Genomic DNA, 72089 nt, shown 5'->3' on the forward strand with positions numbered 1-72089 from the left:
TAATAAGCTTCAGCTTTGATAAGGTAGGACGACCACTTATCTCTGTCTTCGTTGAACTCCGGTAGCGCTTGACTCATGGTGCTCCGTGGGTCCTTTTTGTCGTCTTGGTTATCCGTGAGAGAAGTCCTCGTCGCCACTGTTGCAAACGCGGGCGGCTAGGCCGCTCCGCAGTGAACGGACAGGCGTCGACCAGCAAAAGACGTGCGTTTATTCGAAGCACGCTAACTTAAAGGAAACGGGGTGGGGGAGAAGGAAGACAGAAAGATACGAGGCATGCGCAGCGTTCGACTGCGCATCAGCATCTGGTGGCTTGCAAGTTGCAGCACAGAGTACATGGTTTCGGCTTTCGCGGTTGTCGTGGTGCGAGGGTGCGAGTGGTGCGAGCAACTAGCGGATCAGATTTAGTTGCTTGTTCAGTGCTCCACCTGTGTGGTTGTGCGGTTCGTCGTCCGGCCTACTCTCCTCTACGGCACGCACCTTTTGTTTTGTTGGATCGAGGAGATTTCACACGCTTCGGTTCTTGAGAGATTGTTTGGTTACTGCTACGCAATGTCGGGTAAGTTGCAAGTCGTAGTTTTCAATTGAGTCGTGTTATAGGCCAGCGCTCGCTGGCATAGGCGTGCGCAGGGTTCCCCCTCAGGGGGGAGGTGAAGACAGGTGAAGATTCATCGCGGCCCTCTCCCCGCTCCCTATTAAGTCAATGTATGAGACAGACTTTGCGCCCCCCTCTTCTTAGGTGACTAGGGGGGGGGGCGCCTCCTGTCTACCCCCCTGCCCCGTGCGCACGCCTATGCTCGCCGGTACCAGGCGTTCCAGCGCCTCTTGTTGCTTCAATACGTCCGCATGTAACCGGATCTAGCAGCGGTGGCTGCTTGTGCGTCTCTGCCATTTGGCAGAGGGGGGAGGGCCGTGTTAGGGGTACGGGCTTTTACATTACTATGGAACAGGCTGAAATGTGACAGGACACGGTTACACGTAGTCTAAGGTACATCTCCGAGTGTCGACGCAACAAGTGTGGTCGGTGTCTATGTATATGAAGTTTTTTTTTCTTTTAATTTCAGTATGCATAATCGTGCCGCGGTGGTCCGCATGCCACCGCTTTTTAGATGTTCTAAGGCAGGGGTCGCCAACCTGCGGCCCACGGGGAAGTATTATGCGGCCCTCGACATGACGTTAGACCCCCCCTCTCTCCCCTCCTCTTGTCACTTCCTACCTGAAGGCCCAGATGGCACTTTGACGTCAAGTGGGCTTAGACAGGAGCAAGGAAAGATCGCTGCCAGTCGGCATTGTCCCCTGCCTTCACACTTATCCAGATAACGTCTGACGATTATTATCAACTATAATCATTATTGATAATTCGCCAAATTTATTGATTATAGATAACTATTTCAATCTATTTAGAACTATCTATAACGATTATGGTCAATTCGCCTAATGTTTTTCATACTTTGCCTACAACCCCCCCCCCCCCCCCCGTCGCCCGATTTGCCGTCCGGCCTCCGTCGAGTTTGCCAACCCCTGTTCTAAGGTGTCATGAGACTACGCACTACGCTTCGCTCAAGCTCGTTCGATGCGGCATTTTGTACTACGGAACAAGGCTGTAGAACCCGAACCGAAAAGCGTACACAAACCCAAATTTTAACTAGGCTGAACCTAACCCAGTACTCAATGGACGTGCCCGAACTGGAGCCGTACCTAAACCGAACAAATGAGGTTACCATTTCGTCACGAAACGGTTCAAGTAAGTATACGGGGCGAGCACGGAATTGGCTACCAATTTTTTAAAATTCGTTTTCTGAAAAACTAAGTGACTTACGGTTGTACAATTTGGCACATATCATCAGGGTACCGAAGAGAACGTATGTTGAAAGTTTTATTCAGATCGGTGAATATCTAAAAATCAGCGGAGTACCCCTTAACAGGGACACTAAAGAGCAAAATGATTTTCCTCGCATTAGTAAAGTAGTCTTCCACGATACCAAAAACACCACAAATATTGTCGCGGTGTTTGTCGTAAGCTGTCTATTATTCGTAGAATCAACGGCGTGACCTAGTGATGTGTAAAAGAATTGAAAAGCAGTGAAATATGAATCGATAGTCTTTCTTTTTTTTTTTTTGCTAGGGAGCTTAAGTTTCGCTATGCCTAATTGATGAATTGAGTTGTGAGTGCGCCTTTCCGACACATCCCATATGCCGTGGTTCCTTCAATATCAATCTGATAGTAACTACCTCAAGCAAAATTTAAAAAAGAATTGCTGCCTTATGCTTTCTAAACTGGTTATGCTAAGTTGTAATGGAAGCTCACATCACCCTATTCTCTATAAACTCAGCCTTCGATATGTCGCATGTAAATTTCGCTGTATTTGCGTAATTCGTTCACAAACCGCACTTTCGAGAAAAAAAAAATGTTACGAAGTTCCCGCGGCTGCTTACTGGTATGTCTAGAATTTCTTCTTAGCGTAATAAAACTTCATTAACAAGGGTCGAAGTGAATGCGACAGGCAAAAGAGCTTGTGTCTGCCGCATTCATTTCGTTCTGTGCTAAGAAGAAACCATGGTCCACCAGCCCGAACTTGCACAGTTCTGGTGTTATATACACAACTAATGAAACCGTCGGTTTTATTAGTTGCGTATTACACCAGAAAAACAAACCCCTATAGGGAAATTCCCCTACCTTCGTGCATTTCTGGTATGTTATTTAAACACATCGCTGCTACTGCGGCGATGGCGGTTACGCGAACTGTTAATGTGAGCTGTGTGCATCGTGCTTCGAATGAGTGTGCAAAAAACCACGCGCGGCCGCTGCTCATGTTGTCAAGTTCTGAACGCCCTCTTGGCCCGGTACCACGTCGCATCCTAAAAGGATAATGCCACACACTTCAGCACGCACGCTGGCCTCACGCATGGCCCTATATGCGGCGTCCACAGGCGTCCACCCGAAGCTCTCATACTTGCATAGCAGCGCTGGCGACGTGAGGAGGCGCCACTATGTCTAGACGCATGACGCGACGTTATGGCGACGCCGGCACGCACTCTAGCTGGAGTGTTCCTTGGCGCCGCTTGTCTCGCCTGTCTCGCCTTTCAAGCTGCGTGCGCGCTCCGTGGCGCGAGGGCTTTGGAAGTGAGCACGGTGAGCATGCGGCGACTTCGACGGGCGCCAGGCACGGCAGAGCGTGGAGGCTGGCGCAACGAAATAGGGGGGTCACACGGCTGCCTTCAAATTCTACTAACAATAATAATATAGAATAGAATTGAATCAATGAAGCCGATAATCTTGGAAACAAAAAAAAAGAAAATAGAAATAATAATTTGTAAAAGTAGATTTTATAATCTATATCTTTTTGAACCTTTAAGAAACTCCTGCAATGCATCAGCAATCTTCCTGTCACTGTGGCCAAGAGAAAAAGCCCCGAAAGACAGTACATTTTGTTCATTTAATTCTAATCTAAGCAGACAGAAAACGACACCTAAGGTATTTTTGCGCAAGGTAGAGTACCTCTTGCGGGAAATGAGATAGGACAAGAACAAAGACAAGCGCCGCTGTCGTTCTCTTTCTTGTCCCTTGACCGTTCTGCGCTGATTGTGGCAGATGGATTACCAACTAGCCCAACCTCAAACCTTGCTGCAGCATGCACGTTCTTGTAGCTTCCTAAAAAATTTAGATCGCACACAAAGCTTGTATTTCTCTAAAATTTCGGGAATACTAGGGGCTCATCGCAGATAAATGTTGCACTGTGTGTTACTCAAGGAATACAGCACCAACGTATACACCAAAAAGCTGTCCGTAGTGTCCTGATGATCATCATCGGGCCGCTCCGTAATTAGTCCCAAAATGCTATTCAATATATTGAAGACAATGCGTTCCTGAGACTGCCCCCATCTTTATGCAACAACGAGTGATCTTGCACGTGATAGTCAGCTGCTGGCTAAATGATGACTCATATTGGCCAATGTAGGCTAATGTTGGTTGTTGTGAGCTCTCCGCTTTTATTAAAGCTACATTGCGTTCGTTCAATCTCAGACCAATTAACGATTTGTCGACTAATTATAACTGAGAAACGCTTTTGGGGGAACAAGGCGCACTTTCAGAGCATCTATCTATCTATCTATCTATCTATCTATCTATCTATCTATCTATCTATCTATCTATCTATCTATCTATCTATCTATCTATCTATCTATCTATCTATCTATCTATCTATCTATCTATCTATCTATCTATCTATCTATCTATCTATCTATCTATCTATCCTGCCCGCCTGCCTGCCTGTCCGTCCGTCCGTTTGTCTGTTTCACCGAGACCGAGGGTTTTCTTTTACATGACATGCACGCCATCAGTTACGTATCTACTCTCGTAGAAACAACACGCGTTGGCCAGTTCTCGGATACAGCTGCGCAAGTGTACCACAATTAATGGGTATGTATTCTAGATAAAGGTGTTGTATTGAATCCCATAAATGACAAGGTGTCATTTCAGTCATTTATTTAGGTGGTTGATCTCTTTACGCATGACTTAAAGGGACACTAAAGGCAAATATTAAGTCGACGTTGATTGTTGAAATAGCGGTCCAGAAACCTCGTAGTGCTGCTTTTGTGCCAAGGAAGTGCTTATTTTGAAATAAAATCGCGTTTTAGTGGTCCGCATCGCGTTAGCGCGCTTCAAATCTCCCGCCTGAAAATACGACTCTCATACGTCACTGCTGCCGTGCCCAACGTTGCCCGCTTTTACTGCGCGGCCGCCGACACTAGTAGCAGCCGAGCGGAAGTAGCGGGACCCACAGTGGCAACAACGGCGCTGCGGCAAAGACTCGGATGGGCACATTCAAAGCCGCCACCAAGTTGCGGTTGGTCTCGTAATCCTCAGTACGAAAGTGCAGCGAGCACACACGCAGAGGTTTTGACTGTTAGCACACTGGCGCAATGGCATGACACTGCCACTTCGAGCGTAAGGGTTCATTCCGCGGCACCCAGTGAAAAGACACACCGGTTTCCTTGCTGCAGCACTGGCGTTGTGCACCATTCGGGCATCCGGCAATATCACACGCATGCGGCATTTTGTCGAACTTTCTGTCAGAGCGACTTTCACGAGCCCGCAAAACAAGCACGGCAGTACGCGATCCCGAAACTACCACTGAGACGGGCGAGGCACAGTTCGGCGAAAACGAAACCTTTGAACCACGCGCGCCGTTCCCCATGGCAACGCCACGGAGGTTTTGTTTTCCATGAATCAAGCGGAAACGAACAAACAGCATTTTATTACGTCTTTTGATGCTCGGAATGTTCTTTTTTTACTGCTGCTAGTTTGATTACTAGTGATTTATTGTAGGCCGACTTCCCTACGTCATCGGGATCACTTCGAAAATGTCCCACTCGTGGCGCTCATCATGTGATACATTTAGCTTAATTTCTCGGTAAGTAGGGCACTGCTGTTGATAATATTGCCGTTTTAGAAGTTGTCATACATTGGGCTTTCACTCTGACATAAATTGTTATTTGCCTTTAGTGTCCCTTTAACATAAGTGGCATGACGTGCATTCCAAGACACGTGCCATTACTTGCGTAAAACCAACACAAGTTGGCCAAATGTTCCCTAGTGCTTTGTAATGGTGCCTAGTGCGCGAGTTCCGATATCACGTCTGACTATAAACCACCCTTTAGGCATCACACTGTATAATCGACAAACGATGTACCTTGTACCCGTGTCACACGAGTGCTAGGAAGGCCTTCCAACCGATAGTCCGTTTACTCAATGGTGAAACACGAGTTGCTACATGGGACGTTTCGAAGGCCGTTGAATCAATAGTCTATCGAGTGAACGGAGCACCGCGCAACTCTATCGAAATTTCGATAGGCATTGAACAACGGAAACGGAAACAGCGCCAACGTGCCCTCTCGTTCACTGCAGTGCGCTCGTACTCACGATTACAAAAAAAAAAATCCAACCAGTATTCTTTAAATTCAGTATATTTGAGCGTTATGAATTACCTAATAAAGTATTTTAGATGCGAAGTATCTTATGGCGGAGTTCAAACCTGTGGTGGTGGTGGTGTGCGGCGTGACCACCCTTACTGCGCATACCCTCTGCCACTCACCCTCTCCCCTCCCCCTCTCCACTTCCCCTCCCCCTCCCCTCTCTACTTCCTCTCTCCTCTCCCCTCTCCACTTTCCCTCTCCCCTCGCCATCTCGATTTCCCCTCTCCACTTTCCCTTCTCTCCTGCGCAACGCCGCGATGAGCACCAGCGCATGCGCGTCCCCTCCCCCTCTCTCTCATCTCCTACGCTGCCCCTCTCTCACACGCCTGCCGACCGCGTTCCCCGCTCGCCCTGTGAGAATTATCGGCCAGGCTAGAGGGAAGACGACGCGCGTAGCGTTCCTCTTCGCGTTCCACGACGCAAGGCCAGTAGCATGCCCAACGAACGCCAACTGAACGCGATCGTGCAAGTGCTCCGGCTTCGCATTGCCTCATGGTCCCCTTTAGCGGGAAATGGTGTAATTTTTTTCCCCACTAGAAATGTGCGAACTACACATACTGTCCACAACAGCGAGGTGCTTGTTTTCATCGTGCTGTCTCGCCGTGTCTCGCTCGCCTCAGTATCGCAGCTCAATAACTTGAAATCTAAATATGTATTCACAAAAACGTATAAGGAACACACTGAAATGTTTAAACAAGAATCAAAGTTTTGATTATGCGCTGATTGAAAGAATCACAACGAAGACTCTCAGACGGACAGAGGTTAACGGGACAAAGTGCAGATTTGAAGTGTTTTATTTTATGCGCCGTTCACACATATATGTCGCGTTCTCGGCGCTCGTCAGAACGTTAATTTGGCCCCTAAACAACCTCCGAAAACTCAAAGAACTCGCGCGTTATTCTCTCCTCGCGTTTCCTGTCTTTTCGGCGCAATTCGTGACGCCAGCAATCTTTTGATGTGACGTCGTGAGGAAATAAGGAAAGGAAAGAACAGGAGAAAAAGGAAAGGCAGGGATGTGAACGAGTCAATAAAAGTGGTATGCTACCCTAGCTCGCGATTGCTTACGAGGGATGTCAGTTATGAATTGTCTCTTCTGCTTTGTCATGCAGTCGCACGCCCGTTCTGCCTTATCTCGCATGACTAAACCGTGCGCGATGAACTGATTTCACTACGTCTTGTGCGTTTTCGATTGCGCAAGCGGTGATAACAGCGTGTAGCCGAAAAGCGCGAAATCCGGATAGGATCAACGCTTAGTGCCGACATTGTCCGCTTTTTCTTTAGATGCGAAGTATCTTATGGCGGAGTTCAATCCGGTGGTGGTGGTGTGCGGCGTGACCACCCTTACTGCGCATGCGCATACCCTATCCTCTCCCCCCTCTCCAATTCCCCCCTCCACTTTCCCTCTCCCCTTTCCCTCTCCCCTCCCCCTTTCCACTCTTCCTCTGAAACGCGGGCTAGACATGCCGAAATTCTCTCCTGCGCAACGCCGCGATGAGCACCAGCGCATGCGCGTCCCCTCCCGCTCTCTCTCCTCTCCTACGCTGCCCCCCTCTCGCACGCCTGCCGACCGCGTTCCCCGCTCGCCCTGTGAGAATTAACGGCCAGGCTAGAGGGAAGACAAGACGCGCGTAGCGTTCCTCTTCGCGTTCCACGACGCGAGGTCGGTAGCATACCCAAAGAACACCAACGGAACGCGATCGTGCAAGTGCTCCGGCTTCGCATCGCCTCATGATCCCTTTTATCGGAAAATGGTGTAATTTTCGTATTCCACCCGTTGTCGACGAGTGAAAGTGATTCTTTCCTTGGCTACGAGATGTGATCGGAGCGACAAGGGCCAGTATTACTTCACTCCCCGTCATCCAGTCGAGTATGCTTTGAGCTTAACGACGCTTTAATGTATAAACTAGCAAAATGCTAAAAGTGGCTGAACTCGGGCAGTAATCTTGACTTCTAGGAATAAATATTTTATGAAGAATTATGCGGCGAGTAGGAGGTAGCGAGTATACGCCTCGTGCGCTACCGATGGCGGCGCTGCGAACGTCGCTCCGGTGACGCAAATGGGGGGATTTGCCTTTTCTTGTCTCCTAGGCTCTGGCTAGAACAGCAGCAGTTTCGCTTTATATACAGTGAACTCTCACTTGTACGAACGTCACGTGAACGAATATTTCAGAATAACGAACTTCTAGAAAATCTCCGGCGGTTTTCTTATGGATTTCTTATGGACAGTTGAATGTCGCGCTTCGGCCCGTTAACCGCCGTTCGTCTGAAAGTGTTTGTTCCGATTCTTTCAGTCAGCTCCTCATATTTGTAAACTTTGACATGAACCAATAACATTACTTAATCACTTCCTTGCTGACTGCTTCGCATAATGTCGATTCCAGCAGTGCGCGGAATTTGCCAGATACGTTAGTCGCGTTGCTTTTCAGAGAACTTAGAACTGACAACCGAATTTCGCTGCACCATGTTTCACATATGCGGCGATATCCGTCTACGTAAATACAATCCGCGCACCGATGTACCAGCATATTTTTTTCCGCATAGCCACATCAAAACAGAGCTTTGAAAGAGAATTCTGCCGTAATACATTCGTTTCTTCTTTTTTTTTGTCCTTTGCAGGACTTTGCTGTTCATGCGGAAAGAGTACGAAGAAATGCGTTTACTGCAGTCGCTCTCCGCCCACTTGCCAAGAAGTTTCGACACAAGCTGAAATGAGCGCCGAGGTAACGAATGCAATTTCTCCCATCGTTGATTAAATCGAGACATTAATAGAAAGCGCTGAGCTCGATCTTCTGAAACGGTATTTTGACATCGTTTTCGCCTTCAGGCCTCATTCGCACCACAAATTAGGAGACGCACCTTTTATAGAGATTACTACAGGCAGCTGGTTGTACCCTACTTAAAACTACATCTTCTCCTCAATCATCGAGCGCGCTGCCTTCGGTGGCCACGGCTGCGCCTCATGCTGGGGCAGGGTAGAGCTGTGCGCCGCCAGGGACCGCAATGATACCGGCCGGTTACGTTTTCTTCTCCGGCACGCCGGTAATATGCATATGCTAAGAACTATACGAGCTAACTAAAACTATCCAGTGATGCCAACGCAAAGGATTTCACCCCAGTTTTAAGGGGTTTTAACACGAAAGTGTTTTATGCCGGGGTCCACCAATACTTTCATGACGTATTTCCGTCGCGGAAGTACGTCAGCAAAATGAATGCCATCTGATGGCAAAGAAAAAAGAACTATAAGAAAAGGTTCCGTTGACGGGAATCGAACCCATGATCTCTCGGTCCGCGACGATGGCTGGCGGGCGTTTAGCCCACTAAGCTACCGCCAAACACATTACACAGGCGACATCAACGCGCATTTTATCTCTCACACTTTCCTCTCACAGTGATCGTGATTGGATGGATGCTATGAGCGTCCCTTTGTAACGGGGCGGTGACATCTGTGCCACCATGGCTCGGTTAAAATAAAAGTGGTATGCTACCCTAGCTCGCGATTGCTTACGAGGGATGTCAGTTATGAATTGTCTCTTCTGCTTTGTCATGCAGTCGCACGCCCGTTCTGCCTTATCTCGCATGACTAAACCGTGCGCGATGAACTGATTTCACTACGTCTTGTGCGTTTTCGATTGCGCAAGCGGTGATAACAGCGTGTAGCCGAAAAGCGCGAAATCCGGATAGGATCAACGCTTAGTGCCGACATTGTCCGCTTTTTCTTTAGATGCGAAGTATCTTATGGCGGAGTTCAATCCGGTGGTGGTGGTGTGCGGCGTGACCACCCTTACTGCGCATGCGCATACCCTATCCTCTCCCCCCTCTCCAATTCCCCCCTCCACTTTCCCTCTCCCCTTTCCCTCTCCCCTCCCCCTTTCCACTCTTCCTCTGAAACGCGGGCTAGACATGCCGAAATTCTCTCCTGCGCAACGCCGCGATGAGCACCAGCGCATGCGCGTCCCCTCCCGCTCTCTCTCCTCTCCTACGCTGCCCCCCTCTCGCACGCCTGCCGACCGCGTTCCCCGCTCGCCCTGTGAGAATTAACGGCCAGGCTAGAGGGAAGACAAGACGCGCGTAGCGTTCCTCTTCGCGTTCCACGACGCGAGGTCGGTAGCATACCCAAAGAACACCAACGGAACGCGATCGTGCAAGTGCTCCGGCTTCGCATCGCCTCATGATCCCTTTTATCGGAAAATGGTGTAATTTTCGTATTCCACCCGTTGTCGACGAGTGAAAGTGATTCTTTCCTTGGCTACGAGATGTGATCGGAGCGACAAGGGCCAGTATTACTTCACTCCCCGTCATCCAGTCGAGTATGCTTTGAGCTTAACGACGCTTTAATGTATAAACTAGCAAAATGCTAAAAGTGGCTGAACTCGGGCAGTAATCTTGACTTCTAGGAATAAATATTTTATGAAGAATTATGCGGCGAGTAGGAGGTAGCGAGTATACGCCTCGTGCGCTACCGATGGCGGCGCTGCGAACGTCGCTCCTGTGACGCAAATGGGGGGATTTGCCTTTTCTTGTCTCCTAGGCTCTGGCTAGAACAGCAGCAGTTTCGCTTTATATACAGTGAACTCTCACTTGTACGAACGTCACGTGAACGAATATTTCAGAATAACGAACTTCTAGAAAATCTCCGGCGGTTTTCTTATGGATTTCTTATGGACAGTTGAATGTCGCGCTTCGGCCCGTTAACCGCCGTTCGTCTGAAAGTGTTTGTTCCGATTCTTTCAGTCAGCTCCTCATATTTGTAAACTTTGACATGAACCAATAACATTACTTAATCACTTCCTTGCTGACTGCTTCGCATAATGTCGATTCCAGCAGTGCGCGGAATTTGCCAGATACGTTAGTCGCGTTGCTTTTCAGAGAACTTAGAACTGACAACCGAATTTCGCTGCACCATGTTTCACATATGCGGCGATATCCGTCTACGTAAATACAATCCGCGCACCGATGTACCAGCATATTTTTTTCCGCATAGCCACATCAAAACAGAGCTTTGAAAGAGAATTCTGCCGTAATACATTCGTTTCTTCTTTTTTTTTTGTCCTTTGCAGGACTTTGCTGTTCATGCGGAAAGAGTACGAAGAAATGCGTTTACTGCAGTCGCTCTCCGCCCACTTGCCAAGAAGTTTCGACACAAGCTGAAATGAGCGCCGAGGTAACGAATGCAATTTCTCCCATCGTTGATTAAATCGAGACATTAATAGAAAGCGCTGAGCTCGATCTTCTGAAACGGTATTTTGACATCGTTTTCGCCTTCAGGCCTCATTCGCACCACAAATTAGGAGACGCACCTTTTATAGAGATTACTACAGGCAGCTGGTTGTACCCTACTTAAAACTACATCTTCTCCTCAATCATCGAGCGCGCTGCCTTCGGTGGCCACGGCTGCGCCTCATGCTGGGGCAGGGTAGAGCTGTGCGCCGCCAGGGACCGCAATGATACCGGCCGGTTACGTTTTCTTCTCCGGCACGCCGGTAATATGCATATGCTAAGAACTATACGAGCTAACTAAAACTATCCAGTGATGCCAACGCAAAGGATTTCACCCCAGTTTTAAGGGGTTTTAACACGAAAGTGTTTTATGCCGGGGTCCACCAATACTTTCATGACGTATTTCCGTCGCGGAAGTACGTCAGCAAAATGAATGCCATCTGATGGCAAAGAAAAAAGAACTATAAGAAAAGGTTCCGTTGACGGGAATCGAACCCATGATCTCTCGGTCCGCGACGATGGCTGGCGGGCGTTTAGCCCACTAAGCTACCGCCAAACACATTACACAGGCGACATCAACGCGCATTTTATCTCTCACACTTTCCTCTCACAGTGATCGTGATTGGATGGATGCTATGAGCGTCCCTTTGTAACGGGGCGGTGACATCTGTGCCACCATGGCTCGAAAAAAAAAAAAAAACCCGCGTCGTTGGAACGACCGTCCCATTCGGCACGTTTCTAATACAAGTTTAATTTCGTCAACGCTTTAACACACCGTGAGGTGGCGGTTTAACGCAAGCCTCGCTCATGGCATCCATCCATATCGACAAATAGCTCTCCGATGCTCGCCTGGCTGTCGCACCGCGTTCCCTGCTCGCCCTGTGAGAAGTAACTGCCAGGCTAGAGGGAAGGCACGACGCGCGTAGCGTTTTTCTTAGGATTTCACGACGCTTTGAAGGCGTGCATATCGTGCATTAGCGTATATTATGTGCTTGTTGATGCCATCTTTGCGCGGGATTCACCATATGTGGAGTCCACGTATATGTTAAGAACTTCAGCTACCGCAAGCGTTAAATCATGATCATGGGCGTTTGTGGTCGGTACGAAGATGTGCCACTAGGCGTCAACGTGAGTGCGATGCGTCCACCAACAAGTGCTATATCTGCCAAACAGTACACGTTGTACAAGCTCTCATCTACCAATGCACTATAAACAATAAACTACTGTGACGACACGTTTCACTTTCGTGTTATACCGATTCCTATGACGGAGGGATCAACCAACCATCTTTTTTTTTCTTTCCATGGACTTGTATTTTTCGTAAAATCTAAACATTTTCGTTGGGCTCTACAAATGTCCCGTTACGCAGCCAAATGACACCCGCTACTGAGTAATTACGTGCCCTAAAAACGAATAAAAGACCATTTTTTTTTTTACTTTCCGTTTTTCAGTTAAAAGAGCGCTGACGGTCTGCTGGGCCAAGGGAGGCTGACAGCACGATTTTAAAAGCCGGAACCGCGTGGCGCCGGAGAACGACCGCGTTGCCGCCGACGCAAGTGTGCCGTTTCCGCGCCGCGTTTGCCGGGTTGTTAGATTTTCGTCAAAAGCGCACGCCGGCTTCAAAACGTCCGGCCGAGATGCGGCATCTGGCAGCATTGCAGGAAAACTAACCAACGCTAAAGCGGTGCAGTCACGCTATGGTGGCTAGCCATCATAACGTGACTGCACCCTGAACTCTGCTTGGCGGACGAGCGGACGACGCGCCGCGCGAGGCGTTTATTTCTACTCGGAGTAGGAAGACGCGGCGGCGCGATTTCGCTATGGCGTTCGTGAAAATGACGCGTGGTTAGAGAAACTCGTGTCAATCGCGCCATTCCACGCGCTACCTTGACGCGGGCACGTGAAGCCAAACGCACACGCGACGCCTCGCCGTCGGAACGCTTCCCCAGCCTCGCCGTCGGAACGCTTCCCCAGCTATACTCTTTCCCAGAGTATACTCTCCCCAGAGAATACCTCCCCAGAGGGAGGTATTTTGTACACGTTGCGTGGCAGATCACGTTAGCCATCGAATTAGGTTTAACGTCGCGGAGGGCCATCCGAAGGCTTGTGTTGGGAGACCGGCCAATCCCGTGGAGCAAGGCGGTGACGTACCTGGGGCTAAAGATCGATCACCGCCTCACTTGGATACCAGCCGTCAAACTCGCGACCTTCAAGGCCACCAGGGTTCAGACTGCTGTGGGCAAGCTGTTGAGCAGGGGCCAAGGGTGCACCCCGCGACTGGCACTTCAGCTCTACCAGGGGGCTGCAACGGCAGTGCAAACCTACGCACTGCCTCTGGTGCAGCTGGCGCAACACCGCAAGGAGCAGTTGGAGCGGCAACACCGCATGGCGATTCGGCGCTTCATGGGACTCCCGCACCAGTCGCCCGTGGCTGCTTCATTGGCAGAGGCCCAGACGTGGCCGCTGTCTCTCCTTATGCTGCGACAGGCGCTGAATCATGTGGACCGTCTCCACAGGGCCCCAGGGGGCGATGCCCTGCTACGGAGACTGCGGAGCCGACCAGCTTCACGAATGGGACAAATCTGCACACTCTATGAAGAACTGGTGCCCGCGGCTCCCTGTCCTATCCAGCCCCCTCCACCACACCAGCAGCCTCTGGACGTGCATTTGGAGCTGGGCAACCTCAGCAAAAGGCGAACACCGGTGTGCGAGCTCCACCAGACAGCCGTGGCGAAGCTCCACGACAGGCTGCGGGGGCACCTCCTGGTGTTCACGGACGGGTCAGTTCGGGACAGCCCCCGCTCGGCCGCGGCTGCCTGTGTCATACCAACGGCTGGGACGACCATCCGGTGTCGCCTTCCCTTCCACGCCAGCTCCACTGCAGCAGAATTGGCTGGCCTTCACTTGGCAGCTGACTACCTCGCTGCTATGCCACCCCAGCTGCCCGTGGCGATCCTGTGCGACTCCCGGCCAGCCCTACAAGCGCTGCTGCAGCCAGACCAAGCCGGCATTACCGTGGCGTTACTGCACGCCAAGCTAACCGCCATCGAAACTAGCGGTGTGCGTCTGTCCCTTCACTGGCTTCCCTCGCACGTTGGGATAGCCGGTAACGAGGAGGCCGACGCCGCCGCTAAGGCAGCACACCACGGCGACACACCAGTCACCAAGGCGATAGCCCTGTCGGACCACTCCCGGCAACGACTGCGGCAGCTGCTTCCAGCGGCCCACCCTGACACGCGCGTGGCAAGCGGCAAACCACCGCCACCCCTACCAGAGACCGGCCTGGAGAGACGCGAGCGGTGGCTACTGCTTCGCCTGCGGACCGGCAGTGCTTGGCCTGCGGCACGCATGTTTTCCAAGGGTCGCTGCTCATCGCCTGCGTGCCGCAGATGCGGTGACGACGAAACTTTGGACCATATAATTTGCGCCTGCCCTGCCCTGGCCGCTGAACGACGCTTGATGGCGCGCCGCTATCGCCTGCTCGGGCTCCCTGCCACAACGGTGGAGGACTTTCTCTTTCCTGCACGTTCAAAGCTGCAAGCCCTGCGAGCCTTCCTCGAGTTTGCGGCTTCTGCGGACCTCGCCACCTTATAGACGAGCCCTTTGGCTTCGTGCTCCCGCCTTCGTGGACAAGACACACTTGCCACGCTAATCACTCCTTCTATCTTCCTTTCTTCTATCATCTTTACTTCCCCTTCCCCATTCCTAAGGGCGCTGAGCCGTGCCCCCACGACGGGAGGCAGAAAATAGCGCCCCTTTCCATTTCTTTCACGAATCACTCTCTCTAACGTGGCCGCCCGCCTAACGCACCTGAAAGGTCGGTACGCATTCCTTGCGTCGTGCTCAAAACACCTGAACACGTTGATATGCAAGTTCAGACTTGTGCGAGAGAGAGAGAGACTCTTTATTGGAAAAACAGAGATTTTTGCCGGCGTCAGTATATAACCGCTGGCATGCTACTCTGTGTAGGGATTGGGAATGGGGTTGACAGACTAAAGAAGAGAGGGAAGGAAATAATAATAAAAAGAAAGAATATAGAAAAATGAAATGCGCAAGTTCAGACTTGTCACGTTTGTTTAAGTGTGTTGTTACTGTACATTTCGTCCACTTCCTTTCTCTTTATGCTGGGAATGTGCTGGCCGGTTCGGTGCGTCGACGTGGTCAAGAGCGCCATGACGTCCCGGCTCGCCGCTTTTTCGAGCGCACTCCTCCGAAGTGTACATGTACACAAGGTAGACCAACGCCTCCTCTAGAAAGATGCCTGCGCGGCGTCGCTTGCTATCCCATTGTAGCCGTCCTGCCTTGAGCTGTGGTCGCTCGTCGAGAGATGGCGCCACGTACTACCCTATTGGCGTGACGTCGGGGGTGGTAATGTGCGCATGCGCAAATGTGTGTTGCAAGCGGCCACCGCAAGAATCGCCAGCTACCGCCTCCGTTAGAAAAGAGGAAGGAGGGAAAGGGAACGGCAGGAGAGGTTTCTGGCTGACGCGGCAGGCATCTTTCTAGAGGAGGCATTGGGTGGACACATCGAGAATAGCTCCCCTGTTTGCGATTTTCGCATACGATCGGTGCGGGATTGGAGTAAGCCAGACGCAGAGCAGGCTAATTCCATCCTTCGGCCCTAGCGCTTACGTTGCAATCCAATCCAATTCGTCCGGAGACATTTATATATCCCTTCTATCGGACGGAACGGTGCCTCTGTCGCATAATAACAGTCGTTGCACGTCTTCGTTGAATGTAAACTATTTATTAATATAAACAGTAACAAACGCAAAACGCACTCTAAAAACTGCTTCGCGAGGAATACAAAAAGGCTGGGCACCGTTAAAGTGAAAAACCCAGCCTGTCGGTTTGGTCCTCTTTTTGCAACTGGCGCGTACATCCTCACTCTCACGAGTCGCACCCCAAAAGGGGAGCCCCCTCTCCCTCTCCTCTCCCGCGAGCCGCCGCCCCTCAGTATCATCAATCTGCCAATGTCACTTTCGTTATCTACGGCACTGCTTTGGTGTTGCGACCACCCGGAGCGAGGAAGAAGAGGGAGAGCGGGAAAAGGCAAAGTTACAACACTGCCCCGCCGAATGGGCTTGCTCATTCTACAGTTCCGCCATTTCCAGCGGGTACAGTCGCTGTACGGGGCGCCTTACATGCTTGCCCTGCGGCGTCCTGACTTCACAGGATCGTATTGCCCCGTCTCGGCCGGGAAACAGCGAAACAATGACACCGGCTCTCCACAGTAAGCGCGGGAGATTCTCTTGTACGAGCACCACGTCTCCGACCCTCGGCTCCTTCCCCTTTGCCTGCTTCGTTGCATACGCCGAGCGCAGCTGTTTCAGATATTCGCTGTGCCAGACCTGCCAGAATGCGTTGAGCATCCGCTTTCTGTTTTTCCACAGCGCTCGCAAAGAATTGGCGTCTGGTTCGAGCGCTCGGTCACCGGCCGCTGGCAAAGCAGTTAGACGCTTCCCGGTCAGGAAGCTGGCCGGTGTAAGGGGGGGCCCCTCCTTGGGGTCGTCGTGCACGTGGGTGAGGGGCCTAGAATTTATGACCGCTTCCACTTCTGTTAGGACGGTCGACAGCTCAATGAAGCCGAGACATCGGCGTCCAATTACCAGGCCCCGGAAAGTCTCAAGTTCCAGTGATCGCCGCAGAGGGCGAAAAAATCAACCGCGGCGAGTTCCATCGATATGCGCGGAGAGTGGAGCTACTAACTCCTCTTTTAGCGGTCGGATAAGTTAGTTCGCATTTTCCGTGTTAGGGGCGCTCAACGCAGCCAAAAATTTTATTTCAGAATGTATCAGAAGATTGTTAAAATCTTAGTTACCGTGTCATTTTGCATACAGCTAGTAGGGACCAGTTTTTGTGTTACTTCTAGAGTTAATACAAGAGCTTGATTGTTTGAGGACAAGTATTGAGATTACATTGACGCTCGAAAAGCAGCAGCCCATTGGCATCGATTGCGCTTCGGTCGGTTATTTCATTCAAATTGTACCGCGGTCGTTTTCTTTGATCGGCGTTACGCAGCTCCGTTTTAAATCAGTTTTGATATAGCAATGCGAGTTTGTGCGCCAAATTTTACATGCTGCTGCCACAAAGCGAACGTGTCTAAAGCCTGTGAATCACGTCAGCTGCGGCGCTTCACCGGCTGCCAGCGTGAAAATTCAATGCCAGCAAGGAGCTTGGAGACTACCTACGAAAACGGAATAACCATGCACCATGTGGGTGTGCGCACCGGTGAGTGAAAATGCACTGCTTTGCATTTGAACATAGCTTTTTTTTTTTGCATGCGCTACGGTTTTTGTCATTTCAAAAGGTTTTACGACTCGTCCAGCTGATCGGATGCACCGCTTGTGGATTACAATGACATTTTCTAAGATTATTTACTTCGTTCTCACTTTTGCAAAAAATATCTTTACTGCTAAACTTTGTAACACAGATCACAGCATAAGTTTTACCTATTTCTGCACAAATTAGTCTTCTGAGATAAATGCTCATAAGTCCAATGCATGGTAGAGCCAAGTGAACTTATAGTATGTATATGCATTTATACATTTTCGTAAGTTTACAATCATACATATTACATTTGCACATACCATGTAGTTTATAGAGTTGGGAAATTAACTAACTTAGTATCCTCTAATTGAGGCTTGGTCAGACACGGTCCACTGAAGGTCACCACTAAAACAAATTCACAACAAAGCAATGTTATGTGCACACTATTTTTCTCATGCAGTGCTCTCATATACATTCTTCTCAGACATGAATCACAAGTCCACTCACGCTTCTACCACAGTAATCATTATTTTTTCCTCTTCCAACCCAACCACAGCCTCCAAGAAACTGCTCATATCAGCACCCGCTCGGATGCTTTATCTCTGAACCTACCTCAAGTCAGCAGAGGATGTCCACTACAGAAAGTAAATTTGTCGTCCCAAATCCTCACAAGGTATGGTTGTGGACACTTTACTTATTGAACCAATTTTTTTTCTTTCATCATTTCTTTCTTGCTTTTTCTCATGACTCAATTTTTTTCTTCTCAGGAAACTGGACAAAAGAGAGATCATTGGTTTCCAAGCTACCCACACCAAGTCGTAAGAAGCTCAAGAGTCGCCTATCCACCACCAAAGTTTACCAGGCGGACAAATGCAAGCCTTATACTGAAAAGCAGTGATAGTGTACGGCATGTTGAAGCAGTACGAAATTGGGTCCACAAATTATTGCTTCTTGCTTCATGAATTACTCAGTTTAGAGGAAATGTGCTGGCTTCAAATTTCTTGGATAGTGCATGTGATGGGGTGCACATACTGTACTTTAATCTACGTGTGAAACTTTGCATAGAGTATCACATGTAACTTGGTAGCAAGTGGGCCAGTAGTAGTGTACATTTAGCAGCACTTGTTCTTCCCAGTGAATATAGTTTGCTGCAATTGTGGAGGCTGTTGGAAAGCAATGGCAGGGAAAGCTACAGTAGTGCTGAAACAAAGAGTTATGTACGTGCACCGATTGCATTGTGAAGGTTCTAAAATAGAAAACTGTGTGCAAACACTCGTGCCTTCATTAAACAAGGCATTTCGTGTAGTGGTCACCTGGAGAATAGTTTCCGGGTCGCTACTCTGGAATAAATAACGTTTGATGATGGGAGTAGGAGAATAGAAGAATGTGCATAAGGACATTTTGGGCAGTGTTCTATGAAACAGGCTGTTGAATTTGTAAAGCATTTGAAAATTTAGTCTTTAGTTTTATTCAATGAACTTCGCCAATACATTAATGGGATGATATGTAAACAGACGCATCCAGAAAAGAGGGTACAGCACCGTTGCATTTGTGCAAGCAATTTGTTTTGTATGTGAAGTGGAACCACAGACAAGTAGCAAATAATATTTGTTCTAGATAACAGACCTGACACATGGCACGGAGTTTTTAAAAGTATGTTTATTTTTAACAGAAAAATAAATGAGTGCACTCAATAGATACAATCAGAGTTCAATAGAGTTGGCCAGTGTTTGTGCATGTTGAAGATTTGAATGTGCAATAACTGCCATTTCTTTGATATTGGCGTGAGCTATATATCCAAAAAAGGCTAGTTTTGTGTTCATGCTTGTGATGCGCTGCAGGTAGACACGGACCAGAAAAAACGAGAACAGCACAAGGTGTTGCGCATCACCCTGTGTTCTCGTTTTTTCTGGTCCGTGTCTACCTGCAGCGCATCACAAGCATGAAGACATGCCATCTAGCCCCTATTGCCGCCTTATTAGTTTTGTGTGACACCCGTGTTAAGAGTGAGGCAGACAGTTAGGAGGTAGTGAAGAATGAAAATGTAAATTCAGCTTCTGCAATCGTCCATCGTTTAAGCAGTGTCTTTCACGACTATGCACCATTGGCACCAGAAAAAATGGACTAATTTATTTTTCAGTGCGAAACATAGCAATTAAACAAAGAAGCTAATTATACACATTTGACAGAAATGATTACTCACTGCCCATTTTTCCAACATTGCTACTATTACTTCCAGCACTTCCTAGCTGTCTAGTATACTACTGTTCCAAATGTCTCTATTGTGCGCGCACACATCATGTGCAGTCTATTGTCGGTGCTGTCCACTGGTACATCATTCTTTTTTATTTATAAATGAGTGCTTTCAGGAACACGCGCAGGCATCCGCTATCAGATACGTCAGTTGATAAACAGTGGGCGAGCAAGGGTAGCTCACTTCTCGAAACTTGTCTTCCATGACAACCTTTACAGGAATGTTCACTTGCTGAAATGTTGGATTCAGGCTAAGGCTTTCCTTATTCGCCAACAGTTACTCAACTGAAGTGTTTGTCACTGCAACCTCTTTTGAAACATGAACCAAGTTTCTTTTTCAACGTGATACCGTAAATGGTATTTTCCCAGAACACACGAGCTTAGCTGAACTGAAAGTTGAGCTAAATGGTCGGAATTCATCGTAAAAAGATCGGCGCGCAGGCACGAACACAAGGATATTGAGCACAATAACGAGGACACGTTATGTACAGGAATAGCTAGCACAACAGTGTGGTTCCACTTTTTTTTTTTTTCCAGCGCCGAGTGGGTCTCGCCAATGTGTTGTCAAAATAGTACGTCGGGCTGAGGCTAATCTTACTGGCACTGCATCTTTTGCGAGCTTTGATGCTGTTTGTTTATTACCGCTCAAATCGTCAAACGCGCATGTGTAAGTGAGAAAGAGGACGGGCAGCACTGTACGCAAGTACTGTGCAAGGGTCACCCATCGTAAATAGTATCGTCTGACGCTTCGTTCTGCGTACTATAAGAGGTATGCTGAACGAGCCAAGAGACATAGAGTTGCTCAGTTTCAGCTGGCAATTTTATTAAGCAGATGGATATTTCTATTTCTTGTATGTATTGTTCAACTCTGTAACTGACAGTGCTGCTTGTTTACATGTATACTGCTACATTCACGATTGCCAATAAACAATGTAAGCTTACTTGCTTGGCGTGTTTTTTGCCAGTTGAGGCCTTTCGGTCACCTGGCGACGTAACGGAAATATTAGTAGTAACGATAGGCTGCCGCGCGCGCGAATACAACCCCCGGACAGGAGTGAATAAACGCCCAGAACCAGCGGGCGCGCACCGCGACCACCCGCACCCGCCAGCAATGCGGCAGCCATATTGCCTCAACGCAATGATGATGATAGTTTTCGCAGCGCCATCCCTTGGTCGGATACTTTAGTTCACAACGCCACCGCTACCCTTATTTCCGTTGCACTGTCAAAGGTACAGTTTCCCTTCTGTAAATGGTAGTATAAGTATTCTGTGCAATTACTTTCTTGAGCGCCGTTTTAGGGGCGAAGCTCCTTAAGGCGGCACCCGTTCGTCCCTCGTAGTCGTCGTGATCGTAGTAGTGAGTAACAAGTCTTACGCTTTGACCTCCAAGGTGGTGCCGGTGGGAGATTTCTCCTGTGCGTTGTTGAACAATAAAAAATTCGCAGCGTGCGCGTTAACTAAAAGCCGAATTCTTCTGTCTCTCATTCCCCATTAGCAGCCATTGGCATGTTCCAGTAGGAAACGTTAGTAGAAGTAGAAGTGTAAGTGTTAGCTAAAAGCCGACTTCTTCTGTCTCTCACTGCCATTAGCAGCCATTGTTTACCTCCAAGGTAGTGCCTGGTGAGATTAAACAATAAAAATTTTGTTCAAAACGCCGTTGATTGATGAAATAAACCAACGAAAGACGCCAGATGTTTTGTAAAAGCAGAACGAAAGAACGCCAGATGTTTTTCTTAAAGTGTAGTAGTAGTAGTTGTATTTAGCCACCTCGCCCGATCGTCAACGGGCGAGGTGGACCGGCAACGGCGCGAGGACCCTGCCGTACGAGAGTTAAATCACACTAAAAGACATACTTTGCGGGCGATACACTCTAGTGAGCTTTCAACTTTTCGTCTTAATGTACATGATAAAGAAATTATTTCTACGAAAAACGCAAGGCACACCTTGAGCAATATGTTTGGTTTTGGGACGCTAAATGGAACCATGAGGCGATGCGAAGCCGGAGCACTTGCACGATCGCGTTCCGTTGGCTTTCGTTGGGCATGCTACCGACCTCGCGTCGTGGAACGCGCGTCCTGTCTTCCCTCTAGCCTTGCCTTTAATTCGCACAGGGCGAGCGGGGAATGCGGTCGCTCTTGGCGCTCTTTCGCTCGGGAGCGGACTTCTTCCTTGCATTTCACCGATCACAAGTGATAATGAAGGGACCACGTAAACCAACAGTACAATAAAAGTTTGATGTTTAATATACACACGATGTTTCACACTCTTTATATTATGTACTGGGCGCATTTCACGGAAGAGTTTCACGGTTTACAGATGATTCCCTCCGTAGCTTCGCCCCACTCATCATCATTCACCCCGTGGATATGCTGTGATTTTTTACACTGCGAACCAGTCGCTCGTAGAAGCCTCCCCACCATGGAGCGTGCTCGACAATGAATTTCCACTCTATGTTACAATGGCGAAATAAGCCAATGTGTCAGGGTGCCGCAGGGTCTTCCAAAGAACAGCGAGCTCTTTCGACGCGCGTTTGAAAGCTAGGGCGTTATCGGAGTAAACTATTTTGCACAGCCCTCTACGCGCCACAAATCGACGGAAAGCACTCAAGAAACTCTCAGTTGTCATGTCCAACACGAGTCCAAGATGAACGGCTCTAGTCACCGCGCACGTGAAAAGTACAATGTACGCTTTCACTTGCACTGCCCTCTCCTTGACATAGAGGGGGCCGGCAAAGTCAACACCGATCACTTCGAAGGGCTCTGCCTTAGTTGTTCGATCAGGTGGAAGAAGTCCTATCACTGCATCCATGCTCGTCGCACTGAAACGTTTGCACACAACACATGACCGCACAACACTTCTCACTAACTGGCGTCCGCGCACAATCCAGTACTTTTCGCGCAGTTGCACGAGAGTGTCTCTGGCGCCTGAGTGAAGAAGCTGTCGGTGGGTCCGTTGCACTATCAGTTGCGTGTAGTGATGTCGTTTTGGGAGCAGGACTGGGTGTCTTTCGTCTTCTGTCATGTTCGACGAACAGAGCCGCCCGCGTATCCTCAAAAGACCTCTGTCGTCGGTCCAGAGCTTGAAGTCCTTCAAAGGGGAGTTTCGAGGTAATGTTCGTCCACTTGCGCAGCAATCAAGTTCAGAAGAAAATGTCGAGCTTTGCGCCCTTTTTAACCAGTAGACGTGGGCACGACCAATCTCTGCCGCTGTCAGTGGCCCCGAGGTCCTTTCCTTCGTTTTAATGTTCCTTATGAATCGGAAAATCCAGCTCGTCACTCGCTCCACCTTTGTAGCAGAACTAAATCTTGTAAGATCTAGCAAATCGCCCTTGTTGATGCTCGTAGCAAGCACTTCAACCTGTTTTCGTTGTTCAGATTCTTCCGGTGTGAAGTGAGTAGCTTGCGGTTCGATCGGCCACGTTTCTGCTGCCTGTGGCAGCCACGACGGTCCATTCCACCACAGTGTGTTGGACGTCAGACTTTGGCCTGAAAGTCCCCTAGTCAAGAGATCTGCTGGGTTCTCCTTTCCGGGGCAGTGTCGCCAGGCGGAAATCTCAGTGTTTTGTTGAATTTCCAAAACGCGATTTCGGACAAATTCTTTCCACCGTGATGCTTCACCCCGGATCCAGTTTAGAGCGATCGTGGAATCTGTCCACAGGTAGAAATCGTCAACTGGGAAGTCGAGATTCGTTCTCACAAACTGGTAGAGTCGTGATGCAACCAATGATGCCATGAGCTCCAGTCTTGCCAGGGTTATCTGTTTGAGCGGAGCGACTCGACATTTCGCTAATACAAGTGTACAGCTGCGTGCTCCTGTGTCATCCTCGGTGCAGAGATAGACGGCAGCGCCATAGGCCTTTGGGCTAGCGTCTGCAAAAATATGCAGAGTACGACGCGCCGGCTTCCCATCGATGTTAGCGTCATATGTTCGAGGTATCTTGATCTGAGTGACACACATGAGCTCTTCGCACCAGTTCGCCCAGTCGTTGAGGAGGTGTTCTGGCAGTGGTTGATCCCATGACAAGTTTTCTTTCCAGATTTCTTGAAAGAGAGCCTTTGCTCTTACCGTATATGGAGAAAGAAATCCCAGAGGGTCATAAAGGCGTGCCGTAGTTTGCAGTACAAAGCGTTTCGTGTTTGCTTGCATCTTCGAGAATTCGATCACAGAGTCTGGGAGAAGAGTTAAATAATCTCCAATCGGCTCCCACGCGAGCCCAAGCACCTTCAGTGGGTTTGTCGTTTGCCCCAACGGTCGTTCGGCGGTGGGGTCCTCATAAGCGAATATTGTCCTCAGCTGGTCGCTATTGGACGCCCACTTGTGGAGGCGCATGGACGCCTTTTCAAAGATGAAATTAGCCTCTTCGTAGATCTTCGTGGCTTCCTCTTCATTTTCTGCTCCACACAGCAGGTCGTCCACGTAAATAGACTGCTGCAGAATGGCCACTGTTTCGGGAAGATCATGTTTCATCGTTGCGAAATGCTGTTGAAGCGTTGCGGCTAAAAGGAAAGGGCTCGATGTTGTCCCGAATGGGACTCTTGCCATCCTAAAAACTTCTACTTCGGGAAGTGGCCTGCTAATGTCAGGTGTTTCGCTGAACCACAGAAACCTTAATGCATCTCGGTCACTGGAATTGACTGCAATTTGCAGAAATGCCTTTTGCACGTCACTAACGAGAGCAACCCTGTGGCGTCGAAAGTTCAGCAGCACTCGTAGGAGGTCAGGATTTAGGTTAGGCCCGCTTTCCAAATTTTCGTTGAGAGATTTCCCTCCCACGCTGTGCGAAGACGCGTCGAAAACGATCCGCAGCTTCGTAGTCGTACTGCTTTCGCGGAGTACTGGCTGATGTGGCATGTAATAAATGCGCTGGCCGTCGTTATGGGTTTCGTCGCGCACACTTTCGGCTACTCCTTCAGCCAGTAACCGTCTCACTTCATTGTCGTATTCTTCCAGTAAGCCTTTACCAGCCGTACCAACTGACGGAAGCGTCTCTCTGCTACAGCGCGGTTGTCTGCAAGTTCAACCTCGTTTTTCCATGGTAGTCGGATTTCGTAGCGTCCGTTCACTTCTTTTATATTGCCCGAAAATTCCTTCATTAGGCGCTCATCCGCTGCTGTTTCTGGAAGGTCGGACACTCCAATACTTTCTAGCTCCCAAAATGCCTTCAAGATCGGCGCTGTTTCTTGATCTGTAACAGTCGTCCTCAATACGATCGCCTGAGAGCAGTTAATTACGTTGCAGGCAGTCGATATTTTCCCTTGTACTGCCCATCCGAAGACTGTCTCGAACGATGTCAAAGCGCTGGTGAGCCTTTTCACCTTCCCAGTGAGGAAGTCCCAGAAATGGTCGGAGCCAATCAACACATAGACGGTAGGACTTACACTCTGTTGGGAAAGGTCACCCACTGGCAATGAGAGCTCGAGCATAATTGTCTTCACTTCGTCGGTGGGGCAAGGAATTAACTGCTGGCATATTGAAGGCGTTTCGAGTGCTTCGATCTTGAGCACTCTACCGTCATCAGCACTGACAAGGCACACTTCAACTCTGCGGAAAGTGCGTTGGCTGTGGGTTCCGCCTAGAACGCCGACAGAGAGTATTTCGGTACCCAGCAGTTTGCATCCGAGTGTTCTGGAGCTTGCTTCGGTAATAAATGTCCGTTGGCTACCGCTGTCAAATAGTACCCTCGAGCCGCGTTTCGTCTTCGTTCCTTGATCACGGCCGTTACAGTGGGCATCAAGACGGTTCGGTTTGATGGAACCCCTTCATCTTCCGAGGCATGCAATGTGATGTTCCCTGCGCTCGTTTGTTCCGAATGCCTTGTCTGCGCGACATTGTTAAATGCAGGGTCACACATGGTTGTTGCATGCCTTCGTTGGCAGTTCTTACATCTTATTTTTACTTTGCACTTCTTTGAAAGATGTCCATGCTTCGTGCAACGAAAACATCTGCCCTTCGCCGTGAGGATAGCCTTCTTCTCCTTCAAGTCTAAAGTGGCGTTACACTCTTGGCTATCGTGCGTTCGTGAATTGCACAGCTTGCATTCCATGCTCGATGTCAGACCATGCAATGCTGCCGCCGACGAAGTGCGGGCGTCATCCCGTTGCCGGGTCTTCGTGTATGATTTTAGAGGTGGCTTACCGCTTGCTTCGTCCGGCCGGTCCTCCTGGGTGCGTTCTCGGCTCTGTAGCTCCAGCTCGAAGAAACGGAGCAGATGACGGAGCGTCGGTTGATGCGATGATCCCGAAGGCGACGACGTAGCTGAGGCAGCGCCATCGTCAGATGTCGCAGCTCCATCTTTCTCTCCATCCTCCGTCCGTGCTCGATGGTAGTTGAGCACCAACTCCCTTGGCAGTGCTCGCAGGAGCACCGGGTACAGCATGGCCTCGTACGACTCCTCTCCAACACCCAAAGCCTTTAAACCACGAATGTGCACTTGGATGGAATCAAGCATACGCCGCAAATCGCGCACATTTCTTGCGGAATTCACCGGACGTATGTCGATCAGGCCTTGCATGTGATCTTGCACTAAGGCGGAGGAGTCCCCGAAGCGCTTCTGAAGGATGTCGATGGCATCTGCGTAGCACTGCGAAGTTGCCTGAAGACCGGCAATCGCTGCGGCAGCTTCCCCAGTGAGCAGCGATTTCAAGTAATTTAATCTGTCGGTGTTGCTCAGTTCGGGGTTCTTGTTAATGGCAATATCATATTGCTCCCAAAAGGGTTGCCAGTTCCTCCTCCTGCCGTCGAACTTCAATAATTCCAACTTGGGAAGCTTCGTTCTTTGATTTCGAACGGCTGAGGTCTCCTGAGTCGTCGGTTCCTTTTGGGCACATTTCCGTCGATATTCAAGTCGCCCGACGTACGCCGCTACCTTATCACTGTATTCGAGAACAGTTTCGAATTTGGCTTCTGCGTCTTCCTCTCTGAGGTGAGGCTCTATCGCATTGTCTGCGTCCTTGAGCTGCCCCTCGGCTAACCGCAGACGTTCAATGAGAACACTCACCTCTTCGAGGTCGATGGCAGAAGTGCTGCTCAGGATCTTGACTGCGTCGTTGGTGAAGCGCGTCACTTGCGACCTGATCACTTTCCTCTTTTTCTTTAGGATCTCCATAGTCCGAGGAATCGTTGTCTGAAGAATCGTTGCCAGGAACAGTCGATGCTGGTCGATAGATGTTTAGTCCATTCCCGGGTTTCGGCACCAACACTTTGTCGCATAAAAACAGTCGTTGCACGTCTTCGTTGAATGTAAACTATTTATTAATATAAACAGTAACAAACGCAAAACGCACTCTAAAAACTGCTTCGCGAGGAATACAAAAAGGCTGGGCACCGTTAAAGTGAAAAACCCAGCCTGTCGGTTTGGTCCTCTTTTTGCAACTGGCGCGTACATCCTCACTCTCACGAGTCGCACCCCAAAAGGGGAGCCCCCTCTCCCTCTCCTCTCCCGCGAGCCGCCGCCCCTCAGTGTCATCAATCTGCCAATGTCACTTTCGTTATCTACGGCACTGCTTTGGTGTTGCGACCACCCGGAGCGAGGAAGAAGAGGGAGAGCGGGAAAAGGCAAAGTTACAACAGCCTCCATCCGTTCTTTGCCAAAATGATTGACAGCTAGCACTGCCGTTTCCGGTTGCTGTTCCCACGTCTGGCCGTCAGACGAGCCTCTTTGAATTCCTGGCGGCTCCCTCTCATTCTTTCGCGACGTTAAGTTCCGTTCAATCACAGAACGCTAACGAAATAGCCCCACTGGTCATCCCTCTTCACAAGGGAGGGCTCTAAATTTTCAAGCGACGCTTTTGTTGACTGACCTGTGAAGCTCGTGATGGTGCTCTAAAAAACCCACGTGACGGAAAAAACACGTAACGCGGTCACCCAAATAGCCTCATCTACAAATAGCACGCACGAAACAACCAGTAAATTAAGAGAACTTTTTTTTCCCGGGCTGGGGTTTGAACACAGTTCGCACTGTCCGTAAGCGAGCGCCTTGACCACTAGGCCATGCGCCCGTGCTCGCCCGATCTGAACTGATCTGAAGCATAATATGAATGCGTTCTATCGTCGATGCAAAAAAAAAAAAAAAAGAAACGACTGAGAAGCATTACACTTCCTATGGGCGGTTCATTGAAATATTTCGTGTTGGCGGGCTAATAACGACCAGGGGGACCATGCGTCAGGTCCATATTAGGAATTGCACATTTCAGAAAAATACCGACATCGCGAACGTTGAATTCCTAACTCGCGTTCCCATGATCGCGTTAGGGGCCTTTCGTTGAGCCGTTCAAGAGGCCGACAAATGCTGGAACGAACGTGAAAGACGCCGTGACGAATGACCCCGAATACAGCGTTCAGGGGACGGCCGCTTCCTATAATAGGCAGATTTAGAATAGCTAACGCTAAGCTTTGCGTTAGCGTTTGTCGCCACTACGCTTGCGCTGTTCGCTACCGTCTAGCGGGTCCCCGTTAAGTGACTGTAATAGCGGGTGACCGCAACGACCGCTATCTTTGCGTTCGCTATTCTAAAACTCCCTAATAAAGCTGAACGCTTACGTTAGTAAGGAGCATTGCGTAATGCGAAAGAAAGAAGGAAAGAAAAGCAGCAAATCAGGCACGCCCACGCCATGCTTCGCCTGTCCCCCTTTCCCGGATAGGGGAAGGACTCCACAATTTATTACAATCCTGTTTACATCATTGCATTTGTTTACTTTATTTATTTATTTATTTATTTATTTATTTATTTATTTATTTATTTATTTATTTATTTATTTATTATTATTTATTTATTTGCAGTTCTCGTTGTCTGAAACCTTTGAATCTGGCGACCTTTCCGACGTGGAGATCTCGGTCGAGTCCACGCATTTCCCAGGCCAGTCGGCTACTTTCAAGGCCCACAAGATGATCATGGCGTTACAGAATGATGTGTTCAGGGCCATGTTCTACGGCGACTTCGCCAAGGAGGACCGCGTAGTCATCACCGACTTGCATCCAGAAGGTGTCCGTGGTCTCTTGCGGTAAGTCATTTTCTTCCTCCATCTTCCCTGTATCTTTGACTGTTTCTCAGAATACTTTCGCGCACTTCGTTTTAGTGCGTAGGTCCTTACTTGCTTTATATTATTATTATCATTATTATTATTATTATTACAATTGATATGACGTCAGGAGATGTTAACGTACAAATATGGCGCCGGCTACTCCTTAGCTATTGAAGGGCCTGAGCATGCAACACACAAGTTTCTCACAGTAAAACGAGGAGCAACAAAACATGGCGATCAAAAAACTGTCAAACGGAGCTTTCTCTGTAAAACCAGGAGATACAAATTCGGCAGATCCCACGCCTTGTGGGAATCGGCTTCGTGCGAAGCAGCCGGCCAGTGATTTTTTAGGCTGCATTTTTTGGCATTTAGCCAAGAGTCAAGAGGTGGATCGACGTGTTTTATTATAAAATTCCTCGGGTTTAACGTCCCAAAACGACGATATGCTTATGAGAGACGCCATAGTGGAGGGCTCCGGTAATTTCGACTCCCTGGGGTTCTTTAACGTGCACATAAATCTAACTACACGGGCCTCAAGAATCGCTCGCCTCCTTCGAAAATGCGGCCGCCGCGGCCGGGATTCGATCCCGCGACCTGCGGGTCAGGAGTCTAGCGACGTGTTTTTGTAAGTTTAGTAGTTGTGTGCACATCGTGGGCTTACCAGGAACGTCGACTACACTGGCGTTTAAAGGGTAACTTATGGTCTGACGTAACATCAGCACTGACGCTACAGCGCAGACGTCATCATTATCAAAACGAAGTGCACTTTACGGTGCGATGATGTGAATGTCATACGTAACTTTCGTTAGCGTATTCTTCCGGGGTCGAGCCACGCTTGAATATATAGCTTGCTGAATAATAGGAGCACAAATGTAATGTTTTATTAGACTGCTGTAAAAGCGGAGCCAGCACTGGAACCACAATTGACGTTAAAAGGGGTACTGACACCTTTTTTCGAAGGCGAGGTTACTCTGCCATACATATCTCCTGTATGCAGAGACGGCTCTGAGCAAGTGTGAAGCTCAGCAAATGCTGATAAGATATTTTAATTTGATATTAAAGTCAATTTTTCCATGGCGCACCTACTGACATCGACATTAGCTTGACGTCAGGCTACAGTACAAATTCTGGTGACTTCACGCAGCAGTCTGGCTTGTTGTGATGACGTTAGGTACCGAAACTTCCAAGATGGCTGCTTATACGTCATCAAAACTTCCAAAATGGCCGCTTGTGCGTGGAAACGTCACTATATATTGTGCAAGGACGTGACGAGAAGCCCATACCGTGTTGTGACGTCAGGGTACAGTAGGAACCGAAACTAGCTTTTAAAAACATACTGTAATTACTTTTTCAGGGCGCACGCGCGCTTAGCACTACCTTTTCTAGGCTCTTGAGGGCTTGACACTTCATTTGACGCAAAAAAACGACAACTGAAAATATTCGTGTCAGTACCCCTTTAACCCGACATGACGCCCGTGTCATAGGAGTAAATATGTAATGTTTTTTGTTTCGTTATAAAATTAGATAGCCAGCACTGTAACGACAAGTGACGGTGCACCGACATGAGTTTCAAGACCTGGCGAGACCCTGTGGTAGAATAACCACGCATAATGCTTGGGTTAGATTCCTGCTGGCATCCTGATTTTTATTCTTTTCATTCGTCGGGTCAACGCTGTCAATGTCAGTTTCTATTAACACTGGCACATTTAGGTTACTAATGTCTGTCCTCGCCGTTCCAGGGCAGATATGAACTGTCAATCACCTGTGGCGCATATACCCGTACACCGCGGCCCGTGGTAGACAGCTATATGCCACACGTGTCTGGAAGAAAGGGTTTGACGACGTACGCGACAGGATCTTCACGTTATTCATGCCATGACCAGATAGTCGTATTCGTCAAACCCTCTTACCCTCCCATGCCAATTTCGGCCTACACCAAGCTAAGGAGGCAATCAAGAGAGCTGGCCAGACTTAGGCGGCTAGATAAATAGATAGATACGTAGATAGAAACGCTCAAAGTGCCTTAGGTTCGCTAAGAAATGCTTCGTATGTAAAAAACAAACATGTCAAACAACGTTTTCACAATAACATCAAGATATAAATGTTGCGTCACGCACCCAATAAACAATTTTAGCAACACCTTAATAATATAAAAGAAAATGTTCGAAATGCAAATAATAATGACCCCAATAATACCTCTAGTCATTGTCGCATAAAAACGGTCGTTGAACGTATTCGATAATGTAAACTGTTTAATAATGTAAACAATACCAAGAGAAAAAGGGCGTTTTAAAAACTGTTTCGGCGAGGAATATAAAGAGGCTGGGCAGCGTTCAAGAGTACCATGTATCACGGCCACCTACAAGTGTACACCGACGGATCAGTGTGCACACAAACGGATAGCTGCGCAGCGGCTTTCTGTATACCCTGCCTTGGCGTGTCATGGTCGGGCCGCCTGGATCGTGTGGTTTCGTCCACAACGGTAGAAAGCGCTGCAATCACGGCGGCTTTGCGAAAATTGCGATCCTTTTCTGCACGAGATGTTGTAGTGCTGACGGACTCCAAGTCGGCGCTACAAAGACTGCATCGTGGCCTACCTCAAGAAAAATTCACCAGGCAATCTCTGGCGCTCATTAAACACCTTATTGGCAAGAGCTTTAATATAAAGTTTCAGTGGATACCATCCCACGTTGGCATTGAAGGCAATGAAAAGGCTGATGCCCTTGCATGCGAAGCGCGGACATCTGTTCCAAAAGTAAGAACTCCTAAAACTTACCAGAACAACAAAGATGCGATACGCAATCATTTCAACGCGATCTACAAGTTTCCACACCAAGCATGTGTAATCACCGGACTTTCTCGTGAACAAGCGACGCTGTTGTACCGCATAAGAACCGGCTCCGCATACACCCCGGCTTGGTCATTCAAGACTGGGCGATACGTTCCCCGTTTTGTGCCTTCTGCGGTGACATCGGGGACATTGAACATTTTATTTGGCTTTGCCCGCAGTTTGATGTGGAAAGAACAGCGATGGTCCGCACCTTGCAAAAAGGTTGTCATAGGCACCGGACATTTGAAGACGTCATTTTTCCTGAAGGGCCCGCGGCAACGAGGAGGAGCGTGCAACGAATTTTGTTGGTTTTCCTGCGAGACACTGGGCTGTTCAGCACTTGGTGACGTACCCCTACAATACAGGAGATGCTCAGGCGGAACAATTGCCGGCCATGCAGGCCAGGCTAACCCCGCCTGCTGCAACATCATCATCATCACCACCACCACCACCACCACCACCACCACCACCACCACCACCAGAAAAACCCAGCCTGTCGTTTTAGTGCTCTGATTGCAACTGGCCCTACCTCTGCGATCTCATGTTCGGGCCCCCAAAGAGGGGAGCCCTCTCTCCCTCTCCTCTCCTCCGAGTCGCCGCCTCTCAGTGCCATAAAACTGACAATGCAACACATTCGTTAGGTACGGATCACCACTCTGGTGTTGCCGCAGTCGTCGCCTCTCTTGACCTTGAAAGAAACAGTGGTGACCACGAAGGGAGGAAAGAAGAGGGAGGCAGGGAAACGCAAATTTACAACAGTCATCATGGACAAGAATCCTCACACGTGGACAACATAACTGACAACGCGTCCTCCAAAATACTTGGAGGACGCTTGAGCTTCGCCTTCAAGGGTAGAACGCTATAACACAATCGGGCCCCGTTCGCATCGCCTTCTCAATTTCGATTTTTGTTAGACACTTCAACCGTGCCGCAAGAAAAGGAACGTCTGTGCGCATGAAATTAGCCGTTTGAAACAATCCTAGAATGTTTACTGCAAGTACAGTTGGGAATTGCCCACTACGTCATAAATGTTCCTTTTCGCCAATCGGCGAAGTACCCCCCCCCCTACGCATTCGTAAAACAACATGCGCACCTGCACACATTCTTGGTGCTGTTGCAATTATTGATGCGATTAATTATGCCTGAGCGCTGTGTAATAGGTGGGCTATTCAACCACCCACTCGTTGAGCAATTCACATGTTTTCATACCTGGCGATTATACGCTTCTGTCTCGCAATATTGACGCGATAGCGTTAAAGAGCTCGTTTCGCAAAAATTGGGTGTCGCCGTTGGCGTCGTTGGTTGCGAGTGTGAGGGAAAAATCAGCGTTGTCCGTTTAGCAAAACTTCGAGATAGATTCAAATAAATAATAATAAAACTGTGGCCCGAGTGAGGATCGAGCCCAGGACTTGTGCGTTGCAGGCAGATGTTGTACCACAGAGCCACGCCCGTCCTTCAAACTAGCTTGGTAAAGAACCTTATACGAATGTCATGTAATACGCACGTAATAATAATATTGCGTGGGAGAAGCGTAGAATCCCACCAGGCGTCAAAACTTGCGAATTGCGCTACGAGTGGGTGGTTTAAAAGCTGACCCACTCAAAAGCGCTCAGGCACAATTAATCACCGTGATCAGCACAAGCAGCAAGAAGAAAGCGTACAGCTCCGCTGGTGCACGTGTTGCCTTACGGGCGCGTAGTGGGCACTACGCCAATTCGGAAAAGTAAGAGTTATGGTGTAGTGGGCACTTCGCAACAGTATTTGCAGTAGGCATTCTCGGACACTTTGCAACGGCGAATGTTACGCGCACAGATTGTTTCTTTCCTTGCGGCACGGTTGAGGTGTCAACCGACCCCGCAGGGGCGTCTGCGCAAGCAGGCGTTTAATGTGTAGCGACACCACGTACCGGAGCTAACGGGGGGTTTCGACCCCTCCCACACCTCGCGGTGCGTGGCTTTGCCGTGTCCGGGGAAAAGAGGATCCTGGGAGTTGAGCCGACGCCGGGTGTTTGGACATTTAAGGCCTCCCACGGCAGAGGCAACACACCCCTTTGGCCCCGGCTTCACGTAGACGGCACTCCTGGACTGGCCCACCCAGGCGAAATCGGCGGTCGCCTTTTCCTCTCCCCCTCTCTGATCTTTCACTTTCCTATCTTCTTTCCTGTCTGTCCTGTCTCCTGGTCCCTTCAGTTGCATCCCTGTTTTCGTAGGCGGCCTGGGTTAACCTTGTGCAAATAGCCAACCTCGGTCTATGCGCATTTGGTTAAAATAGCGGTGTACGGCTGGCGTCTGCATGTTTTCGATAGCATGCATCTTGTAGAGTTCCCATGTCAGGGGCGTAGCCAGTAATTTTTTCGGGGGGGGGGGGGTACCTCCTTGATCTGAAGTGGGGGTGGGGCAGGCAGATGTGACCGAGTGTCATTTTGAGCTCTGTATGCCATGGCAAAAAAAATTTCGGGGGGGGGGGGGGCAAGGGCCCGGTGTGCCCTCCCCCCTGGCTACGCACCTGCCCATGTTGGGCTCCGTGGTAGGTGGCTGCCATCGTTGCCGAATCGAATTTCATTATCATGCATCAGGGGCGTAGCCAGAAATTTTTTTAGGGGGGGGGGCATCTCCTTGATCTGAAGTGGGGCTCGGGCAGGCGATGTGATCGAATGTCATTTTGAGCTATGTATGCCATGGCAAAAAAAATTTCGGGGGGGGGGGGCACGGGCCCGGTCTGCCCCCCCCCCCCCCCCTCAGGCTACGCCACTATCATGCATAAAGCATTCCCTTTAATAAGCGATCGTGGCGCTTCAAAGCGCGTACGCACCGAAGAGATGACTTTCCTCAGCCGACCAAAAGAAGCATTCCCCCACTACCATGTTGTACACAGCGAAGAGACCGACAAAACAGCTAGGACCGTTTCCCCTTTTATAGTTGCCACATGGCTAACAAACACATTAGGTGCGTGGTATAAAGTGATAAAATGGCTAGTGGAGACCTTCTCGAACTCCATGACAAGGTACAATTCGAGAAATTGAAAAACCTCGTAACGTTTGGGGACATCCCCATAACTATAACAGCCCAGAGATCAATGAACTCTGCACGTGCACTCGTATCAGACACGGATCTCCTCGACCTAACCGAGACTGAACTCCTCGAAGGGTGGAAGGATCAGAATGTCAGAAACGTAAAACGAGTTGTCATCCTCAGAAAGAATCAGGAAATTCGAACCAAACACTTGATACTAACCTTTACCGCTAGTGAACTTCCTTAATGCATTGAAACTGGCTACACAAAGACACCTATCAGACCATACGTACATGCCAAACCCTCGCCGATGTTTTCAGTGTCAGAGATTTGGCCATGGCTATCAAAGGTGCCGTGGTCGACCTACCTGCGCAAAATGCGGTATTCAAGGCCATGCCTCGGACACCTTGTAATGAAACTCCACACTGTGTGAACTGCGACGGCGACCACGTTGCGTATTCACGTTCATGCCCAAATTGGAAGAAGAAAAAAGACATTTCATTGAAGGTTCGAGAGAGCATCTCATTTAAAGAAGCACGAAGGTGTTCGGCCTCCCACGGTGCAACCTATGTTGATGCGGCGCGTCAGGGGGCATAGTCGCATCGGCCACCGCCACTGTCTTGGCCCACGCAAATTGAGCCGTTGCGGCTGCCCCCATGGCGGCGGCAGTCAAGACTGCTCCACCTACCAAGCCAGAGATCATGGCAACTCCAGGGTCGTCGGGTCTCACGTACGACTACGCCTCGCCAGGCGAGGACGGACAACCGAACCAGCAGCTCGCGTACGCGGGCGTCCAGTGCCTCGCACGAGGCAACGGACACAACTCCGGTATCGCCCGGAGTTGGCGTAGCTCCTTGGCGTGGAGCGGCGTAGCTCCTTGGAGCGAGCAAAGAAAATAAAAACGCCGATAACGGGGCCCGACGACGGCCCTGCTACTAGAGCTCCAACTTTTCACTTAAACAACAGCCACCTCCTTTTCGTACACACAGCACTACTTAACTTCCAATGTGGAAGCACAAATTATGCAATGGAACGTCAGAGGACTCCTTAGAAACCTCGACGATGTCCAAGAACTTTTACACAAACATTCACCAAAAGTACTGTGTGTACAAGAAACACTTAAAACCTAGACACACCAACTTTCTACGCAGTTACATTATCTTCCGAGAATGAGGGTTTGGACACCTCTGTCTAAAAATAACTGCATGTCAAATTCAATAAGTGGATCTTTATGATATAAATCAGAGTTTTTAGAATTTTGGTCAATTAAACCACCTATTTCAACAGATATTGAAATATCTTGCCTTTAAAGTGCTGCGCGATTCATTTTTGAGTATTAGGATGGAACCATATCTACGAGCTTGTTGTGCTGCTTCATGTTTTCGTCGTCTAGTACGTCGTGAGTTGCTGTCTCCCCGTGACGTCACAATGCGATGATACGTCGCTGAGAATCCGCCCGCTCGATATCGAAACCGAAAGTGTTTTTTCTTAAGGCAGTGGTGTTAAAAATATAGTCGATGCATTCCCAGGCACAACAATACTCTTTTTTAGTGGTCTCCACACCAGTGTTTTTATTTAGAGGGACTATTTGGAAATATTTCAAATTCTTGTTAGTACTCCTTAAAGTGATTCTTGTATGTTGAGGTGTGCTATAATAAAGACTGAAGTTCGTGAGGGTTTAACACTGGAGCCATCTGTGTAGACAAGTATGTATCCTGGATACCGAATAAATATCTGGTAAAGCGCTGGTTGTTTCGCAGCTTGAATGAGCATTTCTCTTTTTCTGAATATGCCATCTACCGATAATTCCATGTTTGGCATTGTAAGCAGCCATGGATGATAGTCACCTTCCGAGTTCCGAAAATTAATTGTTTGGTAATATATGGAGGTTATTGTGAATTTCATTGTGAACATTGCTTTTATCTCACTGTTCGCTCTCATTCGTCCTCGTTCGCCCCAGTACATTTAGGCTAGCCAGGCTATTCTAAACATTGTCTGTCTCTTTTCTTGCCACGCAGATACTTCTACAGCGGACGTCTTGAAGTAAAAACCGTACATCAAGCCGCCTGTACCCGTACCGCTGCTGCCAAGTACCTCATACCGCAGCTGGAGGAGATATGCCTCAAATTCATGGATTTCCATATGACTCCCGATGGCGTGTGTCCTTTCCTCGACTACGTGCTGACCGTCGGCGAAGAAGCCTTAACAACCCTCGCAGCAATAGTAATTATCAAGAACAGCCTTGAAGTTATCTCCTCCGCGAAGTTTAAGTCTTGCACCGAAGCTACGATCAAATATGTCCTCAAACATGTTACCAATGTGTCCGAGGCATTGGTGCTACAAGCCGTGCACGCCTGGGGGCAGCAGCGCTTGAAGCCCATGGAGAAATCGTGCACACCTGCACGCGATGAAGCGTGCGGCGGGCACGAAGGTGAATCGGGAGATTTGCGGGCCGTCATGCTGCCGCTGCTCCCCCAGCTACGATTCCTCGCACTGACGCCACAAGAGTTCATCGATGGTCCTAACGCGTGGGGAGTCTTCACAGATGCGGAAGCGCGGGCTCTATTCAGCAACATTGTGAAACGAGGTTCGATGCCCCTGCCAGCGGGATTCTGCGACATCCGGGAGGCTCGCGGCTAACCTTGCGCGCGAACCTTAGCTTCAGATATTTTGCTTGTAGTCATAGTTGAGTTCTTGTAAGAGTTACCCGTTGACAACACTGTCGATGTTGGCACGTTGTGCCGCGCTAAACCAGACTCCAGTAGAGAAAGGTTTCTTTCACGAACTTGGCTGCGCCTTAAAGTAATTTAGCAAGGTAAAAATGTTTCTAATATCACGCCGTAGGTTGTCACCACATTCCAGCTAGAAGGGGTTCGTGGCTGCGCCTTAAAGTAATTTAGAAAGGTAGAAATGCTTCTAATATTACGCCGTAGGCAGTCCCCACATTCCAGCTGGAAGGGGCATCTCATACATAGTATAAAGCCTCACGAAACGTTTTCACTGTCTCCGTTGTTACCGTCTGCCTTTGTTTTTTAACAGTGATGTGTATATGTGTCATGCTAAAATCTCAACGTAGTAATTCTTGTAGGCCTCGATAGTCCGTTTTCTGTATTAATTTCCAAGACCCGTCGAAGTGAGTTGGCTGTAGGTGTTTGGATATTACACAAAAGCGCTGCTTTTCAAAACAAAGCTATAGCTCATCTAGCCATAACGTAATACAATCTGCCGCAAAACTAGCTTGCACCTTATAGCACCCACGTTCTTAAAATCTCCAGAAAAATTCGTGATTTTGGACAGGTTAATGTTCTTTTTTTTTCAACCAGGTTTCCCCTTTGCCTGAATACAATCGCAGTCGTTTTTTCTTCGTTGCTGGCTGCTTTCTTTTCTTGCAGTTTACGTTGATATCACCTTCAAGCAGAGGTGCAGCGTTCAGTTAAACGCGTACTTTTAACGTATAAAAAGCGTATCCTTATTTCACATTTGTAGTGTTAAAAATTGTAAGCATTTGTTATCGCGCCGGTGGACGATTTCACCTAAATATAACTGTGTGCCTTTCAACTTCATTTTCTTTTTTCTGCACTGCTGTTTATGTAAGTGTACCGTATCGCGTGTCTAAGGAGAGATAAAATGTGCAGACCCACCTTTGACCTCACGAAGTCCACTTTTTCATGATGTTCAATTTAGCTCTGTAAAACGGCATTGAGGCAGTATAGGCGGGCATGGGAAGAGGAAGGAGTCATGCCTTATAACTGTAGTGTTCTGACTTCGATGGGAACATCTAGGCTGCTAAACAAATCGCCGGGAAAACGTATCGACCTCTTTTGAAAGCGCCAACCGGTCCAGTGGTGCCTTTTTCGTGGCACAAAAAGTCTGTAATACGTTCTCTGAATAAAGACATGCTTTTCACATGTAATGAAACAGTAGTTCTTTGTTTTCTTATTAGCACACTCTCTCGATTAGCATAAATCTTTTAAACGACGCATGATGGAAGAATGGACGCGCGGGCTGCTAAGTAGACTTAAAAAATAATGAGCCCTTCCTTCAGGCGAAATGCTAGAGGTGTACTTAGATTAAGATGCAAGTTAAAGAACACCAGATGGTCGAAATCTCCTAAGCACTACGCCGTGCCTCATAATCATCGTGGTTTTGGCACGTCAAACCCCAGATATTATTAAATAGGTAATCGCTCCAAAGCAAACGAAGCACCTGTCTACAGCTGATGTGCCTCCCAGGTAAGTCTTCTTACCGCGCTTAAATTTGAACATAGGCCAAGCAAAGTAGCGCACACAATGCGACGTGGTTTTTTTTTTTTTCGCTCACTTTCCCATAAAGAGCACATGCCGTGGCGTGACTGCATATGCGAAAGTAATAATATGTGGAGTTTCAAAGCCGCCATATGATTATGAGAGACGCCGTAGTGGAGGGCTCCGGAAATTTCGACCACCTGGGGTTCTTTAACGTGCACCTAAACATAAGCACACGGGCCTCAAAGATTTTCGCTTCCATTGAAAATGCAGCCGCCGCGGCCGGGATTCGATCCCGCGACCTTCGGGTCAGCAGGCGAGCGCCATAACCACTAGACCACCGTGGCGGGGCGCATGTATGAAAGCAGTGATTCCACTCCTGCGCCAACTGCGCCAAAGTGCGCCAAATTGTATTTACTGCGCCATCCTGATAATATCGACGAAAATTGCGCCAAACTGCGCCAAACTCTCGGGTTTGGGGGCGCCTATCACCGGCAATCGCACCGGCAATCGCACCGCCGGCGCGTCAGAACATGTGCAGCTCGATCTTGGGGCTGCCAATAAAGTCGCAATCATGGACCAAGAATTATTCCGCTGAATAAATAGCGCTCGCGCGTGCGTTCAGAGTAAGCCACGATGCCATGCACGGTGCCGACGCAGCTTCTGTTCTGCAAGTCGGCTCGACAGCAAAACGCGCTCTCCCCAGAGGCTCGTGACGCCTAGGCCTATCGGTAGCGAGAAAGTGCGACGGCGATTCATCGGCGGGCGTCGTCTGTTCCAGAAACGCTGCTGATAGCTCGTTTCAAGCGTCGCACGGCACGTAAGGAAAGCAATGTTCAGTAATAACTAACTACTACATGTGTGCTGCTAAAATGTCAGTCACTTCTGTTTCCGGACATCGCGGAATGAAATCTGGGATATTGCTCGCAGTAGATATATGGGACAATATCGAATTTTCCTTGCTTCGTGTTCATGGAAGAGCACGCGAACGGTGGAAACGCGTTGACACTTTTCCTCAGATATACTTTATCGATGGATCTTCATCCAGAACAGCTTTTTCGTAATTCCTTCCGCCAGCACGTCAGAGTTTGTAATCACTCTGCAGTAAATACCCCCTAAAAGGCCCTGCCCTTTCGAGCTCACGTGCTAGGGTTCCAATTCGAATTTTTTGCTTGCTTTTTTTTAAAAATGTCATCTCATTAGTAAAATCATATCTCCTGGTCGGAGCAGCCGCAAATGCGCAGCTGTCAGCAGCGGGCCCGTCGCTGACGGCCCACAGTGAAGCGGCTACGCCATGTAACACGTCCGCCCCTCGCTTTCGGGGGTCAATAGCTAACGGTTAAAAAAACTCAGTTTCGCTTAAGAGTGAAGCAATGAATGCGATACCAAAAAATTGTATTGTGAAACGAAGTAAGACTAGCAGCTAACTCTTTTGGATCTGATCTCGCGTAACTCAACAAAACGCTGGTTTAAGGGAATATGGCCCCTCCAGGAACCGAAGCGTTTCCTTGCTCTGAGTTCTCTAAACGCGAAGTAAGCGTTGAAAGCACAGCAAGTTTGCGAGCCGTCTCCTGATGTCTCGAGATAGCGCGCGCGCAAGCGACTGCGCCCTTCGAACGATGCGGTACCCCCCCCCCCCCCTTTCCGCTCCCCTGGCGTTCCTTCATGCTCCTTACGAAAGACGGGCGGGGCGTTTCCTCTCTGTTTGATGAGCAATCGATGGCAGGCCCGCACGCGGGAAGATGTTATCTCATGCCCTGTCCGTGCGGCGGAGACAGACGGCCGGCTAGCTTAATCTCCGCTTCAGCCGCGTTCGTCGCCAGCGCTCGCGAGCTTTTACCCGCGGCTAGAATGCGCGTGGCGATGTTATAGATGCGAAGTATCTTAAGGCGGAGCTCAATCCGGTGGTGGTGGTGGTGGTGTTTGCAGCGTGACCACCCTTACTGCGCATGCGCATACCCTCTCCACACACCTCCTCTCCACTCCCCCTCACCATTCCCCATGTCCTCTACCCCTCTCCACTTTCCCTCTCTCCTCCCCCTCTCCACTTCCCCTCTCCCCTCCCCCTTTCCACTCTTCCTCTGAAACGCGGGCTAGACATGCCGAAATTCTCTCCTGCGCAACGCCGCGATGAGCTCGAGCGCATGCGCGCCCCCTCCCCTTCTCTCTCCTCTCCTACGCTGCCCCCCTCTCGCCCGCCTGTCGACCACGTTCCCCGCTCGCCCTGAGAGAATTAACGGCCAGGCTAGATGGAAGATACGACGCGCGTAGCGTCCCTCTTCGCGTTCCACGACGCGAGGTCGGTAGCATGCTCAACGAACGCCAACGGAACGCGATCGTGCAAGTGCTCCGGCTTCGCATTGCCTCATGGTCCCCTTTAGCGGGAGATGGTGTAATTTTTTAATTTGGACTTTATACGGAAAATTACGGCGACGGCAAAAATCCGCCGAGAGTGTCCATATAATTGCTATCGCAAGGGTCAATGTACGGGGCAGATTTTGCGCCCCCTTCCCCTCTTAGGTGATTAGGGGAGGGGGCGACCGCCCCCCCCCCCTGCCCCCCTGTGCGCACGCCTATGCTCCTGAGATGATTTTTTCCTTGAGATTTGCAATGAATCGAAATATTTCTAGCCTTTATAAGAGTCCCATAATAATACTCAGGTGCTTGAATGTTAATGCAATATGCTTCTGTATTTCACTCCAGGATGTAAAATTCGCTGCTCCAAAGTGCTCCCAGATGCAAAATTATCTGCTCCAGAGTGCTCCAAGATGAAAATTTTGCTGCTCCAAAGTGCTCCAAAACGGAAATTTTGCTGCTCCAAAAATTGCTCCAAATCAGAAGTCCTCGGTAGCATCACTGTGAAAGTGAATTGAATTGATGAACGTTTATTCCAATATTAAAGTGGTTCGGGGAGCAGGTGAGTGAGGCTCCTATCCAGGGCGCCCCTGGCTTCCGCAAGCTCCATAGCCACTCGACCACGGCGGCAGGTAATTCGAAAATAAATAATGCGGGAAAGTTGGGTAAGTTATTGTTGATATTAAATGCGAAGCATTTCTTTGCCAACCAAAGGCACTCTGACCGTTTTTATCTATATATCTATCTGGCCGCGTATACGTCTGGGCGCTGTCGTGGTCGTCTCCTTAGCTTAGTAATACCAAAATTAACATAGGAGGAGATGAGGGTACGACGAAACGATTTACAGGTCATGACATCAATAACGCGAATTGCCTGTCGCGTATGTCATTAAACCATTTCACCAGTCACGCTGGCATATAGCCGCATTACTCAGCCCATGGTATGTGGGTATGCGCCACAGGTGATCCAGTCTATATAAACCCATGGACAGCGAGAACAGAATATGGAAATCTTAATGTGATAGCGTGAAGGAGCCCGTGTTGCAGAAAATGCGGTGCCGGCATCGACGGCATCATGGATGATAGAAAAATCCCGATAGAAGCAACAAAAAATTAAAATTGCGGCCCGAGCCGGTATCGAACCAAGGCATTCTGCATGAGAGTCAGGTATTCTATCACGGTGGTGGTGGTGGTAAATATTTTTATTCAAGAAATTCACGAGAGAGCTGCTGTGTGCCTGAGTGGCAGACCCTAGTCCGGGACGCTATTGGAGATGGCCGCTGCCCGGGCGCGCGCCACCAAGGAGCGTTGCGCATCCAAGGTAGAGCAGCCGAGCAGGTACTCCTCCCAAGCCTCTCTAGTTGGGATGGGGAAGGGGGATGAGAAAGAAAGTGCATTTGCAGGACACGAAGCCACGACGTGAAAGGTGTCGGCGAGGACCTGACAAGTCGGGCACGTGCCAGAGATTTCCGGGATGAAGTGCCGGGCGACCGCCGGACTAAGGAAAGTATTAGTCTGAAGGCGGCGTAGTATTCGTTCGTCTGCTTTCGCCAGACCGCGAGCAGGGCCAGGGTAAAGAAGGCGCGAAGTGCGATAATAATCCAGAATATCACGGTAGCGTGTGAGGCTCGAGTTTCCAGGATCCGACTCAGGACATGGAAGGGCAGCGGCCCGGAAGAGAGAAGCACGGGCAGCGGCATTCGCCGCCTCGTTGCCGGGAAGTCCTGTGTGGCCTGGAGTCCAGACTATTCTTACGGAGTGAGGGCTAAAGGGCCAGGAGGCGGCTTGAAGGAGACGAGCAGCCAATGGGGTGATGGAACCCTGGATATATCGAGAACAGGCTGAGCGCGAGTTTGTCAAGATAGTGTGAGTGGTGGGGTGGGAAGCGCCAAAGCGATGGCAACCTCCTCTGCATGAGTTGCACTGTCGGCTCTAAATGAGAGGCCGTCGACGTGGTGACTTTCTGTGATCAAAGCGGCCGTGTAATGACCCGAGGGGGAAGGGCCCGAGACGTCTACATAAAATACGCCGGGGCGATCGGAGTGACGCGCCTCAAGGGCAGCAGTGCGCGTGTGCCTTCGACCGGACTGTTGTTCGGGGTCCATGTTGCGGGGGAGTGGCTCCACCCATAACTGCAGAGCCACGCCTGTGCTTCAAACTACTTACGAAAGAGACCCTATACAAGCTTCATGTCGGGCCAATGCCAGTTGTTGCACTGGTGGTGTCTATCCGCTTATATAACAGTAAAATAAATACTGACTTCGCAAGCAAGCCGTTCGGTCGTATCCGCCGACGACCGCTAGTTATGAAATGCATCTCATCGCACCGTAGCGCGCACTTCGTTCTACGATATAACTGACATAGCTTTAACGTTAGTGCCGACGTTTCGTCGGACGATGAACTATATACCCTTTACACGTCAGTATAGCGCGCGTGCCTGGCAACCCTGCGATATGCGCTCAACTACTCAATTCAACAAAGACGTTGATCCACTTCGTGAAGCTTGACTCAAAGTAAATTCAGCATAGACAGCTACTCGCCGACTGCTTCGCATGAAGTCGATTCCCACAACGCATGGGATCTCCGGATTATTATTTATTATTATTATTATTATTATTATTATTATTATTATTATTATTATTATTATTATTATTATTATCATCATGGCGAAAGCCTTAGATGCCTCATCAAACGCGAAAATTGACTGGCGTCCCGCGTAGGCGTCCACATCTATCTATCTATCTATCTATCTATCTATCTATCTATCTATCTATCTATCTATCTATCTATCTATCTATCTATCTATCTATCTATCTATCTATCTATCTATCTATCTATCTATCTATCTATCTATCTGTCTATCTGTCTGTCTGTCTGTCTGTCTGTCTGTCTGTCTGTCTGTCTGTCTGTCTGTCTGTCTGTCTATCTATCTATCTATCTATCTATCTATCTATCTATCTATCTATCTATCTATCTATCTATCTATCTATCTAGCCGCCTACGACTTTGTACTCTCCTGGCCGTTTCGTTGATCGGATGTATACCAAAATTGGTGTGTCATAACATGGCTTCATTACGAACATAAATGACAGGTCATATCATGAAAATCATGACACGCATGTCATGAACAGCATGATTTACATTCCACGACCTTAGGCTCTTGTGGCCGTTCCGTTAATTTCATATACACCAAAATTGGTACGACGTGACAAGAATTCATGACGAACATAATGGCTGGTCCTAACATGCAAATCATGACGCGCATGTCATGTGCAGCATGATTTACATGACATAGTCTCTGGGCGCTCGCGGCCGTTTAAATGAAGGGATATATACGAAAACTGGTATGACGAGACATTTCTGTATGAAGAGCATAACTGACTCGTGATAACATGAAAATCATGACGTGCCTGTCATGTATGACACGATTTACATGCCACGCTCATGGCGCACTCGCGGTCGTTTCGCTAGATTGATATACACCAAAATTGGCATTGTGCTATGTGACTGTATGAAGAACGTAAATGAGACATGGTAACATGAAAATCATGACATGCATGACATGTACGACATGATTTACATGTCATGGTCATGGCGCATTCGTGGCCGTTTCGCTTGCGCGATATACACCAAAATTGGTATTGCGCGACGCGACTGCATGAAGAACGTAAATGAGAGGTGGTAACATGGAAGCATGACATGCAGGTCATGTACGACATGATTTGCAAGCCACACTCATGATACATTCGCGGCCGTTTTTCCTAGCTTGATATATACCAAAATTGATATTGCGCGACACGACTGTATGACGAACATGAATAACAGGTGGTAACATGAAAACCGTGACATGATGTCATGTATGTCATGATTTACATGCCGCGCTCATGGTGCATTCGCGGCCGTTTCGCTAGCTTGATATACACCAAAATTGGTATTGCGCGAAGCGACTGTATGACGAACGTAAATGAAAGGTGTTAACATGAAAATCATGACGTGCATGTCATGTATGGCATGATTTACATGCTATACTCGTGGTGCACTCGCGGCCATTTCGCTCGCTTGATATACACCAAGATTGTTGTTGCGCGATGTGACTGTATGACGAACATAAATGAGAGGTCTTAACATGCGAATCATGTTATGCATGTCATGTACGGTATGATTTACATGCCACTGTCATGGTGCGCTTCCGGCCGTTTTGTTAACTGGATATATACCTAAATTGGTATGGCACGCCTCGAGTGCGTGATGAACAGACCCAGAAAGCCGTACGAGCCCTTCTGCACTTCTTGAAGACCAGTGAATTGAGTGATCGCCCGTAGCTACGCCGCAGCAGTGTGCGTGTGTGCTGTGAATTGCGTACACTCATGTTTTATCTCTTTCTATCTCTCTCTTACTTCGTCATTCAGTTTGCTACCCTCCCCACGGGCAGGGCAGGAAACTGGACACCTCCTTGTCTTTCTTGTATTCTCTCTCTCTCTCTCCTTTTTCCTCAAGGAGAGTAATTTCCTTGTTTATTTTGTTTATAAAATTCTGTTCTTTTTTCGCTTTGGGTTATGAAATATTTACTCTGTACCATAGGTCGGCAAAAAAAAGTGAGCTCACTCAGACTCACTCAAGAAATATATTTAGGTCTTAGGGCTCACTCGGACTCAGACTGATCAACGTTTTATTCAGCCGGACTCACTCAGACTCAGATTCACGGCTCGATCTGAGTCTAGGTGAGCATGAGTGAGTCGACTATTGAGTAAATTAGCGTAAAATGCGCTTTCGCGATCATGGTTTCAATGCTCTTTAACGCCAATATCTCACATGACATAATCGGCGCTCTACGTGGCACCTCTTGATGTCGTACCTTCAAATACGAGTTGTCAGTGGTTGCAAGCCAGTAAGAACATTTTGTGAAAGAAGCAATTCACACGAGATATCTTGATCAAGAACTTCCCATGAGATAGCTTGCGGGGGAGGTCAATTAAGTCACCCCCCCCCCGCTACTTCACGCTTCTGATCAATAAATATGTGTGAGTAGTAGTAACTATAAACATCAGCCGATATCAGGCTGATATTAATGCTGAAGACCAATAGGTATAGGACTACAGAAGGTTGGCAAAATAGTGGAACTCACTTAGACTCACTCAACAAATATATTTTGCGCTTAGGGCTCATCGGACTCAAACTCACCAATATTTTCCTCAACCGGACTCACTCGGACTCAGACTCACTAAAATTTTTCTGAACCAGACTCACTCGGTCTCAAACTCACCAAAATATCACTCATCCGTACTCACACTCATGGCCCCATCTCAATCTGAGTGAGTCCGAGTTGTCTCATAAGCGAGTTTGCTGACCTATGGTCTGTTACGGTCAGATACCTGTGATTTACTGTGATATATATTCTTACTGCTAAGGACTCGCTCTCTCATGTAGCCGTAAATGAGGACTTAGAACCCTTCGAGTCGCATTTGTGGCTTTTCTGCTTTGTCTGGGACCTCGTACATTGAGAGTAACAAGTATCGGAGAAACATGAATTTCCAGAAACTGCGCAACGATCTCCAAGTGTCCACCGCTGTGTACTTGCACACTTTTTACAATAAGCGCTCTGTATATGCAGACTATGACACTAATCCTTCTTGCTTTCTAGGGCTACCTCGAGGGTCCTGTCACATGTGTAGAAGGAACTGCTACTACTGCTTTGCGCCTGCTCCCAAACCACGCCAACACGCTTCTACGCAGACAGAAGGGAAGTCTGAGGTAACCCGCGTGAACATATTTTATCGCTGCTTAGGCTACATACTAATCGAAATAAACAAGGTGTCTACCGACCCGGAAAACCGGGAATTCTCAGGGATTTTGGATAGTCTGGAAATACTCAAGGAAAACTCAGGGAAATTGTGTTCTCATCAGGGAAAATTCACAGTAACTTTATTGAAAGCGAACGAAAGTCGTGGTAAAGCTGGCTCGAGGTTTTGTGAACGCCTTTTTCGAATCGAACGGCCGCTGCGGCTGCGGGGAAGGGGCGCATCTCGATGCTCTCCTCGCCTGCGGAGCGGTGGAGTGGGAGAGAATCCAGCTAATGCGTGGCATGCGGGAACCATGAACCACGGCACATCGTATCGCGCTATGTTGTCAGGGTGTTCTGTGACTACGCCGTGTAGTTCTGTATTCTTTGTCGCGCGTGCTGTGCGTTAGCGCCCGATATGGTGTTTTTGTTATCGCCGCGTGCCAAGTAACAAGCATGATTAGTTGCAGAGGCGGTTGCAGTAGAAGTAACGAGCTTGACTTATCTTGCAAGCGATCGCGATCGTTCAGGAAGCGGATATCGTTGACAGGGCTAGTATCTTGCAAGCCATCCCGATCGGCGATATAAAAGACGACGACGCTTGTTGGCGGTTATCAGAGAGCTCACTCGCTCTCATCCCGAGCTTCAAAGATTCTATTTAGGACTCTCTGAATTGAATAGAATAAATTTCCAGATGAGAGCGAGCGTAACTAACAGGCCCATTTACAGCAAGTGAAAGCTTTTTTTTTTCTTTTTTTCCCCCGGTGAGGGCACTGCTGAAACGAGCTTTAGGCAGTCGACCGATATTTTTGGGGGCTGCAGCTCGCAATTATCCGCCAGGCCACTGCTTATATGGATTTTTTGCTACAAAGCCGAATTACAAAACTTTTCATAGTCAAGGCATAGCGGAGACCGACATTCGCGACTACGGCACGGGTCCCACTTCTTACGTCGCTCTCTGTTTACAATACATGACGAGAGCGGCGTCCCGGGGAAACGTCACTTTGCGTGTCCTGAGTTCACGGCGGCCGCAATAGTACATAATTCACAGCCGCGCACAGATGTAAACACGGAGAGGCCATGTGGTCTCTCACTACACACTCATGTTGTTAAACACGCACACTTTGCTGTTGCTTATATGTGTGGCTTTTTAGTTCCCAACATCTTCCTCCCCCCTAAGACTAAATGTGTCGTAATTCAGACGTTCAGGAAAACGTCTCGTGCGCGTACTACGCCTGAGAGCGTTCCCGTTTCCGCTCTCTGTGTTGGGAGGTGATTCCGAGGGCTCCGTGTCTGAAAGCGACGGCGTCAAGCCTGGTGCTGACGGCGCCGTGCCGACCGTCTGCGCTTCGTTTCCATTACTCGTCTGTGGGCAGCTTATATCGTCCCCGTGAAATGGGATATCACCTGGCGCGCTGCGGCTGCGCAAATGGTCCACGTGGCAGAATCTTACTTGCCCCGAAACAAACACTAGGTATGTCATGGCTGACCCTCTGTTGACTATCTTTCCTGGAAACCACTTAACGGTTTCACCTCGAACGCTTCTTACGTAAACGAGATCCCCTTTTTCAAACTGTCTTGAGCGACCTCGGTGTTTGTCTGCGCTCTCCTTTATGTGCGTTGTTTTTTTGTTCATTTTTCTTGAAAGGTCTGGTTTCAGCATCGAGAGCCACGTGCGCAGTTTCCTTCTCAAGAACAATTCAGCTGGCGTCTGCCCTGTGAATGTATCGGGAGTGGTTCTGTACCTAAACACAAAGTTATCCACTTGTTGTTCTATTGTTGTTTGCTGGTTTTTCTATTGGTCACTCACTCCCTGCAGCAGAAGCGACTTCTTCAGCGTTTGTACTGCTCTTTCTGCCGCCCCATTTGATTGTGGGTGGTAAGGAGGAGTTAGCGCGTGTTTCACCGTTTGCTTTTAGAAAGCCCTCAAATTCTTGGGCTCTGAACTGAGGGCCATTGTCTGTAACAATTTCGTGTGGCAATCCATATGCAGCAAACATAGATCTCACTACTTCGATTGTCTTTTGCGCCGTTGTGGAGTTCATGATTTTTACCTCTAGCCACTTCGAATGGGAGTCCACGGCAAGGAGAAATGATTTGCCATTTTGCTCTGCAAAATCTAAGTGTACTCTCTCCCATGCATTCTCACACCATCTCCATGGTTGCAATGGAGTGGGCTGACCGAACGAAGCAACACTCTAGCAAATATCACACTTTCTAGTGATCTCCTGAATACTGCGATCACCAGACCATTGATCTAGCGATTGCCTTCATCTTAGTGATACCGATGTGCCGTTCGTGCAGCAATCCAAGAATGTCACTTTGAAGTGAAGCGGGAATCACAACTCTGTAATTCCACACTAAACAACCCATGTGCACATTCATTTCTACCTTCCTTACAAAGTACGGCTTTAGCTCGTCAGAAACTGTGATTGGCCAACCATTCCATGTGAATTCACGTACAACGCGGAAGACTTCATCTCTGGCTCTCTCTAGCTCAACCTCTTTAACTGTGACAGGAAGGTCTTGGATCGGTGCAAAATAAAAAAAAATGCTTTGGGACCCTTCAGTAGTTTCAGGCAGGGGGAGCCTCGACAAACCATCCGCGTTGACAATCGTACGTCCTGCCTTATACGTGACCTGGTAACGGTAATTTGACAGTACGTGTAACCAGCGGTGCACTCGCGCAGCAGCCACAGAGCTTGCTGGACGCTTAGGGTCAAAAAGAGCAGTCAGTGGCTGGTGATCCGTGAGAATTTCGAACTTGCGACCATACAAGTACTTGTGAAATTTCTTGATTCCAAAAATAATGGCAAGTCCCTCTTTCTCGATTTGCGCGTAATTGCGCTCAGTTGGGGTCATTGATCGAGACGCAAAGGCAACAGGTTTTTCATGACCATCAACCACATGAGAGAGCACTGCCCCTAAGCCGTATGCAGACGCGTCACATGTCAGACGCAAATCTTTTCTGACATCATAAATCTGCAATAGCTGGTTATTACACATCAATTCTTTGCATTCTCTGAAACACTTGTCACACTGACTTGACCACTTCCATGCACTTTCTTTGCGTAGCAAGTTGTGTAATGGCTCAAGTAGAGTTGCCAGATTTGGCATGAACATCGTATAGAAGTTAACGAGGCCAAGAAATGCTTTGAGCTGTGTAACATCCTTTGGCTGTGGAGCATGCATGATAGCTTCCACCTTGTCTGGTGCTGGGTGCAACCCATTCTTGTCAATTACGTGTCCCAGATAGCGCACTTTGCTTTGAAAGAAAGAGCATTTTTCTGCATTAACGCGGATTCCATGATCCTGTAGCTTCTTAAACACTCTTTCGGTTCTTCCGTAGCACTCTTGCTTATCTTTTCCTGAAATAAGTACATCGTCTATGTAGCATGCAGTGCCAGGAATTCCTCGTAAAATCTGGTCCATTACTGCCTGGAACATCGCCGGAGCGCTTGCTACTCCGTACGGCAGTCTTTTAAATCTAAAAATACCCAAATGAGTGTTCACTGTCAACAGCTCTTGGGCACGTTCATCAAGTTCAAGTTGCAGGTAAGCCTTAGAGCGATCTAGAACTGTGAAATTTGTGCCTCCTACTACAGATGCAAAGATGTCCTCCGGTAAAAGCAGTGGGTACTGATCCACCTCTATACACGGATTTGCAGTAATTCTGTAGTCCCCACATATCCTAACAGAATTGTCTTTCATTGGCACCGCCCCGCCACGGTGGTCTAGTGGTTATGGCGCTCGACTGCTGACCCGAAGGTCGCGGGATCGAATCCCGGCCGCGGCGGCTGCACTTTCGATGGAGGCGAAAATGTTTGAGGCCCGTGTACTTAGATTTAGGTGCACGTTAAAGAACCCCTGGTGGTCGAAATTTCCGGAGCCCTCCACTACGGCGTCTCTCATAATCATATCGTGGTTTTGGGACGTTAAACTCCAGATATTATTATTATCTTTCTTTGGCACTATCACAAGAGGGGTCGCCCATTCACTGTGCTTGACTCGATATACGATGTCAGCTCTCTCAAGGTCATGCAATTCCTTTTCAACTTGCTCCAACACGCCGTATGGAACTGGTCTAGCCTTACAAAAAAGGGGTGACACATTCTCTTTCAGAACAATGCTCCCACTGAAGCCCTTGATTGTACCGTATCCTTTTGCAAACACTTCATGGTACTTTTTCAAAAGAGAATTTCCTGTCTGAATGTTGTACACAGGTACGACTTCTGACCAATATAGCCTTATTTTCGACAACCAGTTACGCCCAAAAAGTGTTGGCATCCTCAAGTCCGATTCATGCTTAACGTGCGTACTAGAGAGTGACATCATCTAGCGACATGCTGTCTACGCATCTTGACATAAAACAAAGTTCTGTTTCACTCTGCGAATTTTAGCAAGAACACTCAGGGAAAACCTGGAAAACTCGGGGAATTTAGAAATGTCAACTCGGTAGACACCCTGAATAAAGCTCGGTTGGCTCATTAAGTTGAGTTCAAGGAAGCCTAACGTGTTCAGTGAACCTAGTTTTATAATAGCAATTGTTAGAGTTGTACGTCCCAAAACCAAAACGATAAGATTCTGAAGGACGGAAAGGGCACTGGAAATTTCGACCACCTGAGGTTCTTTCACGGGCACCTAAATCTAATTAAAGGGGCCTCCAGCGTTTCGCCCCATACTGAACTGCGGCCGGGATTCGATCGTTCGACCTTTGGGTCAGTAGTCCAGCCAGGCCCGTAGCCGGGGGGGGGGGGGGGGGGGGGGGGGGGAGGGCACTTGCCGAAGGCCTTGACTATTTTGGAAAAACACCTATTTTCATCATTTATTTTCGGTAAAACACACCCTCCATCAAAATTTCGGGGGGGGGGGGGCGGAGAGAGGAGGTTCCCTAGTTTTATGCTTCACGGGGAAGAAAAGGTTCATATCGCTTTTTTTTTTTTTTTTTGCGCACACCTTGAAAGAAGCAGATGAGCACCAAACACCACTCGCAAAGGTAGGGCGTTCCGCTGGTGCAACTGAGATGACTTGCTGCTGTTCACGAAAAGATACTACCGCTGCGCGCCTTTATTCAAATTTTGTAACTTCCTTGTAACGTGTTGTTCTGGTCTGACGTAACAGAGTGGTCGCGCTTGTTGCGCGACGGGCGCGATCAGTTTCGGTATCGGCCTTAAAGTTCGATGACGAATATCTCGAATTACGCGCAACTTTCGTGATTTCTCAAAAATGGATATACCATAAATTGGGACGCACTATGACTTTCAAGTTTAAATAGCTGCCCTCGCGTCAATAATTAAAAAAAGTTAATTCACAAGTTTTCGTTAATTAGTCGCCTCAGTGTTATTTGAACTGCGGCAAGGTATTTAATCGTTGAGAGCTGTGCCCTTTATGATTAAGGAACTTGAGTCAAGGAGCACCCAGGTTTGACCCATACTGGGGGTTCATTTGCACGCGCTCCTCAGTCAACGGCGTGACCCATCTGAGGTCTTCAACGTCAGATGTCTCAAGTCTGTTGGATCTCCTTTACGAGGATGACCGCTCAACGACTGTCGCAGACCATCATGGATGCGACGCTGCTGTCGCGCAAAAGTGGAGACAGAGACAGAGAGAGGAGAGAGAAAGGAAATACAGGGAGGTTAACCAGAGGAAGCCTTCGGTTTGCTACCCTCTACGTGGGAAGGGTAAAAGGGATGTAAAAGAATGAAAGAGAAGAAGAAAGGTTTAGGACGACAGCAGGCGACAAAAAAAAAGTCATGGCCGTAGTTTAAGTACTACACAGCAACATTTTCTGCCAACAGTCACAGTTTACTAAACGCGCTTTTGACGTATCCCGTTGCTGTGCACGCGCGGATCCGAGGCTTTGTAATCACAAGATAGTTATATGCGCGAGTGATGTGATCTCTGAAGAGATCGCGCAGATCTGGTTGGGTACTTGAGGAGATGCTTTTTCAAAAATAAATCAGTTGTTCGATTGCGCTTGTCCGTGTGTGCTCTTCTCTTCGTGTTTATTTGTTTCGCGCGAGTGGCTAAAAGATGAGTCACAGTTTGGCATTGGGTCGGGTTGCTTGAAGAAACCTCAACAACGCCGTCAGAGCGGATCGTGTTGAAGACCGGGTAGGCCAGATAGTCGAGATAAACCTTTGCGACGCACTGCAGTGCATCAGTGAATCGTTTTGGTACAGCATTCAAATTGTGAATGCAAATGTGCTGATTTGCTGATGTGCTGATTCGAAACCTGTGTGCTGATTTTGAAGTTAGTGCTTCTGGAAATTGACGACAATAGACATTAGTAGTTTTGCGAAATATGAGAACTATAAAATCAGTAACATTGTTGAAACCATGTCGTTTTGGATATTTCACAGTGTCCACTGGCGAGCGCCTTCTCGCTGCGCGCTTATTCTTCAGGCTCTCCCTGTTCCTAGCGCAAACGTTGAAAGGTCAATTTCAAACCTGAGAATCATCAATCGAAAGGAGCGCGCTTCCATCAGTGAGAGCAACTTCGTAAAGTACGCTTGCGTCTTCTGCAACTAGCTTTAATGCTGTAATACGCACAAATGTAGACACATATACCCACAAGTATTTGTACTTGTGGGTATATGTGTCTGTGCATTCAAGCCTTCTAAAATAGGCTTATCTAAAATACGCTTCGTGTGTTCGAATGTTTTCGTATTCTATTACCATTTCATCTAAAATTTCGGAGTATTGAGAATAATGAAAATCAAACTCTGAATTTCGGAGAATTGGGGATTTACGAGAAATACACTCTGATAAATGCCGAATTTAGGCCAGTAAATAAGCTCTGCAAACGCTCTCTGAATTTCAAAAAATAAAAAAATAAATAAACTCCAAAAAACGCCAGGCCTGCGCTGAAAGCGCAGCAGAGTCAAGGCGAAAGCTGGAAGAGCGGCGTTTCTAGAGCCCGTTGTAAACTCTCTTGGGTCTAGTAATACAAGTGCACTAGCAAGGTACCCACTACGCCATAAATCACAATTTTTGTGAAGTTGGGAAGCACCCACCACGACATTATTCGTCATTCTGCGGAGAAGCCAGGTACCAGCTACACATCTGTAAGGCATTATGTGCATTTTGTTGACGCGACGACTGATGACGATGAAGAATTATGGCTCAGTCCTTTGTAATGGGTTGGAAGCTTTAAATGGCCCACCAGTTACGTAGTTCTCATTGGGTGACGCTCGGTCGCGATTTCACTCTCCCACCATGATATATAACATTCGTTGACGTGAGAAAGAAAGAAAGGGAGGGGGGAGAACTTTATTGAGACCCTGAGGAAATGGATCATGGGCTTAAGGGCTTCCTTGGCAACCAATACAAGTGCACTTGCGAGGACCCCACTGCGCTATAACTCATCATAATTTCTGTGAAGTAGGGTTGGTAGATTAAAACTGGTTCCTACCGTCAAATGTAGCGAGTGTCTCAGGGTCTGGCAACGTTCGTTTTGTTTCATCATGGCGGAACCCATGCGGTTATAGGTATTAATGCATGGGCCCTATGGGGAGCTCTTCCTCTACAGAGTCAGTATATTAACTGTGTGGCCTTTAGGTAGCTTCGACGACCGAGTAGTACAGATAACTTAGCGTAGTTTTTGAGATCGCTTCTTATTTCGAACGTCCCAAGGCCTAACCAAAAGATCGGTGTAAACAAATCTGCAACATTGAAAGTGTTCGCTTTTGTTGCGTTGTTCATATTTATTTACTTTTATTGTTACTAATAAATTAGTGATATCGCTGCGTGCGGGAACACAGGCGAGCATTTTCAGTTTTTTTTTCTCTCCACTTTTTTAACGTATTCACCCTCCGCTAGGTGACGCCACCGTTAGAGCTTGTTCGAGTAAACGCTATCCCGCTAAACTAAAGCGTTCTGTCCGCAACGAACGTTTGCGGCAAGTAACGCTATTCCCTTAACATCCGCTATCACGCTAACGCCAAATTATAATTATATTAACGCGATAGCGTTAAGGAGCTAGTTTCGCATAAATTCCGGTGTCGGGGCGGGGTCTTTGGTTGTGAGCGAAAAATCAGCTTTGTCCGTGAGCGAAAATTCGAGGTAGATGCAAACAAAGAAATAATAAAAAATCTTCAGTTCAGAGGGGGACCAGGGATTCGAACCTGATGCGTTTAGCCGCTCGGCCACCTCGCATACATTCTCTATCATACTAACGGCGAGCTATTTATGTACACCATTTAGCCTTGGTAGTACGCATATCTCGGATGTTCTTCGACGGCTTGATAGAAATCCCGCGAGATGGCGCAAAGCGCCCACGGCCGCGCTTTCGTGTTCCGTCGCGCCGCATGCATGGATATGGGAGCCGGCGCGCGTCCGTACTTTCGCTTTCCTTGCAGCACGATGGAGATGTCGACTGAGAAGCGAAGCCAGGCTAGCGATTGGGAAGGCGATATGAACACGGTCCGATTACGCTATCGCATTTCACTCTTGAAATCGAAGCTCGTGTTGTCTTAAGTTTTTACATGGAAACGTTCGCTGTATCAGTTCTCCAAACGACGACACCAGACAAAGAGCTGCGTGAGCTAGGAATCGCATGAGCTAGGAATGCATGAGCTAGGAATTTATAGCACCAACTAGCTTGCAGATGCAAAGCGAGAAAAAAAGCAAGGTGTAAAGGCTACGATGCAGATTGGTAACGCGTGACATGCTTTGGCGAGTTCTTCAGCAATTTTAGCGGTAAAATCGTGATTATAACAAAAGGCGCCACAACTGTCCGATAGAAATACATATGGCTACGTAGAAACAGTGGGGCTTGAGTGCAGGGGCGTAGGCAGATTTTTTTAAGGGGGGGGAGGGGGCTGTTATCGATTGTCATATTGTGCTCTGTATGCCATGGAAAAAAAATTCGAGGGTGTAGGGGTACGGGCCCGGTGTGCCACCCCCTGGCTACGCCACTGCTCGAGTGAGGCCATCTTGTATTTGGGAGGGAGTTCACCTAATTTTGGGAGTGGTACAGAGGTGGGTAGCACATGGGAAAGCTTGCGGAAGGCTACGTCATTACTCGGCCAGCTTGCATAGGCGAGCATCCCAGTGAAGGGCTATCTGCGACGCACCCAACATCGCAGCCCCTCACCAAAGCGGAAATCTTTCTCGCGCAAGGTCTGGCCGCACACACAAGTTAATAGCAGCTAATGTGAGCTTGCCGGTTCCAAGTTTCACAATTGAAGTTTCACGCAGCATCTTACCCTGCGGACACGTATTGCAACTACATATTGTAGTGCTTTTGAAGAGTTTTAAAGCGCACTGCTGAAGTGAGAAAGCCTCTGCACTTAATCAGAACCGCAGCGCAGGTGGCACTCTTCAATAACATTTCGTTTTCAGCTGCCTTCGGCGCTCGCAAAGCAGACGAGGCAGCCGCTGTGGCCACGTGATACTTTATAGCACGTCAAGCCTACAGTTGGCACCAGCTTCCCCAGTTGTGGGCCTCGCCCCTATATAGTCAAAATATTATGCGCTGAAAGGTCTCCTCGCGACCAATCACCACACAAATACATGGGGGATATAGGCCCACTTCAGCAATCAAAAGTACCACTTGTTCGTGTTTCCACGCCCCAGGGCTGCCAGCAAAGACTGTGGTACTGCGTTCGAGTTCTGAATATACATAGATTGTCGCTGTGGTTGCTCTTAATGAAAGTGCAGCTTGAACAGCTGTAACTTCTGCAGCCGTCGATGTCATATGGGGGCATATAAAACTGAACTTTCAGGGTCGTTCGTTGATGAGTCACTTAAGGCTTTCGCCATAATAAAAGCACAAGGGGAGATTTATGGAACATACAACCGGGGCCGCTGGATATAACTAAGCTGTTCGAAAATTCAGGAGCTAACTCAGTCCCTTGCGAATCTTCCGCACGGGCCTGGCCCACGGCTAGGCTTCTGCTAAAAGTTGATCACCCTTGGCGGCTTCCTCGGCTCGCCGGACGACCTACAGTTGGTACTTCGCGTCCGAGCTCAGCAACGCAGGCTCCCCACTTGTGTGGAAGCTGTTGCTGCTTGTAGTTGCAGCACTGTTATTGTGTATTATGGACGTTTCCATAGGATAAGCTATGGGGTAAAAAATTTTATTATTGCTGGTTTTGTGATTTGCGTATGTCGCGAGTTTTTTGTATGAACGCTAGCAATTTAGCAACAAGTTCGAATAGTGGCAGTACGCCTTTTATTCGTCTTCTTTCTATTATTATTATGTTTTATAGTTTTCCTTGTCCGGGTGCCTGGATTCCGGCAACCTTGCCGATGTGGAGATCGTGGTGGACTGCTCCCACTTCCCGGGCACGAAGGCCACCTTCAAGGCCCACAAGATGATCCTGGCTGTACAGAATGACGTGTTCAGGGCCATGTTCTACGGCGACTTCGCCAAGGAGGACCGCATAGTCATCATCGACTTGCATCCAGAAGGCGTTCATGGCCTCTTGCGGTGTCTTTTGTCGTCTGTGCACACTTTAGCGTTTTCAAAGTATACCTCTCGCCCCTTTCATTTCAACACGTAGGCCCTTCTTTGAATCAGTGTTGTTTTCTACCTTTAGCGAAAAAAAAAGACACGACGCAGAAACCTTTCGTTGAAATACTTAAAGGGGTTCAGACATCAAATTTGGGGTTTGCGCATTCTTTGCCTCAAACGTTTCTCATTGCTCCAGGAAGGCACGCGAAGATTCATACATCCTAGGTAAATAATTCAATATCGCGCGTTTATGCGACCATCTTTCGGTGACGGTTTCCGGGCGCCGAGTTGGACAGCGATGTCATTGTCTAGGAAGCTCGGTCACTTGGGCCCACAAATCTGTGGCGCAAGCAGTGCCGCATTGTTTGGTCTCGCACAGGCGCGCGAGCAACCGTTAGGATGCCTTCCACAATCGTGCACGTTAAAGGTCGCATCGCACGTTCGCGCGACGATGCGAAGCGCTGTGCAAAATGCATGCAGGCTTTGCTAATTAGGCAACACGCCGAAGAAAACGAGCGATTGTGGGTTCGCAGCCGATGCTCAGGCTCGCCCGGTGGGGCGGTGCACTGCGTCACCTCTCATTGCACTTAACTCTAATGGGGCATGACCTAACTAAAATTTTCATGACGGTGGCAACACAATGACGTCATTGTCAGTCGCGCTAGAGATGGGTCGGCGAGAACGAGCACTTAGGTACTCTATAAAAGCGATTCAAAATATATTTTAAGCGTTTGCTCTGATTAACGCTTCGTGTTTTGTATTTTCGCATACAGAGGAAGCCTACAGAAGGCTTTTTATATCTTCATAAATTCGTGTTTCAACCCCTTTAACAATTTAAAACAGCAAGAATGTTTAGCGTGTAAATAACAGACTATGGTAACAAATGATCACAGCCATTAAATTTAAACTGAAAAAACAAAGCCCTTTTCAAAAATGAAGTTTTTTTGCAACTTAGGTGACATGCACATGTGTCACGCTGTATTTAACCGCCCAAATTTGAAGATTACAGAACAGGCCTCATGCTTCGGTTCCAATTGCAAAGAAAGCTGTTCTGGGCAGTAGAGGTAGGCTGTATCTAACAAAGTTCCAAACGTGTACTCTGTACAGTTGCAGCATTGCAGGCACTGACATTCTCAAAGTTTCTCTGCCCAGAAACTCGAGCAGCTGAGAAATTGTTGTCAGATGCTCTTTCATATAGGCCACGTGCGGGCTGCATGGGAGGTGTGTATCAGTGAGCATGCCTTTGCATCAGAAATTATGTGACCGCTGATTGAGACAGCCTAGAGTGCCCCTTTGTTGGGACGTGAATGCCACCACTGCAGATTTTCCTGGTGAGGCTCCGAAGCCTTTCTTCAGGCGGTGCACCGCTTTCAGAGCTGTTACTACAGTCGCGCTCAATATGACTTGCAACACGGGAGCGCATGGCCTCACGACTTCAATGACTTCCCATGGCTTCCACTAGTCCTTATTTCTATAACTAAACGCTGTTCTCGCACTCGGGGATGATTTTAAATAAGAAAATATAAGTTAGTTGCTGAAATGAAAACATGTTGAAGCCATGCGCAGTCTTTGAACTCATGAGGCCAGCGCTCCCGTGTTGCAAGTCATATTGAGCGCGACTGTACGTGTCACTGCTAAAGTCCTATGCATATGTCGTACGCGTATATTGATATCTCGGTCACAGTTGGCAGATGTTCAAGAGGTCAATGAATCTGAGATTGAATAGCGTGTGTGTAAAGTAATTGCGCCTTGATCTCCTCAACAAGTGCAGGGCCGTCAGGCTGTATTTGTAGCAGACTCAAAGAATGATCTCATAAGCAGGTAATTAGATGTCCACCGAAAAACACAGGGTTCCTGTTGATGTGGCTGTGATTTTGAAAAGTTGCACAGCTGTTGTCTTTGTTTCTTTCCATGCTTCTTGCCCTTTCATATTTCTACTACAACTACCCAGCCTAGCCTATCATCCGGTAAAGTTCTCGAAGCTATGATTGTTTCTTTTTTCTTGCAACGCAGGTACTTTTACAGCGGCCATCTCGAAGTACAAACTGTGTATCAGGCCGCCTGTACCCGCACTGCTGCTGCCAAGTATCTCATCCCACAGCTTGTGGATAAATGCGTCAAATTCATGAATTGCCGCATGACTTCTCATTACGCGTGCCCTTTCCTGGACTACCTTCTGGCAGTTGGTGAAGAAGCCTTGGCGACCCCAGCAACAACAGTGATTGCCAAAAAAGCCTCAAAGTTCTCTCCTCTGCGACGTTTAAGTCTTGCACCGAAGCTACTGTCAAATATGTCCTCAAGCACGCTGCTAATGTATCCGAAGCGTCGGTGCTACAAGCCGTGTACGCCTGGGGGCAGCAACGATTGATGCGCATGCAGCAAACGGGGGGGGGGGGGGCATGAAGGCGAACAGGTCCATTTTCGGACCGTCGTGCTGCCGCTGCTACCTGAGCTACGGTTCCTTGCACTGACGCCGAAGGAGTTCGTCGATGGTCCTAATGAGTGGGGATTCTTGACAGATGCTGAAGCTCGAGCCATATTGAGCAACATTGTGAAAGATGGTTCCATGCCCATGCCAGCTGGATTGTGCGAGATCCGAAAGGCTCGTGCATAGTGTCCCGCACGAACCTTTGCACTTAAGATTCTCATTGGCGTAGTCGTAGTTCAGTTATTATAAGGCTCACTCAAGGACAACAGTAACGCTGTGAAAACGTTGTGTCGCTATGAATCAGACCCTAGCAGAGAAATATTTTATTGCACGACCGTGGCTGTGCCCCAGACAATGTAGCAAAACAGCAATACTTTTTTGTTCCAATATTACGCCGTAGCCCACATTCCAGATCTTACGCGTATCGGACATGCAGCCTCGCAAAACTTTGTCAGTGTCTCTGTTTCTCCCATCTGCATTTTGTGTTTTTTTTAACTGTAACGTGTACATGTCATGCTATATCTGTACTCAGCGCGGTTACACGCATTTCTAGAGATTTCACTTTCATCATTCATTTTCAGACTACATCGAAGTGCCTAAACTATTCCACGGTTAGCCGTCACACAATACTGAAATATTTCACTATATAGCTGGCTTATCAACCTATAGTGTAGCATCGTTTGCCGCAAAATTTGAGTTGTTCGTTCACGAGGCACACTTGCTGCGAATATTCCGAAAATTCGTTATTTTAAATAAGTTAATGTTTTGTTTTAAAAATCCGGATTCAGCTTGACTTGAATCCACTCACAATCTGTTTTATTTCTTTAATACTCGAAAGCTACTGTTTTACTCTTAGCGTGAGTTTATTGTGTCATCTCTAAGCACAGGTACAAGTGCAATTGGACATGTAATTCCGAGATATGGAAGGGTATACTCTTCATAGTTTTAGTATTGAAGATGTTTGTTATTTAAAGCCTTGGGCCAGAATAAAATTGTAGTCGTTTTCTCTTCGCCTGCTGCTGTTTACATGAGTTTACATCATAATTTATCTCTAAGATGAGATACAACAATAATACTCACCTTCAGCTCTAAGTCTTCGTATTACATCATATTTAATGTAGACCCACAAAACGACATAGTAGCTGTGTACTAGTGCTTAGGAAATAAAAGATGCCAGATAAGTGTTTTCATGTGGCTGCGATCAGTAATCAAATGTCGCCAAGCAAATCTCGAGCGAGTCACACGGCACTCTAGTTGAGGAAGAGTGACCTAGAATAGGGGGAGTGTCCAAAGCGCTGGCTCCCGCGTGGGCCTTTTGCGGTGAACTCCCGCGCCGCGTCGGACCCGTGCACGTGCTTTCCGCGCTCGGGAAGCGCGCGGAAAGCGAGGGGCTTTTGCTACGCTCTGTAATTTCTTGCGCTGAGTTTCCGCACAGGGCGCTTGAAGTTGAGCTTTAATAATTCGGTGCGGAATTGATCTTATCCATCTTTAAGCGTTACGTTAGTGCTGAGGCAACAACAGAATGCAAAAAAAAAATCATGTGTGAAGCGGCATCATTGTGGCCTAGTTCCGGCGATAAGAGTTGGAGAACGTTGGTGCGTGCGTAAAAACGCGCAAAACGAACACGTACATGGAAAGAACGAAAAAAATTTATTCTCATGGGTAATCGGGAATAGCATCACGCATGCAAGAATTAAGAGTAATAAAAAAAAGTAAATTACACGCGCAGTCAGCTCACATACTTAAGCGCAGTGACTGCTTCACACTACGAGCTTTTTACTCATGGTCGCCATTGGTTTGCTAGCCATATGTACACTGGTTTATTCGACAATTTGTTAGCCTCCCCTAGCACTTTAATATGGACAAAGCACACCGGGAAGACGTAAGGGAAACAACAGAAAGAGTAGAGAAGGCCATACGACCGCAATGCTGTTGGCTTATTTTTGCTTCTGAGGTAGCGTACAACAAGGCTCACCTTGCGCAAACATTTGAAAGAAAAGCAATTCCGGGTGAACAAACCTTATTCCACAGGTTTTTGCATAAGAGGCGTAATATAGAAAATGTTTTACATAACTCCAAATATCAGGAAATAAAGTTACAAACACGCCCATTCTTACTGTACAAGTTAAATAGCTGCCTGAACGAAAAGACGGTAAGACATTTACAAATATAAAAATGTAATCTCTCATTTACTTCAGAAAACTGTTCAAAAACAGAGATCTCTTATGTACCTTGCCTGAAAAAATGCAGCATGCGATTATATATATATATATATATATATATATATATATATATATATATATATATATATATATATATATATATATATATATACTAGATGTATCGGAGCCAGCTGTGGTCACTCATGCGTCGGTCTTGTTTCTATCTGCAGGGATCGCTGAACGTCAGTATATGAAACCTTCGCGCGGAGATGCGTGCATTGCTTCAAGCCTTCAACTTACGAAATGAAAACAGTTTCAGACAACTCATTCTCAACTTCAGATGTTTTCCCTGTTCTCGGAGGTTAGCGTCCGCGCGTTGCAGATACTTTACAAACATCTCCCGCTAAAGGGGACCATGAGGCGATGCGAAGCCGGAGCACTTGCACGATGGCGTTCCGTTGGCGTTCGTTGGGCATGCTACCGACCTCGCGTCGTGGAACGCGAAGAGGGACGCTACGCGCGTCGTATCTTCCATCTAGCCTGGCGTTAATTCTCACAGGGCGAGCGGGGAACGCGGTCGACAGGCGGGCGAGAGGGGGGCAGCGTAGAAGAGGAGAGAGAAGGGGAGGGGACGCGCATGCGCTCGAGCTCATCGCGGCGTTGCGCAGGAGAGAATTTCGGCATGTCTAGCCCACGTTTCAGAGAAAGAGTGGAAAGCGGGAGGGGAGAGGGGTATAGGAAGGGGAGAAGAGAGGGAAATGGGAGAGGGAAAGTGGAGCGGGGAAGGGGAGAGGGTGAGTGGAGAGGAGGTGTGTGGAGAGGGTATGCGCATGCGCAGTAAGGGTGGTCACGCCGCACACCACCACCACCGGATTGAGCTCCGCCTTAAGATACTTCGCATCTAAAAGATGCGGACGAGTAACCTAAGATACAATTGTTTTCGCGGCAATTGAGTGCGCGTCAACAGGGCACCCGACCGCATGCAGTTTCCCGCTTTTTCCAGATGAGCTCAATATAGCGTCCACCACGCTTTCGTGCTGAAGCTCCGGAGTACTTAAACAGCGCGTGCCTGATGATCTCTTGAATAGATATAAAGAGATGACCAGGTGGGTTAAGCAAGCCTCTGTCGTCCCGCAGACGCGTGCAATCAGCTGCTCTGAACTGAGAATCATGTTTGTTTTCGGGCGATCGCTCGTAACATGAAGTGAGACATACACGATGTGGCACTGTTACCATTTCATTTACTTTGGTTTGTCTTGTTTTTTTAAAGGCAGAAGCCTTAGATGCCGCATGAAAATTTACCGTCAGCGTCCCGCGTCGCCAACACGAGTGATGCACAAAATCATCACGTGATGACGTCATAAATCGACAAAATGTGTGACCCCACTATGACGTCATTGTGACGTCACTCAACGTGACGTCATATAATGACGCCATCACATCATATGCCGCTTTGCATTGCCTCCGTGATCTGGGGGCGATCACTAAGGCAATGTAAAAGCAGGCGACGTGCAGAAAGCTTATAAACCGTTATATCGTCGGCGTCATAGGGTTTCATACAATAACCTATAGAGGAAAATGGCGCTGCGATCGTTCAATCACCATGGGAATGATGGGAAGTAGAGGCTTTGGACTGAATTGCGTTAACTAGCGAACTGTCTACCGATCTTTTTCTACAGTTTCAGTTTCGTTCTTCGCGAGGCCTGGGTAGTGGGGTGCGTTGCAAAGCACTCAGCAGTTTACTCAGCAGTGGCTTTGTCGTTCAAAGAGGCTGAAGACCGCTAGATCTCTTGGTGTGCTGGAATGTTGCAGCTTCACAGGTTGTTTGTACTTGAGAGTTTAAACGGACCGACAACTGATTTTTCTCGACCCATTTTTTTACGACGCGACAGAAAGCTCACCCTTCGCAGTGTTTGTAGCTGCAGTAGTTAATCCCAAAAGCATGTAGTTATCTTACAAGCAGTATTTTTCGATCTGAAAGGCTCTAAACACGGATGTAGCTTTGCTCCAGCAACGCTGAGGATTGACAGCGATGCCGCCAGCCCTTTTCGCGATTTGTGAAAGCTATCGTTGTTCTGCTTTCGCAGGAACGACATCTCAAAACTATGTCGTTGCAAAACCTTAGCGACCTGGAAACTGCGTGCACGGTTTCATGAGCACGCTGAAAAGTTGCTCAAAAAGCGCTGACGAGCATGGGATCATTATGTCACGCGAAGGCAGCGCCACTTTAATGCATACTACTAACGCAGGCTTATATGTACATTATTAGGAAGTAGTATACTTATTAATATAAAGAAACGAACAATATTTCAATACGAACAAAAAAAATCGTCGACCGTGTATGTCGTGTTCTCGAGGACCACGAAAGAAAGCGACTCTCCACACGGCTTGTTGCTGGTAACAAAAAGCGTTTATTTCAGAGGCGCCCGGACGCGCCTGCTCTCGGGGTGTAAACCGATCCGCGCACCGGGAGGGCGCGCTGGGCGTTCCGTCGTTTACACTACGCGGCGCGTCGAGGCGCCATGCCACATCTCCACTACACCGTAACGTTCAGGCACAAACACTCTGCGGCCGGAACGGGTGGTTGTTGCTGGAACCCTCGATGTCTCTGCTGCAGCATCGTTGACTGGCTTGGGCAGTGAATTATTGCTGTCGGTTCGCAGCGGGTCACCTCGCTGGGACGAAGCTCCATTGTAGAGGGCAGCTAGCGGTCCCGCGACTGTCGACGGTTCGAAATCTTCGTCGTCAGTGTCGGAGAATAATGAGGAGGGAAGCGGTTGCGCTTTCTTCTGTGAGGCCGGCAATGGGACGAGCATCTTTCTGTTGCGACGCACGTGTCCGCGCTCTGTTTGGACCCAGTAGGAGCGGGGAGTGTCTGCTTGTTGAGTTATCTCCCCCTCGCATTTGAGGTCTCGCACCCAGACACGGGTGTTTGGAGAGAGAGCTGGTAGGTCCTTAGCCGCATGACGACGGTTGAAGTTTCGCCTCTGGCGTTGTTTTGCTTCGAGGTCCCTTTTCGTCACTTGTTTGTTGTCGACGTTTCCGGGAACGAGGAGAGCAGGAAATGCAGGAACTCGAGAGCGTAGCTGGCGTCCCATGAGCAATTTAGCCGGGCTGAAGCCTGTCGGCCCCGGCGGCGTAATTTTCTTTCCTCGGGGGATCGTGCACGCGAGAAAGAGAAGAGAGGAGTGCGAGGAGGAAACCGCGACGGGCGGACGGCTGTTCTACCGCCGGCCTGCACAACCGGGAGGACGTCCCGAGCAGGGAGACGTTGTTTTCACAACTCGCCCGTCTAGGGCGGGGCTTCTGCTCCGCGACGTCATTTGTCACGTGCGAGGCAGTTTATTTTTCTCTCTCTCTCTCTTTTTTTTCTGTTTGGTTTGATGCGCGCATTGCACGGGCGCGGTGTAGACTAGCACAGTTGTCCAATGTAGCGCGTGCAGTGCCGGTTTGGCCACACTTCGTGTCTGCGTTGTCGGCGTACCCGCGCGCCTAGGGTTTGGTGTTCAGCTACTACCGTATATACTCGTGTAAGGGCCGCACTTTTTTTTCGAAATTTTTGCTTGGTGCGGCCCTTACACGAATCAGGCCGATGACAGCTCACCAAAGGTCTGTACTGTTTCCGCGACAGTAGCAGAGTGTAAGAGAGTCGCAAATGACATTCCAGGAATGTTTTTATTACGATTCCATTTCGCTATCGCTATCCTCGTTCTCGGAAGAGCTCGCCTCGGTGTCGGCGTCCTCCCAGAGACGTTCATCCTCAGCGCCGCTCATGCAGTTTGAAATTCCAGTCACCTTGAAGCTTTTCGCGACTGTTTCGAATGACACGGCACGCCACGCACTCAAAATCCACGCACACACTTGTTGTAGCGATGCCCGCTTCAGCCGTCCTGTAGGGGTCTTCTCATGATGGCCTCCAGCCATCCATTCCGAGTAGCATCGGCGAAATTCCGATTTAAACGGACGATTAACGCAGACGTCGAGCGGCTGCAGCACACTCGTCAGTCCTCCAGGAATGACGGCCAAGTCCGTACGAGTCGTGGCGAGTCGGTTCTTCACGCGGTCCGTCGAGTGGCCCCTGAAACTGTCCAGAACAAGCAGGGCTTTCCGTTGTAACAGGCCTCCAGGTCTGTTTGCCCAGACGGTCTTTATCCAATCTATGACGAGTTCCTCGGACATCCAACCCTTTTCCTGGGCACGTACGATGATTCCCTGAGGGAACTTCTCTTTAGGCAGAGTCTTTCGCTTGAATACGACGTACGGCGGTTTTCTGCCGTCTGCCGTGATGCACAGCATCAGGGGCGTAGCCAGAAATTTTTTTCGGGGGGGGGTTCAACCATACTTCATGTATGTTCGTGCGTGCGTTTGTATGTGTGCGTGTATATATACGCAAGCAAAATTGAAAAATTTCGGGGGGGTTTGAACCCCCCCAACCCCCCCCTTGGCTACGCCCCTGCACAGCATCACAGTGCATCTTTGACGTTCTGCGCCGGTCGTGCGCACAGACACACTTTTCGCACCTTTTAAATCCACTGTGGTGCTTTCTGGTGCATCGAACCACACAGGAGGCTGGTCCGCATTCCCAATTTGGGAGAGGTCGTACTCATGCTCCCTCCTGAGACCATTTACAAAGCGATGGAACTTAATCACATGGCTTTCGTACTAGCTTGGAAGCCTTTGACAAAGCGTTGTTCGGCGGCGGATGGAGAGCTGATTACGGTTCATAAACCGCGTAGCCCACCCCCGACTTGCCTTGAATTGTGCCTGGGGTATTTCCATGTGGCGAGCGATGGCCAGGGCTTTCACGCGGATCATGTCAGTTGAGACGGCGTAGCCGTCCCTTCGAGTGTCGATGACATATTTTACAAGTTCGCCTTCGAGGTCCGGGTACTTGCACTTCTTTCCGCGAAATGCCTTTCGGCTCCTGTTGGTAGCGCCGAGGGCATCTTTCTGTTTCATCCAGTAACGCACGCGCTTCTCATCGACGTCAAATTTGCGTCCAGCTTCTCGCTTGCCGTGCTCTTCGGCATATTCAATCACTTGCAGTTTAAAGGCTGCAGTGAAAGATCTCAAGTGCCGGCCCATCGTCCCTCACCTGCGATGGCTCAAACAGGGCTCACTACTACAGACAAAGTGACACCGTCAGCACCGATCTGAAGAAACACTGGCAAGCTACACACACTGCCCACACGATGACACGAAGCCAACGATGCGCCACACAAAGCAATAATGGCGCCGTCGAGGTCGGCGGAAGCGGAAAAGCTGGCAGCGCCATCTAGCTGCAATTTAACTAACTACACTTTTCTGGCGGGACTTTTTGGATTTTTTTTTTCGAAATTCCCCCTCCAAAGTAGGGGTGCGGCCCTTACACGAGTATATACGGTAACTACGGACATATCTACTAGCGCGAAAAACACACAAAGGACGAGGTAAACACGGCAGACAGGACGCAGCGCTAATCTGCCGTATTTACCTCGTCCTTTGTGTTTTTCGCGCTAGTAGATACATCCGCAGTTAATACGCACCAACTAGTCCAACTCGCTTCTCTAATTCAGCTACTACTTCGCGTACGCAGCTGCGAGAAACGGGGCAAATAAGGAATTAATGAATATAAGTGTGTTTAAAGCGGCTCTTCGTCCCGGGTCAGACGTTGCAACCACGTACTACCTGGTACTGCGTATTTTCTGTATGTGTGTGCATGTGTGTGTGTGTGCACGTGTTTTACACACCATCAGAAGGGGGAAGGCTCGTTCCTAGGAGAAGCTATCGCATTGTGTGCATGTGTGCGCGCATGCGCGTGCGCGGCTGCTTCGTAAGGACTACACTCTTGACGTTTCTCCGGCGTACTAATGAGCGGCAATGTTGACCTACGAGCGCCCATTCTAGAAGTCATACACGCATACGCAAGAACATATGTAAAGAGGAGTCAGACAACCTTCCCACCCGGAATGAACTCCTGGAACTACGCCCCTACGCGCTAGGCTTTTTTGTATTTTCTTTTGGCATGGTCGGCTCAGGATCTAGAGGTTATGTATCCATCCTGTTGAGCGCCGATTATATGATCCCTGTACTTCTCACAATTATATTCTGTGCTTGATAATGTGAGCTCGTGTACAACATGCAACCACTCGTGTTCATCGCAGCAGTGTTTGTAGATTTCCAAATTATTGATAATTTCCAAAGCTAACCAACCAGCTGAAATGCTGAACAGGAAATAAGTCTCAATTTATCAGCATTACGTGCATTTCATATACACTCGGATTTGTATCTGTAGACTGCAGCCTAATGAATTTGAAGGCTATCAGTCATTAACGTATGAGAAGTAAGCATGTCATTTGAGATTAGGTTCTTGGGCCTGCCTCCTATAGCTTGATATCTACCAGTGTTGCGGAGTTGCCACTCCGGAATTGGAATGAATCCGGAATCATTCCGCATTTTCGCGACCCTGTAATGGAATGGGAATGGCATGGGGACAACGCTTGGTGGAATGGAATGGGAATGGAATTAAGCGCCTTTTGTACGGAATGGAATGGGAATGGAATTGCGTCTTTTTCCGTAAATAGAGCACGTTTTTGTCTATGCGCTGTTTTTCAAACTTCAAACATTAGTAAGTTAGAGCCTCGAATTTAGCAATAAAGCCGTATTTTTTAAATGGCTTGGCTGATTACAAGCACGGTACATTTATAAGCAACGTGCCTACTACAAACCGAGGCATAAGCTAGTGTACAAACAAATGTATTATCCCAGCAGATACTGAAGGGAGAAACAATTTATCCCTGCGAGTTGGTTCCCATTGATACCCCCACACGAAAGTAACACATACTCTAAGCACAGCCTGATCTTTATCTCACGAGCACTTTAGTACCTGACACACGTGAATAACCCTTTCCGATTTTAGGTACCCATACCAAATGCCATCTTCATGCTTTAAGTCCTGCAAGTGCCTTCTGAGAATAGGCTCCTGAACATCAACAGTACTGCTCATCGTCGACACGCAGATTCGCACTACGCGCTCAAAAGCTAACAGGACTCACGCAGCTCACTCGCGCCAAACCAGTCAAACTTGGTCGGACAGGGAGCGGGCGCCGAGCGCCAGCGCCTCCTCTCCCCCTCATAAAAAAAGAAACAAAAAAAGAGAAAAATAAAACTGCCACACACGTCTCCCTTCTTGGTGGTTCGGGAGGAAAAGGAAAAAGGCACCTAATTTCTGTCTGCCTTTAGGCGACACGGCGCGGTGCCTTATAGGGGTGGGGTAAGAGGGGATAAAAGAAAAGTAGAAAGAAAGAGGAAAGGAAGTGATCGGATGTCGACAGGCGCGACGAAGAGAGAAGATGCCGAGAAGCGGAACAGGCGTCCTTCAGAGCGGTTTCCTCCTCGCAAACGGAGGAGTGCGAGGAGGAATCCGGTCTCCTGGGGGTGAAGTCCGGCGGTGGAACAGCCGTCGGCCGGTGCCGGTTTCCTCCTCTCACTCCTTCGTTTTTTTTCTCGCGTGCACGATCCCCCGAGGAAAGAAAATTACGCGCCCCGGCGTGTCTCTGTAGGCCAGTAGGGCGAGGTACGGATCGTCTGCTTTCTCGAGCAGATGTTTCACTGTTTGAACGGCGCGTTCCGCTTCCCCGTTGGCCTGCGGATGAAGAGGGCTGCTCGTGGTGTGGTTGAAGCCGTATGCTTTAGCGAATTCTGCGAATGCCGAGCTCGAGAACTACGGGCCGTTGTCGGATACCACTGTCACAGGGATGCCATGACGAGCGAAAATGCTTTTGAGTTGGTTAATGACGGCGTCTGCGGAGGTGGAAGCCAGAAGTGCAATCTCGGGGTACCGTGAGCGATAGTCCACACATATCAGATAGTTCTTTCCCCGAAGTTGGAATAAGTCGATCCCCACCATCTGCCATGGAAGCTCTGGTGTAACTGTCGGCAGAAGCGGCTCGGCTCTTTGCGGTCGGTTTATAGCGCAAGTTTCACAGTTAGAAACCATTCGCTGGAGTTCCGATGAAATTCCTGGCCACCACACAGACTGCTTTGCCCTTTCTCTGCAGCGTCCGATGCCTTGGTGCCCCTCATGTAGGCGAGTGAGAATTTCGCTTCTCAGAGAATGAGGAATCACCAGGCGCGTTCCGTACAGCAGGTAGCCATCGTTTTCAGACAGACTTCTTCGGTACTGCCAAAACGGAGAGAGGGGGGCTGGGACGCTGCGTTTTTCCGGCCATCCGTTGAGGCAAAAGCACAGAAGGTACGCTGGCAGACCTCGTCTTCCTTTTGAGCTTTCTTCACTGGATCGAAGGCGGAAGTTTGCAGACCCATGAGTGCACCCTCTACGTAGGCGCTCACTTCATCACAAGTGAGAGTTCCCGCTGTCGAACTGCTTGCAGTTGGTGCTCTCGAGAGAGTGTCAGCAGTAGCAATACTTTTTCCTGGGACGTACTGCATGGCGTAGCTGAAGCGCATGAGGCGCATGCGGAAGCGTTGAATTCGTGGTGGCAGCAGATCGAGAGACTCTTTTCCCAGGAGGGTGATTAAAGGTTGATGATCTGTTTGAAAGGTTGCCGTGAGACCACGCAGGCATTCTTCGAACCGTTCCGCTCCCCAGGTTAGAGCCAATGCTTCCTTTTCTATCTGAACATACCGCGTTTCGGCGGGCGTTAGGGATCTTGAGGCGAATGCGACTGGGCGGTTGTTCCCATCCGGTTGCACTTGTAGCAGTACTGCGCCCAATCCGTAGGCTGATGCGTCTGCTGAGAGTGTAGTAGGATATTCCGGATGGTATTTTGCCAAACACTGGTCCGAACAGATGAGGTCCTTGATGTTTTGAAAGTCTTTTTCCTGAGCGGGGCCCCATGTCCACTCCGACGTTTTCTTGAGGAGAACGCGGAGAGCGGCTGTCCTTTCGGCCAAATTTGGCAGGAACCTTGCCAGATGGTTCACCATTCCTAAGATCCGGCGGACTCCGGCGACGTCTGTAGGCGGCGGGAGACACTTGATAGCCTCGACTTTTTTAGGGTCGGGACGTATACCTTGACTACTGATGACACAGCCTAGGAAGGTCACCTCCTTCACGCTGAAAGCGCATTTAGAGCGGTTGAGGGTGATTCCAGAGGAAGCAAGCTTCTTGAGAGTCGTGTCAAGGTTTCCGTCGTGCTCGGCTTGATCGCGGCCAAAGACGAGAATGTCGTCCATGAGGTTGACGACTCCTGTTAGTCCGCTCAGGATTTCGGACATGCGTTTTTGGAAATACTCCGGTGCTGACGTTATGCCGAATGGAAGTCTCGTGAAACAAAAGCGTCCAACTGGCGTAATGAATGTTGTCAGATCTTGGCATGCCGGAGAAAGAAGGATTTGGTGAAAGCCCGAATTTGCATCTAGTCTTGAGAAAACGGTTGCCTCACCTAACAAAGCGAGCGTCTGTTCCACTGACGGGAGGGGAAATCTTTCCCTGAGGACTGAAGAGTTGAGGCGGGTGAAGTCCACGCATATTCGGACACCTCCTGAGGGTTTCACTACCGGAACAATTCCGGCGCACCAGTCCGTAGGGCCTTCTACAGGGCGGATCACTCCTTGTTGTTGCATGCTGATGATCTCCTGCTCGACTGCTTTCCGTAGGGGCACAGGAATGCGCCTTGCCACGGTCACAGAATACGGCACAGCCGCGGGATTGAGGCGAATTGTGTACGCACCCGGCAGCAGACCCAGACCGTTGAAAAGTTCGGGATATCGTTCCTCAACGCGTTCCGTGGCGCACAGAAACTTGACTAATCCCAAGCTTTCGATGGCAGGTAATCCAAGGAGTGGATGCTTCAGCTGCTGCACAACGTAGACGACTTGGTTCGACCTTCGCGACCTCCACGTGATCGTTGCGTCAAATTTCCCGACGACCCGAAGTGCCCTGCCGCTCGGTCCTGAGAGGGTTTCGCTTGCTGGCTGGAGATGTTCAGGAATTCCAGCAAACGTAGCCGGGACAACAGAAACTTGAGCACCGGTGTCGATCTTTGCGATCAGTGGATAGCCGTTCAGGTCGACTTCGACAAGCGTCGGCTGGTTGGTTAGCGGCCCCAAGAAACATCGCTGAGGTTCCTTGCTCGAGCGTTGAGA

General features: G+C 48.7%; 1 protein-coding gene across 1 annotated transcript; it reads left to right on the forward strand.

Annotated features, from left to right (window-relative positions):
- Nucleotides 1–28512: 28512 nt before the first annotated feature.
- On the forward strand, nucleotides 28513–37214 carry LOC119398933 (BTB/POZ domain-containing protein 6-B-like). The gene is made up of 2 exons (XM_037665747.2): nucleotides 28513–28712; nucleotides 36593–37214. Exons 1-2 carry the CDS (start codon nucleotides 28597–28599, stop codon nucleotides 37212–37214), a joined length of 738 nt encoding a protein of 245 aa, XP_037521675.1. The 5' UTR covers nucleotides 28513–28596.
- The last annotated feature ends 34875 nt before the right edge of the window (nucleotides 37215–72089 follow it).

This window comes from Rhipicephalus sanguineus, chromosome 7 (assembly GCF_013339695.2).
Source record: "Rhipicephalus sanguineus isolate Rsan-2018 chromosome 7, BIME_Rsan_1.4, whole genome shotgun sequence".
Taxonomy (NCBI): domain Eukaryota; kingdom Metazoa; phylum Arthropoda; class Arachnida; order Ixodida; family Ixodidae; genus Rhipicephalus; species Rhipicephalus sanguineus.

Coding starts and splice junctions, on each gene's coding strand:
- LOC119398933 (XM_037665747.2), top strand. CDS start 28,597: ATGATCATGGCGTTACAGAATGATGTGTTCAGGGCCATGTTCTACGGC. Junction 28,713..36,592: donor GGTGTCCGTGGTCTCTTGCG/GTAAGTCATTTT, acceptor CTTGCCACGCAG/ATACTTCTACAGCGGACGTC.